This window comes from Colossoma macropomum, unplaced genomic scaffold (assembly GCF_904425465.1).
Source record: "Colossoma macropomum unplaced genomic scaffold, Colossoma_macropomum, whole genome shotgun sequence".
Lineage (NCBI taxonomy): Eukaryota > Metazoa > Chordata > Actinopteri > Characiformes > Serrasalmidae > Colossoma > Colossoma macropomum.
This window is the reverse complement of record NW_023494797.1, coordinates 4,914,398-4,986,486: the sequence shown is the minus strand read 5'-3', so window position 1 is coordinate 4,986,486 and position 72,089 is coordinate 4,914,398. Positions and strand designations below refer to the sequence as shown.

At 38.2% G+C, this 72,089-nt stretch overlaps 3 protein-coding genes across 4 annotated transcripts; 1 reads left to right on the top strand and 2 right to left on the bottom strand.

The window, feature by feature from the left end:
• The first annotated feature begins 55,199 nt into the window (after positions 1 to 55,199).
• On the top strand, positions 55,200 to 59,575 carry terb2 (telomere repeat binding bouquet formation protein 2). The gene is made up of 7 exons (XM_036584503.1): positions 55,200 to 55,263; positions 56,139 to 56,220; positions 56,382 to 56,521; positions 56,618 to 56,673; positions 56,959 to 57,044; positions 57,972 to 58,060; positions 58,903 to 59,575. The coding sequence occupies exons 1-7, from the start codon at positions 55,200 to 55,202 to the stop codon at positions 59,034 to 59,036; spliced, it is 651 nt and encodes a 216-aa protein (XP_036440396.1). The 3' UTR covers positions 59,037 to 59,575.
• A 731-nt stretch (positions 59,576 to 60,306) lies between these two features.
• cnep1r1 (CTD nuclear envelope phosphatase 1 regulatory subunit 1) lies at positions 60,307 to 65,598 on the bottom strand. Its single transcript, XM_036584496.1, has 6 exons — positions 65,516 to 65,598; positions 63,807 to 63,878; positions 62,954 to 63,027; positions 62,757 to 62,866; positions 61,458 to 61,512; positions 60,307 to 60,950 (listed from the first exon to the last, which is right to left on the bottom strand). Exons 1-6 carry the CDS (start codon positions 65,538 to 65,540, stop codon positions 60,909 to 60,911), a joined length of 378 nt encoding a protein of 125 aa, XP_036440389.1. The 5' UTR covers positions 65,541 to 65,598; the 3' UTR covers positions 60,307 to 60,908.
• A 1,470-nt stretch (positions 65,599 to 67,068) lies between these two features.
• On the bottom strand, positions 67,069 to 68,637 carry LOC118817670 (arylamine N-acetyltransferase, pineal gland isozyme NAT-10-like). 2 transcript variants are annotated; one of them, XM_036584515.1, is made up of 2 exons: positions 68,543 to 68,637; positions 67,069 to 68,248 (listed from the first exon to the last, which is right to left on the bottom strand). In XM_036584515.1, the coding sequence occupies exon 2, from the start codon at positions 68,239 to 68,241 to the stop codon at positions 67,369 to 67,371; it is 873 nt and encodes a 290-aa protein (XP_036440408.1). In that variant the 5' UTR covers positions 68,242 to 68,248; positions 68,543 to 68,637; the 3' UTR covers positions 67,069 to 67,368. The 2 variants fall into 2 exon arrangements, with proteins under 2 accessions (XP_036440408.1, XP_036440409.1); XM_036584516.1 differs by lacking the exon at positions 68,543 to 68,637 and adding an exon at positions 68,338 to 68,483.
• Positions 68,638 to 72,089: the final 3,452 nt, after the last annotated feature.

Here is a 72,089-nt window from a genome sequence, read left to right as displayed (position 1 = left end):
TTGTATTACAGTAATGCTAATACATGCACTGGAGGTGTGCTGGAGGCACAATGCTTTCAAGCATTAAAATATGTGGACATACTATTAATCCACAGTCTCTGACAGTTAAATTCTTAATGTCTAATGAATTCTCTGTATTAGTAAGAACAGGTGAAAGCAAGTGAAAAAAGATGCTTGCTGTTATTGTGCACACCCTCTCTCTACGAAAAGGAAGCACTAGACACGATTTAGAAACAAAAACCTTAAAATGAATGTCAACAATAGCAGTCTCAGTATGAAATATCTGTATAAAATGCAGACTAAAGATGATTGTTATTGCAAACTAAGGGTTTAGGTTAGAGGCAATGGAGTAATCATGCTCTGAACAGGGTGAAAAGGATGTGTTAAGGACACATTGTGCAAAGAATGACTGAAACGCTGAGTGATTGACTGACATTCTACATGGAAAGCACCTCCTTAATGACCTCAGTATAAAACAAATGAATGTTTCCATCATTGAGGTAATGAAACAGGGCAGTGAGCGCTGGTTTACGGTGCCTTTGTTTGCTCCAGCGCTGCAAACGCACTGGGAAAAATAATGACACTGACACTGTGTGCATGCCTGCATTCATATCTGCTAATGATAAGCGGTCGTGTTTTGTTCTCAGTCACAACAGGAGGAGAACTTGAACACAACAAGTGAAGCTAAAGCCATGGATCTGAGAAAATGATGAGAATAATATGAGAAGATTAAGTCAGAGACATTTTACCCAGGGTTTGCATCATGCGCCCTGAGTCTAGAAGCATGCAGATTAATTAGTCATTTAGAGTGGACGTGGTGATGTCATAGGGGGTCTTCCGTCTCCAGGCTGCGAGCCTTTGTGCTCGGAGGAGCGGCGCTTTGATCGATCGGTCACCAGAAACACTGAGTGGGGGGGGCAACAACAGAAACAGTACGAGCAAACAACTAGATGGATGCTACAGCCCCTTCAGAGTGGCTCAATTAAAAAGAATAGCAAACAATGTAACAAAGGGAGAGTGACAGAGAGAGAAAAAGAGACAGATGAAAGAGTGAGAAAGAGAGAGAGAAGACAAAGCTAGTGTTACATTGATGTGTATATATATATATATATATATATATATATATAGAGAGAGAGAGAAAGAGAGAAGCAAAAGAAACAGCAAGATAGAGAAAGACAGATATACAGAGCGAACAAGAGAAAGAACAATGTATGTAGTGAACAACAGAGAGAGAGAGAGGTAGAGAGAGAGAGAGAATGATATATACAGAGAGACAAAAAAGAAAATGACTTAGAGACAGAGACAATGTGAACAAGTGAAAAGGGAGAGCAAGACAGGAAGAAAGAGACATATTGAATAAAAGAGAGAGAGAATACGAGAGAGAGAGAGAGAGAGAGAGATAGAGAGAGAGAGAATGAGCGCGTCTCACTTCCGCAAACAGAAGCGGAGTAGCTGAGTAGTGACGAGCGCGCTCTCGTGTTCCCCTTGACAACAGAGCTACTGGAGCTAATTTTGCTGCTCGAGACTGAACACTCTCTTCACAATCCTCTTTCTCTCTCTCTCTTTTATGTCTTTCTGTTTCTTTTCTGATAAGACTTGCACATTTGACTCCTCTTCTCGCTCTATAACTCACTCACTCACTCACTCCCCCTGTCTTGCTCACTCAGTTCTCTCACGCTTCTGGTCATGCTCACCACAGCTGTCTCTTTGGAGGGAGGCAGTTGTCTTTGTTGGAGGCGGTCACTCCCATGGCCATCTGCATCACTGTGATGTATTTCTGGTACTTCATCTTGTCCGCCGCTGCTAGGAGAATCCACAATGTTCTTGCGTTAAAAAGAAAAAAGCTGAAACAGGTGAGCGCTCAGACCTGTAGTGCCCAGTGTAGCTGTCAGAGCGCCATTTCCAGCGCTGGGGGACTGACAGGGAACCCCGAGGAGCCCGAGGAAAGGTGCTGCCACGGCGCCACCGTCCATGTCTGCTACGGCCGGCGAAATCTCATTAGTGCTCAGAAATAGCCGGCTAATCCATTTGCTGGTGGTCAGGAGCGGGGCATTGTTTCCGTTCGCTCCGGCGCGAAAGAACTTTCCTGTTTGGACACAAAAAGCAAAGGAGAGGCACGGAACAGAAAGCGAAGCGGCAGCGCCTGAGCGTCTGTGTGTGTGAGGTAGAAGAGGAGATGTGCGTGTGTTGAGCGAGGGACAGGGAGTGGGAAGGAGAGGGAGAGAGAGTGAGAGAGTGGGAGGCAGAGAGAGAGAGAGGCAGGGACACGCTGAGAGAGAGTGGGAATGAAGAGATTGAGAGAGAGAGAGAGAGAGCGAGAGAGAGAGGTGCAGGGACATACACAAAGAGGGAGAGAGAGTGGGAATGGAGAGAAAGATAGTGGGAATTAATAAAGACAGTATAGATACAGTACAGTATCAATAAAGAGACAAAGAGAGAGAGTGGAAGACATACAGAGAGAGAGAGAGAGGGAGAGCCTTAATAGAGAGAGATAAAGAGAAAGACAGAGAGAGGGAGTGGTAGATATACACACGGAGGGACAGGGAGAGTGGGAATGAAGATACAGAGAGGTAGAGAGCGATGTAGTGTTAATTAAGAAATAAAGCGAGAGAGACACAGTGGGAATGGAGACTATATATATATATATATATATATATATATATATATATATATATATATATAGAGAGAGAGAGAGAGAGAGAGAGGGAGGGACAGGGAAAGGGGGAAGACAGAGTGGTAGATATACACACAGAGGGAGAAGTAGTGTGGGAATGGAGAGAGAGAAATAGTGTTAGAAAGGAGAGAGAGATAATGGGAATTGACAGAGAGAGAGAGAGAGAGAGAGAGAGAGAGAGAGAGAGAGAAACAGATATAAACACAAAAGGATAGCGAGAATGGAGAGAGACCGACAGCTGGAATAAAGAGAGAAAGAGACATAGTGGGAATTAAAAGAGAGTGGTAGATATACAAAGGAAGAGGGATAGTGAGAATAGAGAGAAGAAAAAAGAGGGAATTGAGATAGAGTGATAGATATACAATGGAAGAGGGATAGTAAGAATGGAGAGAGAGATATAGTGGAAATTAAAAGAGAGAGCGAGATGGAGAGAGAAAGAGAGAGAGGGAGAGAGAGAGAGAAAATGGGGTGAGCAGTCAGTGGTGAGGGACTCGTTGGAATAAAAGGATTGGCAGGGAATAAAAAGATAAAGAGCGTACATTGTAATATTTTCACAGAGATTGACTCTCTTTGCATCAGACATGGTAAGGTGTGAAGGCAGTTGAGGTGAAGTTCTGGAGAGACTAAATGGCCTGCGTTCTCATCTCTGCAATGAGATTTTGTCTAATTTGAAAGGAGGATGGGGAAAGAGGGAGCAAGAGAGAGAGAGAGAGAGAGAGAGAGAGAGAGAGAGAGAGAGAAAGAGTGGGGGTGTTACTCCACATTAGACCCACGTCATACTCTTTAGAAACAAATCAAAAAATCAAACAACACTGAGCAAAATCTCTGCCTTGAATACTGTTTTTTCTTAAGTTTTATTTATTTGTTACTAAATGTATCAAATCCTATGTTTAGGATGTTTAGGATATTCTGCACACCAAACACAATGTTCTGAAGGCAAAATTGCAGTATTATTTTAAGCAAACCTTTTTTCACCTTTTGCAGAAGACATTAATTCACTCAACCAATCACCATTGGCTCTGCTGCTGGCATGGCAACAACCAAGATGACGTATCCTAGCAACCTGTTCCAAGTGACAAACCGTAAATGGATTAGTTTATCTTCTGTTTCATCAATTGTGAGATTAGTATCTCCAAAAGAAACTTGTGTTACGGACAACCCAGTATACATGCAAAACCAAAAAATCTCATTCCCAAGTACATAAAACTAAAAAAAAAAGTTTTAATAAATAAATTAAAAGTTTGATTTGATTGGTGGTGTTTGATGTAGTGATACGTGGTGTGAATATGAGGCACAAAGACAAATTAGCATAGTTGTGGTCAATTTTATACTAATTGTGTGGATGTTTGATACTAATAGAGTGGATGTTTAAAATGAAAACATTTAAATGCTCGGGAACTTAACTTGTCCTTGAGATTTGTAACGAGTACTTTAAAGGTCTACATAAAAATGTAAGGAAAACGTTTTTTTTTTCTCTTATGAGTAATGAGAAATGTGAGTAAAGATATAAACAAAAAATTAGGACAGTGAAATGCAAATAAAAAATCAAAAGCAATGATTTGTAAGTCCCCTTGGAACAGTATTTAAATGAAAACAGTAAAAAGACATGACATTTAATGTTTTAGCTTATCAACTATGTTATTTTTGTAAAGAAAGGCTCACTCTGATATTGATGCCTGCAAAAAGTTGGGACGAGGTATTTTAAAACTAGGAACGTTGTGAAATTTTCAAAAACATCTTAAGTAGGTGATGCAGCCATGCTTGTGTATAAAAAAGCATATGGAAAAGAAAGTTCTTTATAAGAACAACATTTCTTCAATGAGCGATTGTAAGGCTTTTAAGTATTTCACCCTCTACAGAACATCATAATATGACCAAAAGATTCAGAAAATTTCTGTGCATGAAGGGCAAGGCTGAAAACCACCACCAATTGCATGTGACTTTTTATTCTTCAGATGGTACTGTGTTAAAAACTGGTATGCTTCTGTGATGGATATCACCACGTGAGCTCAGAAATACTCTGACAAACTGATGTCAAAAAACACTGCTCATCACCATATCCCTAACGGCAAGTTAAGACTATACTATGCACAGAAGAATCCCCAGCTTAACGACATCTAGAAACGCTGCTGACTTCTCTGGGCTTCAGATAATCTGAAATAAACTAATGCACAGTGGAAATGTGTATTGTGGTCTGATGAGACAACCTTTCAAATTAGTTTATGGAAATGATTGACATTTTGTTCTCTAGTCCAGAGAAGAAAAGGACCATCAAAATTGTTAACAGTATAAAGGTCAAAAGCCAGGGTCTGTCATGGTATGTGGGTGTATAAGCACCCAAGGAATGAGTAACTTGCACTTCTATGAAGGCATTATTAATGCTGAAAGATACATAAACTTTTTGGAGCAACATATGCTGCCTTTTAGATGACACCTTTTTCAGGGACGTCTACATTTATGCCAAGCCATGTTCTGCATGTTACAACAGCATGGCTGCTGAATCAGAGAGTGCGATGTTACATTGGCCTCACATTGAAAATGTTTGGCACCTTATGAAGCGCAAAATACATCAACAAAGTATGGTTGTGCAGCTGTAGACTTTTTTTTTGAACCTCTTGAACAATGTGGAAAATTTCATTGAATTCATGCTGCATCTGGTGTGCACAGTTTTGTATACAATTTGTAGAAACCTTAACACGCTCAAATCTTTAGACACTGATTGCAACATCACTACATTAATTGCATGATTCCAGCCTTGGCAACAGTCTAAACAAAAGCTCTTACAATTACCTGCAGCCACCCACTGACCTTCTTTTAAGTCCAATCTTCTTAAGAAAACCTCCATCTGATCCTGGAGAGGGCCAAAGGGCACCTGCTAGGTCCTTTCAAAGGCCAAGCCGCTGAGTCAAAGGACTTGCTTAAGTAGTGGGGGGGTCCAATGGCTAGAAGAGAAGAGGTCAGTTAGTTATCTGACATTTCCACTGTAAACATTAGATGAACTGATTGAGCATCTGAATTATTATATTACAAAATTATACATTACAAATTCATGTGGCTGTCTGAGGGAAAGGGGAAAGATCACTTGGGTCAAGATGCCACAGACGTAGTGAAGATTATAGCTGATTAGCAATGGAAAGGTGAATTGAGTGGATTGTGAGATTAGCTGAGCACACTCTAAGTAGGCAGAAGACACTTATGTGGTTTCCCTTTTCCTCACTGAGCTGTCTGTCTCTTTCTACTATTCCATGGGAATATTCCACAAACTCAGTTTACAGTCATTGGATTTTCCTCATTTGTGTAATTGAATACAAAAATAATTTACAGACGTTTCTCTCTCTCTCTCTCTCTCTCTCTCTTTTTCTCTCTCTCCCTCTCCACCCTGACACTCAATGCCGAGGGGTCAAACCTACCCATTGACGGATCACGGGGTCAGAAGGTCAAGGAACCTCTGTGACATTAAATGATCCTCTATCTGTTCAAGTATAGAGGAAAACACATGACCATTGCCAGTAATGACTAAATGAGGAGCTACCAGCCAGTGGGTGAAGAGGGCACTCTGGTGAACTGTTGCTGTCTTCCTGTCAGTGTGTAATCTGTCCATAGGGAGTGATTTATAGAGCCCCGCTCCCACTGGACGGCCCATTAACCTTCAAGGTTTCTGGAAAACACACAGAGACCAGTTCATTCAGATCAAGTGTCTAAACACACCCAATGACACAAATCTCAAAATATAAATCTAAAGTCTGTTAGTAGTAGTTATTTGTTTATACTCCTTTAAAGTCACAGTTATTACTTGGCAATAACATGGCAACAACAATGTTTGACATTAATTATTCTTTGCTTGTAGCTTATCAAAACTAGGGATGTGCATTCTGACTAATTTTAACATTCAGGTATCTGTAAGAGATAGTGAATGAATACTTGATTCACTGCAAAGAATATGATGTTACAGGGCTATCAAATCCCATGCATTGGCCATGGGACTCACGCATTTAGAACTAATCTCACGCTTTCATGCCACACTCAACATTTCTCATGCAATTTTATGTCTCACCTTAAAACGACCTACTGATGGACCTGAATGCTCATTAAGTTTGCTTTTACTCAAGCTGTACTAATTAAAAAAACACTCCGGACCAGCAACAGCGATTTACATGAATTCATAAGAAGTAGAGCACGCTAGCTAGTCAGTCACTGCTGGTGTGCTTTAGATCAGTGGAGGGACCAGTCCAGTACCCATAGCAACAGGGAACCAATGATAGATGACTGTAGAAGATGAATCATAATGCAGTGCACTCGTGTCAGAAAGAAAAACCTTCACTAAACACATAACAAACGGTCCCAACTAGTGAGAACTGAAGGAAAATGAAAATGTAGGCCTAAATAACTGACTTGGTCAATAAACTAAACATGATCAATAACAAGACAATTCTTAATTAAAATGATAAGAGCGCTCACTACACACAGCAGCACAGTTTATGCTGAACGCAGTTCTGTCTTACAAGCAAAACAGTTTTAGCTAAACATCTAATGCAGGCTTTTCTTACCCATTTACCCTATGTAGCTGCTAGCTTTGAAATCTGTGCCTATCAACTGCAACCATGTGAAGAATCTGACCACTGGTTTTTGATACCGGGCACTTTTTAACTGGTCTGTGTTCTGTATTCCCCGTAATTGCACTGTATTCTGCCATCATTAGAATAGACTGACCAGTTCAGTGGAGAGATAATAACAAGGCAGGTCAGATTTGAACATGGGTAAAGATGATGCTGATAGAACCTTTTAGTGATTTTTGAGATGGAGTTTCCCTGGCTGGAAAATTAAAAATGTCTGCATTTATTGAAAAATCAAATGCTGTAGACTTAAAAGAAATAACGTACTTAAACTTTCCGAATGAGAATGTAATCGGAGTATTTGAAACAACAAGAAAATTATTTTAGAAGTGCAGATTCTAAACTTTCAATGGGTAACATATTTATGTTTGGAAATAATAGAGGAGATGTTCTAATATTGTAGTATGTTCAAGAAATGTTTACCTGTTAGTTTTAGGTCATGCGTTCCTCAGCATGTATTCGCTAGGTTCATTTTGCTAAGGACTCTTATTGTAGAGGGCAAGGCTAGGAGCCACCACTGTGTGTGCATGAGCAAAGACAGAGAAAGAGGATTAGGTATGAGCTGGGTAGCGAATGAGCTGTTAGTAAAGAGAAAACTCTGCTTATGTACAGTGTAGCTGTGGCCAACAACAGCTGGTTAATAAAGCACGACAACTTGCAAACATGCAAAAGCAGTGTGTCTTTTAATAGTAGTGAACGCTGAAATATGATTTGTATGAATTACTATTGCTCTCACAGTCTTGTTTTCCAGAAAGAAAAATAATTATTTGACTTTTTTAACAAGTTTGGCATTGCTTGACATCAAAATAAACAAAAATACAATACAAAATGTGAATTGAATTTAAATGTAATTAATTATGTAACTTAGTATGTCACTAAATGTGTAATTTTGTAACTAAATTTGAATAAATAGCAAAACAAGAGTAAAGTTCTGTTTTTTCGGTTGCCGCATTGCAAAGGCCCTTCTAAAGATAGGGACAGGCTGCGGACTGTACTGAGTTTCATATGGAGAATTTGGCTCAGACAGGAGACTTCCTATGCCTTCTAAGGTGAAGGCCAGGCCAGTGACTGTGCTGGGTTTCAAGCAGAGAATTTGGCCATGGCAGAAGACTTCCCATGCCTAATCTTTCATTAAGAGCCAGGGGGAGCGCTAATGACCTAGGTGAGTCATGATCCAACCATAACAACGGCTCCAGCTTCAATCCACAGACTTGGCAGCACCTGCAGACATACACATGCTAGAACCTAATTACCAACTAACATTTTAGATGAAATCAGTTTTAAGCACATCACCACTTCATTTAAAAAATGAACCATTTTGTTTCAGCGTGCCACCCCAAATCACGTGGACCACAATAGTCCAACTAACTTGCAGCACCCAGAAAGAAACCAAGGGTAAACTCTGACTCATCCATGCAATATTTAAGAACAAACAAGTGATACTAGAGGAACAGAAACATATTCATAAAATCCCAATGCTCTTCCTACTAGATTGTCCATGTAAACAGGAGTGCGTGAGGCCTTAAGGTCAAAGAGATGAGAATGTAGATTCAGCATTATTTAACAGCAAGGTATCTAAAAAAGAAATCACCTATTCCACCTTTATTCTATCAATACTTCATATTTAAGCTACAAGTACACACTGAGGTATTTATTTCCATGCTATTGCTTTAAAATCACTGATATGTAACTACTATCCTAGTTTCAAGTTTCATTAATGCTGGTTTCTTAACCCAGTTAAGATGTTCTTCTTTGAACTAGTTAATTTGACCTTAATTTACCCCCATTTGCATCCTGAGATGCAAACTGGTACTGAAAAGGCAAACCGGGACACGTTTAGCTGGTGAAAATGCTGAAAATCTGAGTCACAGAGCGGATTTGATCTTCTTCATTAATGTCTTTCTAATCCGCCATAATTATAATGATAAACATTACATAATTCATGCAGCTGAGAGGCAGGCTTTACAGAGCTCAGCATGCAGATTAATAAAGTGCTTATTCACATGGCATCCTCGACATAATAAATAACGTATAAGCACTTAATAAAGCTCAACATAGAATCAGCACTGAGGCCCCTTTTATAAATGAATGATTAGTCTGCCATCTGTGTTCGGTAAAGAGGTAGCGTGACAACAAATTGCTGAAATTCAAACCTGAAATTCTTTAATACATTAAGTTATTGCATAGTACACTTCTGCTCTCTTTTTTATAGTTAAACATAGCAAAAAGTGTTTTGGTGTGAGAGAAGTTAGGGAGGACCTGGACTCTGGACATGCAGCTGAGGTGACTCAAGGTCAAGAGAGGTGTTTACACAGATGCATGCACACTTACACACAGAGCAGCCGGTCACAGCAGGCTTTCGCCATTAAAAGCTCACACCTTACAGTTGCAGGTGATGGAGATGTACTTTGGCATGCTGTGCAGAGGACGCACATTGCTTGAAATATCTGTCTGAACCCAATGGCACCAGACTGTTCACTCTGGGGGGCTGGTGTCTAGACATCACTGCTCAAATATTAGTAGGGCTCAGACTGCACTCAAATTACATGTTACGGTTTTCTTACTGCCCGTATGACACCTTTCACAGATTTTGGCCTGTATTTAGCCATTTACTCTTAATTCAAGTGAAACTGTTTTTTTTGTTGGACAGCTGATAATTAAGCTATCAAGGTATGGATGTGCAAAAGTGTAGTAAGTGACATAAAACAGTTTATGTTGATTTTGTACAGTCACATCCTGTGTTCAAAGTTGAAAACAGTCAAAGCGTTCAGTATGTTTACTGAATATGTGAATGCAGTGCACAATTTTCAATCCATCATTCAATAAATGTCAAAACATCGAGCTAACAACAGTTGCTAAATGTCCTGCAAACCAGGACAGAGGAGCTGGTTAGTGTCAGCTTAGCTAGCATGATAACTGCTCTGCTTCTGGCTGCACAAGTTTAGGTGATGACTCTAATCTGATGGAGTGCAGTCAAGTATCTGGTGTTGGAGGGACAGAAAAGCAAAGCAAAAACCTGTTTTATGGTGTTTGGCCCAGTAGCCTGCTAGCTAACTTAACATTAGTTTAGCGAGCAGGCTACAGATCCAGTCAGTGCAACACACCACAGCACAGGTTTGATTTCTACTAATTGGTGCTGAAATAAGTGTAGATAATAAAAAATTGTGAAGTCAAGCGTCAGTAAACCGATATTGAACCTGTTCTGTGGTGTCTGCAGCTGTAGCTAAGCTAACGAAGTGTCAAAGTAGAAAAGAGTCACAGACAACAGTACAGGCTCAGCTCCAGCTAACTGATATTAAATGACAGTAGCTTAGAGGATAAAGACTCATATCTGACAGGGCAAAGTCCACTGACAGGTACTGGAGTAAAAGCCAAAAGTGTGGAGATGCTGTGTCCCTTCACTCTGTTCCCCTCCTACATGGCCTGCTGTTAGTGTGTGTGTGCCTGTGTATGTGTTTGTATATGTGTGCGTATGTGTGAGGGTGGACAACATAGACAGGCTGCTGACTGGCTACAGCTGCTAAAGGAGAACCCTACGCTGACCACAAATTTTAAACATCTGGTATTTTTACATAAATTGTTATGGCTGTATTGATAAAAAAAAAACAATAATGTGGTGGGTCCACCAGACCACTGAGTAACATCATCATGAACACCACACAAGGGTTAAACTCTGAGTACACTGACAGTGACCCTCATTTGCAATGTAGCCAAGCATCAAATGTGTTCTGTCGAACATTCTTATGAGGTATTTTTCTGGCTCTGATTTTTCCCATCTTTCTATCAGTACTTGACACCACTAATCAGTCAGTCCCCCTTGAAATATGTTTAGTTAGCAGTTTGGTTGACACCTCATAATTTCAAAACACATCATTTTAAAATCCCGACATCATTTTTAAATGCCATGGTGTACCTTTTTACCCTAATAATGCCCAGCCATAAAGCTAGCCTTTTCAAATTTTTCCTTATTTATGAGCTGATGATGGCTGGCACTGTCACTACAAGGTAACATAACAAGTCTTAATATAATTGCACTCCATCTTGTCTTGACAGCAGTGAAGGGGAATGTAAATTGTTCTAGAGGCAAACCCTACACCTGCAGTCATTGGTAACTGAACTGTTTGAATATCAGCTAGGGCTGTAATTACTGCTACACTGTAGTGGCAGCATGCTGACCACTGTGTTGGGCACGTCACCACCATAACCACATATTTTCATTTTTTTCAATGGGAGAACAGCTATGGCGACACGGTGGCGCAGTGGGTAGCACTGTCACCTCACAGCAAGGATAATAGGAAAGAAACAGTTCACTGCTCACCTTATTCATTTTGAATGGCCTAAATTTACGATTGAGAGGAAAGGACAGAGAAATATATTACCATGGTGTGTTTTCAAATGTTTGAATTTGGAACTGAACTAAGGGTGGTTGATATTCTCAATGTCAGTTTTATTATTATTATTATTATTATTATTATTATTAGTAGCAGTAGTAGTAGTAGTAGTAATCTGCAAATCTTATCAAATTTTAATCTTTTTTTTATGTTTTGAAAAATCTTGGTCTAAACTCTGAATTGCCTACCTCTGGTCTTGGCTTTGACTAATACTCCCCTCTAACGGTCTTGACTATAACACTTTTAACAGATGCAATCATTTGGAAAGTCAAGTTTAATTTGGTGTCCAGTAGGAATTGGCCTGTCATTGTTTTAGGTATTTCAACAATATTTCCCATTGTTTAGAACAGAAAAAGAAAAACGCTGAATATTTTTCACATTTATTTGTTGTATGCAACTACCATATGAGGTGATCTGTACCTGATTATTTGGATGAATTGGCAATTTATCTTTGCATTTTAATCATACGTGATCTAACAAACAATGAGTTAACTTGCAGAATTATAACTCAGAGTTGCACTTCCCAAATTTGTTTGAAATATTTTCACATCGTGACTTAGATTTTGCCTTTTCACTTAACGTGAGACACAACATCTATCAGCTGCTTCCATGCTCATCCAGGTTTGGTGGGGTCAACTCAAGCAGGATGTTCTGAGACTTTATTCGGAATCAATTCAGAATTTCAGTACTGACTAAGATATGCTTGTATGGAAATCACTGTTGTCATACTTCTGCCTGATGCTGAGGAGCACTGGATGGGTCAGAGATTGAGATTCCCCCTGAGGGCACCTACGCTCCTCATGTGCTGATTATCCCTGGCCATAAATTAGACCCTGGGACGGCCCGTGGCCATGATTAATCACATGACTCACTTGCCGTGGGATTAATTCGGCGGCCTTGGCCTGTGGTCCCTCACACTCAATCACAAGCATACAAAAAAACAAATAACTGCTCACATGTGCAGAGGGTGAGAGGAAGAGCCACACACTCACACCAACACACCCCAGACACACTGTAATGAGTCACAGAGTCGTACATGAACAAAAACACATTTACTCCCACAGCCACTTTAACATGACTTGAGTGAAGACAGGTATTAGACTGCATGGTGGCCCAGGTGCCAGGTGTCAGGAAGTATGGCAGTAACTCAATACTCCACTGCAGCACTCGCCTTCCACTCCCCAGGGACAACGGAGCGTGGCTGTGTCCATCATAATGCACCATCCATGTTCAACACAGCAAGCTGTACAGTCCATAGCAACAGCCTAGCAAAGCATGTTATCTCCACCCCATTATGTCTATAGCAACACAGCCACAGGAAGTGGTCTTCCTTTCATCGTTTAAGCTGTTATTTTGCAGAAATAAAATAGGCAGAAATCTATCTGAATTACAGAGGTCTGAATGTCTATGAGTAAAAGTCTCCTTCGTCTGCAACGCGCTCCTTCTATCTCCTTCTGGCACACTTTAAAGTCTGTGCAGTACGTGCTCACAATCTTGTTCTAGAGGCATTTGACATAAAATTTTATGAGGTATTATTGCTACTGTGCTAGGATGCTCACGTGAGCATTTTTGACCATTTTCGCATTCTCACGTGGATGGAGAGATTTTCGAAAACACTGTTGGTGGGGACAGAGATTTTTTTGAAAACAGAAAAAATATTTTAAAATCTTAGCTAGTGCTATGATCATTTTAGTGTGTACTCTGGTCGAAATTATTTTTGAACCGCTAAAACTGCTTCAGCTAGTCTAGAATTTAATGTAGAATTTCTTCCATCTACTGGTATGAGTTGACCGTGTTTTTTCTCAGTATCAGAACTGATACTTTAAACCATAATAGCAACCTGTTCAGTGTTGCCAGATTAGCATTTTATCCTATTTCATATGAAAATAATTGTTTTCAGGACTTTTTTATTACCCTATAGTATTTCAAATATGTTTCATTAGAAACCATTAATAAAATGCATAAGAAATTAAAACAATCAATGCAAGATATACAAAAAATAAAAAGTATAAATAATAATGTCAATATATAATAAGTATAATAGGTTGTTTATATTCACATAAGTAATGTGAACTACCTCGTACCACCACGATACCCGCTGTCATGCAAACTCAACAAATCTGTTTTATATGCTATGTAAATATGCACATAGATATACTTTTATTCCTACTCTCTCATACTTTATTTATATGGCTTTATCTCTACGTCTATTTTTTATTTCTGCCTAATTTATGTCTATTTTTATCTTTATTTTTATTTCTGCCTAATATATGTAAGTTTATGTGCAATTATATGTCTTGCTATTGTAACAATGCATTTACCCTTTAGGATCAATAAAGATCTATCAATCTGTCTGTCTGTCTGTCTGTCTATCTATTTATCTAATAACAACAACAGTAGAAACAATAACAATCACAAAAATAATAAACAATAATATTTTTTCACTTAATTATTAAAGTGAAACATACTTGTTCTGTTTTCCTTACTCTCATAGAATAACTAAATGTCGAGATAATATTTGATAGCGACAGCCCTCATTTCATTAGACTTGCTTATGTTGTTTCTGACAATTCATGACATACTGTTATCTGTTGAAGGGATGAAAATTATTTCCCATATTTAAATTTGAATCTTTTTAATATAGAATACTTTTCTTGAGAATATCTTTCTTACACCTAGGAATAACAGGTCTTGGGCTTTCGTGTCTCTGTGAAGCTTGTCACATGTTCCTTGAGAAGGACGTTGTGACACAAGATAAGGACTTTCAATGCCCATACTAATTCTCACCAATGACACTGTGTTCAGTTTTGTTTCTGAACTAACCCAGGTCTGCATTATAACAGTTTTGATTTGTAATGAATCAGCAATTGTGAATGTAAACTGCCTATTTTACATGAAATTTGCATAAAGCTATAACTGTTTTGACTAAGTATTTGTTAGATGGGGAAGACACCTGCGGGTGCTCTCTCCCCCACCACACTCTCTCTCTCTCTCTCTCTCGCTCTCTCTCTCTCGACTCCTAGAGTTTTAGCCTTCTGATTTTCTTGAAGCTTTTGTCTTAGTTAAGCTTTTGTGTGTGAGGTTATGTATGTTTGTGTGAACCTTTTAACCTGTTGAGATTATTTTCCCTGTTTTTTATCCATTCTTTTAATTATGTTTCGTTTCTCGTGTTCCTGTAGTCTTGAAAAACACTTTTCTTCTTAAATTTTATAATCTATTTAACTTTTGAAATTCAGTGAGTGGTCTTCTTTTCTTAGTTTTTGGGGCATAACTCATTCCAGAAATTACGAATGAGTGTAGTTCTGCTGTGGTAAATTATTCTATTTATACACTATAAAAGTGGATAAAAGTATGCTGCATAGCTAAAACAGCAGCAATCATTTTGAAGCATGAATTTTCAGTTCATTTTAAAAGTGAACAGTATATCATACCATGTCAGAAACCTCACATTTACATAATTTGTCAGTTACACAAGCCTTGTAGCTCCAGTGCAAAACTAAAGAAATAATCTCAGACAGCAGTGGGGAAGGGGGGAAATTGTGTAAATTTGATTTTATGCCTCATCGTTCCTTTAAGATTCCTCATTGCTAACACACGAGTGGCAAACACATACATTAGCACATGCCTTGGAGCCAATACATTATAATGCCTTTTGTCTCCAGAAGAACAAAATGAAGTGTTAATGAAATGCATGCTAGATATGTCCTAGTGCGACATATTAATCTTGCACAAAGCTAATACAATATGTATGAAAGCACTGGGCTGTATATCTAAGCCCACACTGTGACTTTCTACTTTTTCCTTCACCCATTCATTTCATCATCATCATCTTGTTTTCAAAAGTGATTTATAGCCACAGATCAAGCATAGTCTTGGACTGAATTAAACTATGGGGGTTTGTACTGAAGATCTATTAATCTAGGACTAATCTATTAATCTCCTGATCTAGGACTACCCATGAAAAGACTGAATTTGGAAAGCTGGGACTGAGGAAGACAGGAAGCTCTACTAGTAACTAAGGTAGGTGATGTAGCAAAAACGTAACTTCACAAAACTTGAAGGTATTTTCATGCTGCGTTATGTGTTTCACAACGTTTCTTTTTTTCAAGGTTTGTAAGCAAGTTTAAATGAACAAAATGCACCAGCAAAACAGCGGTGCTGCACTAAAAATGAAGAAAAAAAAAAATTCATAAAAATAAATTAAGAAAATTACACAACATCATAATGGCCTAACTTTTCGAGGTGCCAGTATTCGAATACTGAAATCACTGATCAAGTATTTGTTTCGTTTCATCACAGAGAGATGGAGAAAACATGGAAACGATTTAGCGAGATGCTGATTTTACATTTTAACAGGGTAAAATGTACTTATTATTTTAACCAAAACAGCACCAGCTAAAATTTGCTAAATTAATTTAAATTAAAGCGTCCTACATGTAGTTTAGTCATGTTTTACAGCTGTCACACATCACAGCGATATGATCACTATGAGATAAATAAACTTTTGCTGAGTGACTCAATAACTTTATTGTGCATTAACACAAACTTATTGCACTTCTACTGGATTTTCCTCAGGTGGAAGCTGGCCTAAATCATTAAACACATGCTTATAAAAAGAAATAGATTACTAATGATTAAAAGTAAACAAATACAGCAAATTTCATAAAGAAGATTATAAAGCAGCCATGCAGAAGAAAGACAGTAGTGAAGAGCAACTGGAGTGGTCTACAAAATAAAATTTATAGTAATGTACTGTGAAAATCTCTCTTGTAGTCACACTTTACAAAAATTAACCAGAAAAAACTAATGTCATTTACAGGTTAACAACTTTAAAAATAATGTTTTCACTCCAGAACAGTTGAAGGTGTTAACATTCTACACTTTTTTTTCCATTTCTAATCCCTGTATATAGCAGCCCTCATATGAAGAATATTTATGAACAGCTTAAGTTTCCATAGCATGAAATGCGTATATAGATGCTTAAGGTGAAGTGTAGACATCTAGACATTTTGTGGCCAGAGTTTCCACTATCAGCAACTGGTGAGCCACATCGGAGTCGAAGAATTGACTTTTTTAGAGTCGACTCCCCATCAAATAGTGGAGAGAGGTGGAGAGAGAGAGAGAGAGAGCGAGAGAGGTTGGGGAATGGGGGGAGGGATAAGACATTGTCTCTAAAGAGTAAATAAACACAATACACACAGTTTTTCATTTACAAGTCTATATATGTATGTATGTATGTAACTGTATGAGGCTAATGGACGAACGTCAGTTTATTTGTGTAGACTGTTTCTTTTCTCTCAACAAACTGCCACATAAACATATATGAAAAATGAATGTTCTGACTTGCTGTCTAGCGCATTGCATGCACTGCCGTTTAGTATATAGCTTTTTTAATCTACTAGCTTTGTTAGTTGATGTTACTGTGATGATTTTGATCAGTTTCTGGGCTACAGTATGTCTCACAAAAGCCAATCAGAAGCATGAAAACCACAGTTATTCTTATGTGGGGCAAAAACAGTGAATGAAAGTGTGTTATAACTAATGGGAGAACCAACAATCGCTGGCAAAAAGCGTTAAACATACATCAAAAATAAATACAAGAGCTAGACTCAAATAATATCTTTTGGTTGAAGTCTCTCCTTCCTTCAGACCGACTAAATATTTCTCAATACTCAGTTGTTAACTAAATATTAAGTGCATCAGCAGTATAATGGCAACTCACAAGATTTTGTCAACAAAAATCTAATAAATAAACATTACTCACCACCACCCTCTAAACATGTGAACATCAAATAAACAAACATTACTCACTGCTGTCCTCTAAACATGTTAACAAACATCAAATAAACAAACATTGTTCACTGCTGCCTTCTAAACATGTTAATAAACATCAAATAAACAAACATTACTCACTGCTGCCCTCTAAACATGTTAATAAACATCAAATAAACAAACATTACTCACTGCTGCCCTCTAAACATGTTAATAAACATCAAATAAACAAACATTATTCACTGCTGCCCTCTAAACATGTTAATAAACATCAAATAAACAAACATTACTCACTGCTGCCCTCTAAACATGTTAATAAACATCAAATAAACAAACATTACTCACTGCTGCCCTCTAAACATGTGAACAAACATCAAATAAACAAACATTACTCACTGCTGCCCTCTAAACATGTGAACAAACATCAAATAAACAAACATTACTCACTGCTGCCCTCTAAACATGTTGATAAACATCAAATAAACAAACATTACTCACTGCTGCCCTCTAAACATGTTAATAAACATCAAATAAACAAACATTACTCACTGCTGCCCTCTAAACATGTTGATAAACATCAAATAAACAAACATTACTCACTGCTGCCCTCTAAACATGTTAACAAACATCAAATAAACAAACATTACTCACTGCTGCCCTCTAAACATGTTAACAAACATCAAATAAACAAACATTACTCACTGCTGCCCTCTAAACATGTTAATAAACATCAAATAAACAAACATTACTCACTGCTGCCCTCTAAACATGTGAACAAACATCAAATAAGCAAACATTACTCACTGCTGCCCTCTAAACATGTTAACAAACATCAAATAAACAAACATTACTCACTGCTGCCCTCTAAACATGTGAACAAACATCAAATAAGCAAACATTACTCACTGCTGCCCTCTAAACATGTTAATAAACATCAAATAAACAAACATTACTCACTACTGCCCTCTAAACATGTTAATAAACATCAAATAAACAAACATTACTCACTGCTGCCCTCTAAACATGTTAATAAACATCAAATAAACAAACATTACTCACTGCTGCCCTCTAAACATGTGAACAAACATCAAATAAACAAACATTACTCACTACTGCCCTCTAAACATGTTAATAAACATCAAATAAACAAACATTACTCACTGCTGCCCTCTAAACATGTTAATAAACATCAAATAAACAAATATTACTAATCGCTGCCCTCTAAAGGCGTTACTAACAAACATCAAATAAACAAATATTACTCACTGCTGCCCTCTAAAGGCGTTACTAACAAACATCAAATAAACAAATATTACTCACCGTTGCCCTCTTAGCATGATACTAACATCAAATAAATAAACATTACTCAACGCTGCCCTCTAATCATGCCACGAACAAACAATGAATAAACAAATATTATTCACTTCTGCCCACTAAAGGTGTTATTAACAAACATCAAATAGACAAACATTACTCACCGCTGCCTTTTAAAGGTGTTATAGCACCAGATAGAAGTTATATCCATGACATAACTCAAAAAATGCGTTTTCAGCTTCATTTTATTCACGCTTTTCCTTTCTTACACATATATGCATACATTTGCCTGAACCCAATGGATGAATATGTGCCCAAATCACATTGTGCTTGTTGCCATGATTTTAAAAGCTTACAAGAGGTGGAAAATAATTATGATCAGCTTAAAAATCTGCTTTTACACAATTACGTAATAATTGACAGGCCTATAGTTAACATTATAAAAGTACTGTATTAACTCTTGCTGCTCACTCTCCCGTTGTCTTTTTCACTCTAACTCGTCCTCCCTTAAACTGCTGCACTCATGTAGCAGCCAAACTGGAGTCAAAGCACACTGTTTTTGTTAATGAATGGGTCAAAATATACATGGGCAGGTGTCCTTTTACCAGTGCGCACCGCCAAAGAACAACCTTTGTGTGGCAGAGAGAGAGAGAGAGAGAGAGAGAGAGAGAGAGATTTACAATGATTTATGACTATTGTCCCAGGGGGAAGGGGAAGAAGTTTGAGAAGAGAAAAAGGACAGTGCCAGGCGGGATGTGCTGCTGCGTTTCGGAACAGGTGGAAACAGCGGGGGCAGTGAGGCAGGACGCCACACAGCGCGTCTTTCTCTCTGTCAACTTCCTCTCCCCCTTCCACCCCTCTCTTTCTATCTCTTTCTGCTGTTCCCCTCCCCCTCTCTCCCTTTCCGAACCACTGGCTCCAACAGTTCCATCACTGACAGAATAAATGAAATGTCATTTCAGGTTTTAAATAAAAATGAACAGTGATCTAAGTGGCAACATTTGCTAAATCAGCATGTGACACTAATATTGTTCCATGCAGATGTGTTTATTAGCAGAACGCAACTCTTGCCACTGATGTTGCAGGGCAATGCATGAAAATAATGTTTAAAAAATTTTCACCACAAGCTCTGTTTTATCCCACATGTAAACACAGTCACTGAAGTAGCTCTCTATCATTTGAGAAATGTTTGAGAAGTTCAGCCTTTTCAGCCTCAGGGCCTTACAGAGAAACTTGTTCATGCATTTGTTACAAGCAGAACTGATTACTGTAATACTCTTTTTACTGGGCTTCCCAAGAAAACAATACATCCACTACAGCTCATACAAAATGCTACAGCATGGATTCTAACAAAAACAAAAAAAATAGATCACATGACTCATTTTGAAAGGACAGCATTGGCTACCTGTATCTTTTAGGACAGATTTTAAAGCTCTACTACTAGTTTTTAAAGCTCTAAATGACCTTAAGGCTCCTGCTTACATCACAGAACGACTGTTTATGTTCCGAAACTTGATCTTAGATCTGCAGATAGTGGCTTTCTACAAATACCTTCTGTAAAATACAGAAAACATGGAGAGGCTGCGTTTACTTATTCTGCTTCTAAACGGTGGAACTCAATTCCACCTTTTATTATTATCAGTTAAGAATCATTTTAAAAAATTATCTCTTTATTTTATCTTTTCATTTAAATTACATATCTCGTTTGTATTTCTCTTTTTAATTTGAACTGTGTCATTGTCTTATATGATTTTAAATGGATATTCATAGTTTCTTCTATTACTGCTTTATCACCTGTCTGTAAAGCTCTTTGAGCTGCCACCAGTATGAAAAGTGCTCTATAAGATATTATTATTATTATTATTATTATTATTATTTACAACCATGAAGATGACATTAATTAAAATCAGACAGCTGAGAGATGTACATAACAAAGAGGAGGAAAACACCACCAGCAAACATAAAAAAACAAAACTGTCAAGCATCCTAAACTAAAGCATACTGCCACGGCGGGCGTGGAAATGTTTTTGTTTTATGAAATGAATGTGAGTACTTATGTTACATACACCGATCAGGCATAACATTATGACCACCTCCTTGTTTCTATGCTCATTGTCCATTTTATCAGCTCCACTTACTATATAGGTGCCCTTTGTAGTTCTACTATTACAGACTGTAGTCCATCTGTTTCTCTGCATACTTTGTTAGCCCCCTTTCACCCTGTTCTTCAGTGGTCAGGACCCCCATGGACCCTCACGAGTGGATCAGACACAGCAGTGCTGCTGGAGTTTTTAAACCACTCACTGTCCACTCTATTAGACACTCCTACCTTGTCAGTCCACCTTGTAGATGTGAAGTCAGAGATGATCATTTGCTGCTGCACAGTTTGTGTTAGTCATCCTCTAGTCCTTCATCAGTGGTCACAGGACGCTGTTGGCTGGATATTTTTGGTTGGTGGACTATTCTCAGTCCAGCAGTGACACTGAGGTGTTTAAAAACTCCAGCAGCACTGCTGTGTCTGATCCACTCGTACCAACGCAACACACACTAACACACTACTACCACATCAGTGTTACTGCAGTGCTGAGAATGATCCACGACCCAAATAGTACCTGCTCTGTGAGGGTCCATGGGGGTCGTGACCACTGAAGAACAGGGTAAAAGGGGGCTAAAAAGTATGCAGAGAAACAGATGGACTACAGTCTGTAATAGTAGAACTACAAAGGGCACCTATATAGTAAGTGGAGCTGATAAAATGGACAATGAGCATAGAAACAAGGAGGTGGTCATAATGATATGCCTGATCGGTGTATTTCATTAACATGGAACCAATGTATACATTTGAATTAAATAAATTCAATGCAGTGTTTTCTTAGTGTCCCTTATATTTTACTTGCATTCAAAATAATACATCTATTAATTCCTCTTAATTTTTCCTAACGCTAACCTCAACACAAAAACTAAACCCTAACCCTCATCCTAGTCCTAAACCTAACCTTGGTCCTAATCTTAACTTTAACCGTAATGCTGTTAGGTGTTCACTGAGTTTCACTACACAGTTTGTTAATAATTTGAAAATGTGTAGAAAATCTTTAGCAGGCTATCCAAATAAACTGGGACCATATTGTTTACCATGCTGTGTAAAGTCCTCTCTAGTTCTCCATCAATTATCTTTCCAAAAATGGAAATCATCACCTTTGAAGCATTGTCCAAAGTCAAAAAGGCATCTTTTGCCATGGACATGGCGTGGCAATGCAATAAAATTGACAAAACAAACTCTTACAGCCTGCTGCTAGCTACAATGAAAATCTGGCTTCTTAAAACAAGGCACTATTGGATATTACAGGTATGTGAAATTGATAAATATTGCTTAACTTCTTAACTGTTGCCCCATTTTTGCCTGAAACAACATACCCAAAGTAAAAGCAGCACTGTTCCCACATAAATAATAAATATTTCCAAACTTAACTGCCAATTCAGATTCTCTTAAAATGAAACAGCAACATGTATCAATGTGATGAATACCAAAATGTCCTTGTGAATGTGTCCTCAATCAGAAATCACAAAAGACTTTGCTACAAAACTGCAACCACTGAAATGTATAATATGTATGTTTGTTGTATTAGTCCTGAGGCCACCACACAATCAGGGATTGCAGAAATATACCACAGCCGCTCCAGGGCCAGCTTTGAATTTAAAGAAGCCTTGGTATATTCTAGCATTTTCAGTGGTTTGAGGATTAACACCATTGTTGTTCTCAGTCAGAAACCTGGCTTAAAAGATAGTTTTAACCATTCCTACTCGGCTTTCTCATTTCTCTTATCATAATTATTCTGTGTAGCCCAGAAGAGAATGTGTTCTCCTTCTGAGTCTTGGTTCTACTCAGTGTTTCTTCCTCTTCCTCTTAGGGATTTTGTCTGCTAACGATGTCCTCGGCTTGCTCATAAAGGTCTGGACTCAGATTTCTATAAAGCTGCTTTGCGACAGTGTCTGTTATAGGAAGGACTATACAAATAAATTTGACTTGAACTGATCTGAATGGATGAACAGAGCCCCGAACTGGTATACGAATAATACATAAAACCAAAAAAAGCCAAAGCTTAAAAATTGATTAAAAGGAAATTTTCTCTGAAATAGCTTTAAAATGTGGGTCTTCAGTTTCAGGGCAGAAAATGTCACTTTTAGTTCATAAACGACTGAAAGGAACGGCAGCTGTGTTGGGTTTAGAAATGAAGAGCAGAGGAACCCGAGCGTTGACTCCAAACACGTTTAATTTAACACATATCAGTCGGCACTGGCTGCCATGGCGCCTTTGCATGCGCAAGGGTGTTGGATCCCAATCTGACAGTGTTTCCATGGTGATAGGAGAAGGGATTTTCTTCTCTTCCAGTAGTGCTGTGGAAATCCCCTGTGGGGTTTCAGCATCACTCCTCAGAGACAGTAAGCACTTGGCTGGTGTCCATGTCCACTCACATACACTGTCAGTCAAAAGTTTAGGCACACCTAGCTTTTCAAAATGATGTTAATACAAATGTTTTCATTTTTGGTTTGCAATGAATTAACATGCTAAAGACAGAAAGTTAGTGGTGTCCTCTCTATGCCTTTTTACAGCTTCCATGCTTTTAGGGAACTTGGTTGGTTGCATTCTCTGCTTCTCACAAGCCAAGTGATTCCAAATACATTCAGTGATGTTAGCCGGTCCATTGCTATGAGTTCATTGATGTTCAAAACTTCTTTTTCCCCTTTTCTCACTAAAGGCCTCTTGACAGTTACACATCCTTTCAAGAGTGGAGCTTTTCTCCTAGAATGATTTTCTCCTCTCTCTCAAATATGAAAGCTTTAAGTACTATTTATCCAATAGTGACAGATTCGGTGATCTACCATGTCTTGCACAGTTGTTAGGAGTCCCATTTTCACTACATCTTTAAAAAATATTTTTTTTAAATTTTAAAAATTTTATTTATTTATTTTTTTTGCTACTACTAGCAGTATCTATGAGAAACACCCTTATTGCTTAGCATGATGTCTGGCTTCTCTCCCAGAACTGCTAATAAGGGATCTTTGACTCATTTCTAGAACATCTTCTACGGGATCATATACAGACTGCCAATGATAAGCCAGAAGAGAGCCTTGCCAAAAACATGAAAGCTATGCTTTCTCCACATTCTCTCCAGCATTCACCTGTCTGCTTCAGACTTATGTTTACCATAATTTGTGGAGTCCTAAAGAATCTGGAGCTCTAAAGAATCTTCCACTCTTTCCAACATCTGGAGCTGGTAACTTCTCACTCCACCTTGCACTTTTAACAATAAATAAAAATAAAACTGTCAAATCACTGAAGCAGAAAGCATTAGTACATAACTGTTAATATTATAACAAAACCTTCCTTTCTTAACAGAAAACTAACAGTGAAAACCAAATATTATTGTGAAAATGTGAAAAGGCAGGAAAAAGTGTCCCCAAACTTTTGAAGGGCATGGTACAGTACAGCAAGTGTGTGTGTGTGCATGTGACTGTGAACTGGTGGTTGTGTGCAGCATTCTGTGTCACTAAATGAATGATGGTCTTTAGATTGGCGCAGTCACTCAGCGTGATTGCATGGAAGGCTGTTTTCAAGAGTTGTGCTGTTGCCATGGTGCCTGGACACCGTGGGCACCACAGTGTTTCAACTAGCCCAAGGGCTGAAAACCTCAACACGATTCTTCTCTCTCTCTCTGTATCTCTCCTTATCCTCCTCTCTGCTCTCTCTCCTTATCTTCCTCTACTCTCTTCTCTCTCTCTCTTTCCCTTCTCTCCCTCCTTATTCCCCTCTCCTCTCTCTCTACATGAGCAAGGGAGTGATCATTGCTGAGCCTGGCCCTGCCGCCCACAATCACCACAGCTGTCCCACAGTCTAACAAGAGACTCCAATGCAGCAGCAAATCATCCAACCATGCTCCAGTACTACGCACAAGTGCGTCTGAGTCAACTCGCAGTGCCTTTGCAGCAGAATGAATGTGAAACATTAACCATTTGAATGTAATTGTATATATATGTATTTAATTTTATATATAATATTACATATAATATTAAACTTTAATATCATTACATTTTATGTTTATATATAAAATAGAAAATTTAATATTGTATATGTATAGATTTTTTCAATCAGCAAATAAAAATTGTGTACCAAAATATGCAGAAAAATGCACATTTACATTTGTACACTGTAAAGGATGCATTTACTTATTTTTACATAGAACATCAACAAAACATGTAGTTTCACCAGGAGTATTAACATTTTTGCATATGTATATGTATTTGCAAGCTTCTGTAACCTTGCAATTAATTTGGAATTATTGATGTCTTTTTCAATGTCAAGAAACGACAAAAACATGACAACAATGTAACAGATAATATTGTATTGCCATAAAAATAAGCCTGAAATAGCTCCTCTTCTATTTATGAACACAAATTAACTATGCAATCATACACTAGAGGAAGTGAAGTTATTATTTATTGCTATAACTGCTTTTTATTATCAGCCTCTGAGTATTAAAAAGTCTGTTGTGCTGTTTGTGTGGCTTGTTACCCTCAGATTAACTGTACAGAATCTGTCTATTGTTTAATAACTGGACCACAAAGAGCCAGGATAGCTCAGGGGGACTGATAAGCTCTTCTCCGCTTTACAGGAGATTAGCATAGGCATGAACTCCCTAGTTTTCTCATAGAATGGAACACACCTGTTTTGGTCTGCTATAGGAGGTGCGGTTTCTGGTACGCTGTTCTGAAAAAGAACAGCACCCACCTAGCATTGTTTTCCAGAGATATCTAATGCTGTCTTCTGTTGATTACGAGCCTTCTGAGCTTAAGTGATGATTTTGCTACAGACAGCATTCGGCATAATGCAGTACAAAATAATGCATTACAGTAATGTTATTACTTTTTTTATGTAATGAAGTGTTACAGTTGGGATTCTTGTAATCACAATATACAGGGAGATTCACTCGAAAGAGGCCCTGAATTTTCTGTAATAACTCTCGCTAGGACGAAGTAATCTGAACGAAACAACATGCAATGTGCTCCTCAGTATATGGAGCTTCCAAAAAGCCAGAATGCCTCTGCGTCGGAGTGATGAGGTAGGCACCGGACAGCCGTCGCAACGTTTAACCTCTCTAATGATTGCCGATACATTCAGGAACATGGAGCGCCACTGCGAAATGTGTCCGGCAGAAAACAGAAATCACTTCCAGCATCACATGTAATGCAATCGATTACAAATACCTCAAGGTATGTAGCGTATTTTTTGGTTCAGATTGCTTCATCCTAACGGGAGTTACAACAGAATATTCGGGGCCTCTTTCAAGTGAATCTCCCTGTAGTTTACAGACTTAATAAGAATTCTGTTACTTGCAGTACTCGTATATCTCTAAAAGAAGAATATTAATGACGCATGACGCATTTAAATAATACATTTTCTCTATACGGAAAAAATTATGAAGCAGCCAGACAGTTTAAGTTAACATTATGAGCGAACAGTCTTTTGCTGAGTGATGAACTGATCTACGTTTAGCACTAACATATTTGATGCTGGATTCACCTCAGATGAACACACACATACTTTCTAAAAAGAAATTAGTTAACACGACAAATGATTCTAGTTGAGTAATTTTGGATATAACACATATTATCCGACTTCCATTGTAAGGAATGCAAGTATTGGGAACACACATTCAGAATACAAAAATGAAGTATTCAGTCCAGTTTTTTAAAGGCAATTTTCAGAATACAGTTACTTTCTATATTTTTAGGTAACAGTATGAATTAAATAAAAAAAAGTTTTCCCCATCTGTTTTACCCAGATGTACTATAAACGTATTCTAAATGTATTCTGTATACATTACTTTTTTTATGTATTGTAACAGAATACAATATTGAACATATTTCAAACAATGTATTCATTTTTTAAGCCATTATTACTTTTTACTAAGTATTTTGTCCAACCCTACTTCATTTACTGTAGCTCACAGAGCAGCACTACTGTAGGCAAACAGTGCACAGTGGGAACAAGAGTACTGGGTAAACAAATACTGTGGCTATAATTCTGTGTAGATTTAGAAAATAACCAGCATTCTCACCGGGTTGCTCAGCAGAGTAGTTTATCACAGCGAACTGTACTGATTGTTGAGTGCAGCCGATCAGTAACTGCCCTAATTACAGAATTTCCCTGTAAGTGTAACTCTTCACACAGGGCAGGTAGTACAATGTTTTACTGGGGACTGCTTTAATGACAGCCGACCGTCTCACTTTGCAGTACTGGTGTACACACCACAGTGTGAAGCTACACCCGTGATGCTAAAGAAGAGAGATTCCTAAACTTTAATTTCATTAAGAAAAAGTTTAGTAAGCTTTACATTTTATTCAGAAACACTTTATTTTTCTATTTTCAAACAATATCAGACAAACTTACAGTGTTATTCAAGCAAAATTGACAGTTTTTTCAGGCCTGGATTATGCCATGGGTGTGTGCCCAGGGGCCTGAGCCACTATGGGGCCCCTGCGAGCAATTACGACAAAATGTAAACAGCTGCCTTCACCTGTGGCGGGAGCTTGACTAGCAGTGCAGGTAAAAAACTTAATAAAAAAAATTAGCCTGCTCTGATGGAAAAAGAAAACCTCACCTGGACCCTGAACACCAGCCTCACAGCCAAGAAAGCATAGCAGCGTCTGTATTTCCTGCAGAGGTCAAGGACAGCTTATCTCCCATCCACCACCCTTACCACCTTCTACAGAGGGCATCCTGAGCAGCTATATTACTGCCTCGTTTGGGAATTGCACTGCCTCCAACCACAAGACCCTTCGGCGAATAGTGAGGACAGCTGAAAAGTTCATCGGGGTCTCTCTTCCCTCCATCACGGACATTTACAGCAAAAGCTGCACCCAAAAAGCCACCAGCATTGTAGATGACCCCAAACACCCCTCACACAAACTGTTCTCTTTTCTGCCATCCCGAAGAAGACGCCGCAGCATTCAGGCCCTCACAGCCAGACTGTGCAACAGTTTCTTTCCACAAGCTATCAGATTCCTCAGCTCTCACAGACTGAATTGATGGACACCCACACAGACACACACACACATGCATATACATAACAGTATGACACCATCTCATTTAGAAATTCCAGACTATGTCGGTGGCACTGTATGTAAGCACTGTATACAATTATTGCATTTCACACTAAAATATTTCAAATATTTCATATTTATTGCACTGTATTGTCTGCACTGTGTATATTGTCGTTTTGCACTTGTGTTCCTGTGTTGGTCCTGGAGGAATGTGTTTTCATTTCACTGTGTACTTGTATATAGCTGAAATGACAATAAAACCTCTTGAACTTGAACTCTTAAACCTGAAAACACCAAAAAAAAAAGGTTCCAGATAGGGGCCCACCAAATATCTGCGACCAGGGGCCTATAATTTTTTGATCTAGGCCTGTGTCCTCAGGCAGAGAGAGTGACAGCCTTTTTAAATGATGTTTACTCTGATTGACTATTTATTTTAAAAAATACTTAAAGGACTATTGGGTTTTGTACTTTCCAGTTGATACTGATTTTTTGGGTTTTACAAAGTAAAACAAAATTAAAGTAATGAGTACGGAGATTACATTTTTCAGAAAGTAATCAGTAATCAGTACAGTTTGAGATGAGTAATGAGTAACAAATTATGTTATTAAAAAAGGTGGAAGGATGATTTGGGGGTGATCAGGAGATACTGCCACTCAGAAAACACATCTCAGTCAATCACATTATGGGGTTGGAACTGTTGGACACCTGACAGTTTAAAATCTACACATTCGACAGAATTTCTTCATGTTCTTCCGTGATGTACGAGTGAGAAATAATACTCTAAATGTGAGAAAATGCCTTTTAATGTGCATACGTCTTGGGGGACCAAGGAGGGTTAAGGCTGTCTTGTGTCCTCCTTTGAACCCAAATACACTTACAGTGGATCAAAGCACAATATGCTTCACGTAGTACAGCAGAGTGAGCGTGTGGCCATAGGGAAGTGTATCAAAGAAGAAAGATAATCATCTGTTTGTCCCCTTAAGATGTGTAAAGCAAGGACACTGATGCTGCTTGCCAGTGTGAGGAGCTCAGAGCGGAGCCACTGTTACATAGCCACTAGTGGAACAACCACTAGACAGACACACACACACAGCTGCCATCGGCATTCAGGCCCTACTCTCACCTCTAGTGGTGTGACAGCTTGGGAGAGAAAGGCCATGGCATGCAACAAGAACACAGGCTGTGAAATGGAGACAGCTCCTTAGAGTCTATTTATAAACTCCCAAAAGGAACAGACTAGGAGGGATAAAGGTGTCAGGGGGTAAAAGCGGTTGCTTCTCTTTTTATACTGACTTTGAGCTCTATACCCTGGAGAAAGGAGCAAATAAATAACATTACCGTGAACTAATCAATAGCTTAAAAAGACAAAAGCCTTTTAATGTACTATTGATCAGCAAGTAAAATAAAAGAACCTTTCTTTTAACCCTTGGCCTAATTCCCATCCATGCTCTAAAAAGCACTGGACTGTCCTTAATACAGTGTATGTGTGGTGTGTGTGTGAGAGAGAGTTAGGGCAGCATAATATATCATGTGCTGATCATTATGGAAATATTGATCACAATATGGAAAAAATAGGATACTTAAAGAAATTTTCATTATGTAATGCACTAGCAATGTTCCTCAATATTTCACATAGTGTGCTGCACTACAGTTAAACAGGACTGATTAACAACTAACAAATATCATGTTCCCACCCCTAAAAGACTAGTTAGCAAAAAAGCCATGCTATCTCTGCCTTCTCAGGCACATCCATGCCAATGTTAAGGCATTCATCTTTTTAGACTAGAGTAAAGTAAAATACCCTTACTTACTCATAAATATGAGCAAAACTGAAACATTTTGTCCTGTTAAAATATGAATTTGGCATTTCATTGAATTATTATTGTGCATATTTTCTCAGTCTTCCCATAATGAAACATAACCAATATTCAAATAGTGATTTCAGTATTCAGATACAAACACCTCCAATACACTGTACTTGAGAACCCAAGTGCATGGACAACATGCAGCATCCAGAGAAGTGAAAGCTTTGTTTTCACTGAAGGTGCACTCATCACCAATGACAACTTCTAGCACTGCTCAGTTTCAAAGCGACACAAATCATCTCCCAACATTAACTTAAATCCAGAAACGGACCACAAAAAGCCATAATAAGCCATATGTGGTCTGAGATCTACACAGAGAAGTCATTCTAAAGTGCTACTCATCTGTTTTCACCTCTGCTAACATTGCGAGCCTAGTCACACGTTTCACCTTGTAACTTTTAGCTAAAAATTAGGGAGTTTGTGAAGTGTTAGCTCATGCCACACATGATATATTCACTAAATGATGTTCAACAAAGTTTTATTCCAGTAAAGCTATAGGAATATATAAAGTTACAATGTACAATGTGAATGTAACCTGAATTTAAGATGAGTTTGAACTTAAGCTCGCAATGCTTCTGATGTGCCACTGTCAGCACTTTGTCCGATTTGCTGCGCTACATGTGGTCTTTCTCCACCAGTGTGTGGTACACTCTTAAAAAGGATGGTTCTTCAAAGGGTTCTTTAGTGAGGAAAATGGTTTTATGTAGAACCATGAGCATTCGAACCCACTGCAAGGGTTCTTTGCATTGTGAAAGCATTCTTCAGATTGATGGAGAATGTGCTGTAGACAGTGTTATATTGAACTCTTCAAAAAGGTTCTATATAGAACCATCTACAGCACATTCTCCATCAGTCTGAAGAATGCTTTCACAATGCAAAGAACTATTTAATTATGCAAAGGGTTCTTTGAGTGTTCATGGTTCTATGTAGAACCATTTTCTTTACTACAGAAACCTTGAAGAAAAGCCTTTTTTAAGTGTGTAGAGTTTATCCAGTAAAACATCACCAAAACAACCCAGGTTTAGTACAAGTTCTCGTCTATAGTTTCATCGTGTAATAACAGATGGCAAAGTAATTTCATTGTCCAGTTAGAATACTGCAAAGTAGCTCACAGCTCTCTCTTTCTGCTTTTTTTCTTGCCTGAAACATCTCTAATAGGTCCTTTTATTAAAATGTCACTCTCAATCCACATCAGTTGCCTACCACATCAAGGTAGTGTGAATTAGAAAAAAATCACAACATTTTGGGAATCTTTTCCTCAAAATCTGCTCTCATCATTTTTGGAGCATTTTATTTTTTGTGCTTTGCTCACACGTACTGAAAGTAATCTAACTTTAACGCCAAACTAAATTCCTTGGTCTAATACAGCTGCCAATCAGGATCTGAGCAGATGTTTTGAATAAATCCAGCCAATCAACAGTCTCATATGTAAAAAAGATAATCATTGGTGTATGTGTGTGGGTGGGTTGAGGTTAAATAAATAAATCTAGTAAAAAAAAAAAACAAAAAACAAATACCACTTCCAAAAAAGCCAATCAGTGGCCCTGAACTACTTGAATTACTCAGGTAAGTCTATGCATTAAATTGCCCCAGTGTGTGTGTGTGTGGTTTTCTATGCTTTCTTTGTTTACAGCATCACTGCTAGTTCTGAATTGGCGCCAATATTGGACGCAAGAAAGATTGAGTGTATTTTTACTGCACTGTATGTGTGTGTGTGTGTATATATCAGGAGCAGGATGGAGGGGGTATATTTCTGCTGCACCGGGCACTTCTGCATGGCCCAGTCAAGGTCAGCCAATCAGTTGCAAGCCAGAGCCCGTGGAGGAAGAAACCTGAACCAGCACCACAACACAGTATGGTTTGAACCATACACACAAATACACACACACACACACACACACACACACACACACACACAAACCTACCCAAATTCACAGCATGGCTCTAACCATATACACACTAGGCCTAGGCGATGTATAAAAAAAATTACCACAATAATTTCTTGTTAAACAGTCCGGATTATCAGTTATATCAGGAATAAACTTTACATGTACAGTGTTTCCCACAATTCAGAAACAAACCTGGAATAAGCGTAACGTGGAGTGTGTGGGTGTCGTTATGTCAGTATTTACAAACTCATGGACCACATCATGCTCACTCTGAAACACACTAGTACATTTGCAGTACTTTCTATGAGCCAAAGTCATTATTTACTCTCTGATGGGCCAAACATTTAAAACGGCATTCAAAAAAGTTAGGACAGTAGAATAATTTAATTTAAAATATAAAGCAGTGATCTGCAAATGCTTTTTGTCCTGTATTCAATTGAAAACAGTATAAAGACAAAATATTTAACTCTTTTAAATATTTAACTTCATTGTTTTCTGTGTGTACACTTACTCTAAATTTAATGCCTGCAACATGTTGCAAAAAAGTTTACCACAGGGACTGGACAGCAACATGTTTACCACTGTGTTACATCGCCTTTCCTTTTAACAACGTTCAGTAATCAGTAGGGAACTAAGGACACCAGTTGTTGTAGTTGTGAAAATGGATTTTATTCCCATGCTTGCTTGATGTAACACTTAAGCTGTTCAATAGTCAGGGGTCTCCATTGTTGTATACTGTGCTTAATAATGCGCCATACCTTTTCAATGAAAGACAGATCTGGACTACAGGCAAGTCAGTCTAGAACCTACACTCTCTTACTACGTAACTACAATGTTGTGTAGAATGTGGCTTGTCATTGTCTTACTGAAATAAGCAGCAATGTCCATGAAAAAGACATTAATGGTACCCCTATCATGACAGACACTGGCTTTTGCACTTTCTGGATGGTCTTTTTCCTCTTTGACCAGGAGAAAACAACATCTATTCTCCTAAAACAATTTAAAAGGTGGAATTGTCAAACCACAGCACATTTCTTCTTTGGTTCAGTCCATCTTAGATAAACTTGAGCTCAGAGAAGTTGGTGGTGTTTCTGGATGTTCAAACTCAAACTCAAAAATCAAACTCAACTTTAATTTCTTCTATTACTGTTAAATTTCAGCACTTGTCTGTAAAGCACTTTGAGCTGGCACCAGTATGAATATATATATATATATTGTGTATATACCTACTACCACAGTGCTCATCAAAATACTAAAAACTAAAACTAAAACTGATACTAAATAAAAACTCAACTAAAAGTATTAATGTACCCTTAAATGTGCCAATCGCCCCACCCCCTGGGCATGGACGACTGCTGTAAGAGAGGGCGGAAAGGCGGTGCCTGTGGGTCAGGCAACTGGCATACTGATCGAAACAAAACCGAAAACAAAAAACAAAGTTAAAAATCTGAAAAATAAAAACTAATGAAAATTATAATGAAAACTATAATAACCCTGGGGATAACACATATTTATAGAGAAATTGTGCAAATTAATGAATATCCTAAATAATAGCAATTAATAATTAGCATATGTAAATAATATCTAACATCAAAACAAAGAAAATCAAAAAAACTCATTTTAAATAGTTGTGAAGCCAATCACATGAACAGCACATGAACAACACAAGGATCGCTTTCTTGTAGGCTACAGAAACAATGGCACCTTCAGACATTCAGACGGACACAGCTGTGGAAAGTGCTCCTAAGAAAGGCGAATAAATGGCAACAAAGCCGAATAAAGACAAGTCTGATGTGGCAGCCATTTTTGATTACGACTAACGCAGATGGAAACCAGTAATGCGGGACTGTGGGCGGGCGCAGGACAAAATGTTTAGTTGGTAAGCGAGAGTGGGACAAATGGTGCTGGTTTTCTGCTGGTTCAGGCGGAAGTGGGATGGAATCTCATGGGAGTGGCCAGGAGCAAGATGAACTTTTGCAGATTGGGACTGAAACATTGGTCCCTTGCATACCCCTACTCTGAAGTGTCTTTTAAGGCCAAATCGAGGTGTAATCTGTCTGCCGAAAATCAGCCAAAGATGTTTTACGCAACCAAGTCTCAGAATCTGTAAACTGTAAACAGAAAAAGGACATCCAAGCTGTGTCTGAGAATGGGACCTGGATTTATTAAATCTGTGCAAGTCAGACTGCAGATCTAGGGTCAGCGTTTGCCTCTCATAATCCTAATGAATTTGATTATGTGGACTCTAAAAGAACTGATCCTAGATCAGGGCTTTTACTCAGGGCCCTGGAGAGAGTTTGTAGAGTTGAGTGCTATAGTTTAGAGACCACTCTGGCCACACACCAAAACCAACCAATAGCAACATGGGATAGCAATGGCAGCATGCCACAATTCAGGATATAATCAGATTCAGAGGGACTTTCTAGGCTTCTAGGCTTGGTTTCTCCCAAACCAGTCAGGTCATCTAAGACTTGCTAAGCCCATTACATAACTCAATACTATGGCAGTATCCCACAATAACATCTTGCCTCTTTTATGAGAAAACGTGAGTGCTTAAGTGTGCTAGCATATCTGGATGAATCAATAAGGCTGATTAAAACCCCAAGACACATCAGCACACCCACAGGACCCATTGATACTGTGCATGGCCTCTTTTCAATCAGGGGCTTAGCAGAACTGGTAAAAATTAATGAAGGAAGGAAACGTTTCTGATATTTCCTGTGGGAGAAGTGAAATATGGCACTAATCCATGAGTGAACAGTCTTTTATTAGATCAAAACCAGAACTTGGCCAAACGCATTATTAAAGAGCTTGAATAATACAGATCACTCAGAATAAAAAACACATCTGAGTCTTTTGAAATTTCAGATGCCTTGTACAAAGCACTATCAATGAGAATGAAATATGCTGTAAGAGTCTTGGCCAGCCAAGCTCCCCCTTGTGTGCTCCATAAAGCAGGCTTTTCAAAACATAAACCTTGAGTAAACTCAAAACTAATTTCTTAAAATGAACAAAATATATATCCACATACTTTGAATCACCCATATAAAAATAAATTGAAATACATAAAAATTAAGGCCTGTGCCGGTGACAGAGTCCTCGTATTTTGCGTAACTGTGTGGAAAATGGTTAAATCGGGTTGGGAGCGTATTTTTTCCTTTATTTAACTGTTTTGTCCTGTAATTTTCCTACTGCCCTATACACTGAAGCAGACGAGGGCTCGTTGATATTTTAGAACAAGTATTCAAATATTCATTCTCAAAATCATTCTTTAAAACAATATTATTTCAAATGTTTTAGTCATCTTTCTGACTGAATAGATACACTTCCCGTTTAAGCCGTGTTTCAGTTCACACTGGCAGCACTACATCTGTCAAAATGTATCGCTATTTTTTCTACTTTCACACAACTGAAGTAAACTTAAAATAAATTCAGTCAAATCAAAAATCCCTTTTATCTAGTGCTCAATCATCATCATCATCTAAGCCGCTTGTCCTTCTGGGTCACCGGGGGAGCTAGAGTCTATCCAAGCACTCACTGAGAGGAAGGCAGGAAACATGAATGAATTTATGATGTATTCAACTTGTATTCACACACACACACACACACACACACACACACACACACACACACACATATCAGTCAAACACCCTGGACAGGTCACCAGTGAATCGCGGGGCAAATTGTATTCAATTTATTTATATTTTAAATTTTCCATATGTTAACAATAACTGTTCCATCAAAAGACTGAATACTAAATAGAGAATGCCATCATAGTAAACAAATATGGCATTTGAATTACTCAGGCCAGCCCTACTTGTAACAATATGTAAGTTCACTGTTTGTTATGGAAAGCAAACAAAATGGCTTTATTTGCATTGCAGACATCACAACCCCTGCTTCCTATCACCACTGTAAAGAAATCTGAGTCAGTAAGGTTCTCTATAATGCATAATTTTACATCAAACAATACTGAATGATTGAGGTATACAAAATCTTTGAATAATCTGTAAATTTCCCCTTCAACCTGTTAACTTTTGCCCCATTTTTGCCTGACACGGCATACCCAAAGTAAAAGGAGCACTGTTTCCACAGTCATGATCTACGGTCATGATCTTGGTTTCGATCTTTGGTCTCATCTTTTAAAAAGCTGAAAAACACATATTTTTCAATTTCACATTTTTTTTGATTGCTAATAGAGCTCCCTATGCATTCCTTCAAGGTGGTGTTTGCAGTGAAAGTCATAATGTACTTTGATGAATCATATCCTACATAGTGCTCTTTCACATTAATTTTACAGGGGAGTTCATTGAATTGCAAGTTGTGATTCTGTCAAACTCTTCAACAAGATATTTACAGACTTCGTTCTATTTCTATTCAAATCATACTATTCTTCATAAACTTTACTACTAAGTCACAAGAGTCATTTTGCCCTTGATTTAAAGCCAAATGACCAAAGCAAGGCTGACACAGACTGAATCACTGAAATACCCACTGCTTATGTTATTAGGCATCAAGCCTCAGAGCTGTCATCCGCCTATGTCATTTGTCTGTTTACTGCTTATTCATTCAGGATGCTCATACGGAGACCGTCAGAGGCAGTAGCCCAGGAGAGTGCACCAAGTACTATGAGCAACCAGCTCAGCAGATACATGCTGTCCACACACAGCAGTGGCCTTATTGCTGTATACTCAAGGACACTCCATGATCATGGAGGCAAAGCTTTGACTGACAGCTCACTGATCCAATCATAAATGTCCCTGAGTGTCTCAGAGGGCTGACCTGGAGCTTTTGAGTCATATGGCCTCTCAGCTAGAAGCAGTCAAGAACTGTTTAATGGTCTTCTGAAAATTTGCATCAGTTTATCCCCTTCTTGTTTTAACCTCATGGCTAGGACTGGAAAATGGTAACATGGGCTGACAGTCCTTTTCTCACGCTTTACGTTTTGGCTCGTCTTTAGCCTGAGTGCTACCTTCAACTGAAGCTACCAAGAGCCCAGAAATTTAGGTTTAGGTTTCCAGCTCAAACACTAAACACGACAGTGCAACATTTACCCCTTCCATGAAATAGGCCAGGCATCTAGCCCGGCCAAACTCATGTACCTGGCTTGGATGATATACACACAGTAAGATGTATTTGGAAGGCTAATGTTTGCTTCATATTATGTGGCCAAAGTAAAATTCTCAATTTTCAATTCACATACCAAGTCCAACTGATATAAGAAAGTGATACAGGGGCACATAGCAGAGGCAAGCTTGTTTGTGCCAGAGAAACAGTGTATAGCTCTAGTCTTCTAGTATCTAATTTATAGTTGGCTTTAATTAAAGAATATCTTGGTTATTAAACAGGAATTCCAGAGATTTTTCAAAAAGTCTGCATAATTCAATCACTGAGAAAGTAAACAAAATCACTCAAAATATTTTGATGTGAAATGCTCCATTCTAGAAACGTATTCATTCAGAATTCTTTACAATGGTGATGATAGGTACCAGGGGCTCTAATTTCTACAACACAAATGTAGCTATTTTATTTACTATCCAAAATGACCAGAGAACATGCACAAGTCTTCTAAGTTTTTATATATAGCGCTGGTAATGGTGAAGTAGTGGAAAAATAAATTTACTTGATGTACTGTTTTGACTGCATATACCTCACCTCTATAACATGTCAGTGTTTGTTTTGACTCTCTGTGTTTCACTGGGTTCAGCTCAGGAACAAGATTTTGCTAGCTAACATCTCTGAAGAACATAAAATCTAAGGTCGCAGTAATTTTTAGTAATTTTTATATATAAGACAGTACACAAACAATCTGGAAATAATATAAAGAACGTGCAACAGAAGATAGGCCTAGTTACAATCAAGAACTGAAATATATACAGAATTGAGCAGTGAATATAAATGTAAGCATATTTACAAATTATGTGTATTGTGATAAGTTAAAATGTGTATGTGCAGTAACTACAATAAACTGGAAAAGTTTCTTATTTACAGTGAGTGTAATAAAGTGCATGTACAGCAGTTTGAAGTAGAGGGATGTGAGAATGCTCTTTATTTAGGAGGATGTTGGGCTAGGGAAGAATGTATGGAGATGATAGTTGAACCGAGTCTTTAGCGCTCCCACTTTTGGTCTCCGCTGAGATAGAAACCGCTGAGGGTGAGGGGTCAGCCATGATTTTCCCCACCCTCTTTCTCATCCCAGATGAGTAAAGATCTTCAAGGGTGGAGGCCCAACAGCCGATGATCTTCTCTATACATCGCAGCAGAGTTTTTTTTCCGATGTAAGTGATCTGAACTTAATCAGAAACTAGTGCTTTAAAAAGTAGTAGGTCAAATGCATCATCCCTTGGTTCCGGCAGCCCTGATAGCTAACACAAACCATTAAAATGAGAATACAACATAGAGTTTGAATCGAATATAATTTCCTCCTTAGGAATAAAAAATTACCATGCATGCTTTCATGGTGGTTTTACTGAGGCTGCAGTCTAAATGGACCTCCAGTGAACAGATGGCAAGATCTACAGTCCTGAGCAGAAGTCACAGACCATCCATTTGTTTATTTAATTTCTGTTCAAAACGGCCATTAAGTTATTCATTTTTCAGTATCAGAAATTTAAATGAGAAAGCACAGAAAGGCCTCCAACACTCAGTATAATATTAAATATTTCTGTATTTAATTTGTCCACTCTTTACTTTCATGCACCCTACTGACACTTCTCCCATTCCTCCAATCTTAAAACCAACAAGTTACGGCTGTGTCCTAAAAACAAAGGGTGTTCCCAAAGGTGTCCCCCATTCAAAGAGACACTAACATTCACACAAACAACTCACCTTAGCTGTCATTCTTTCTCACAAGCACCTAAAATGGCTAAAGGAGGTATTTCTGAGGAGATTTGATATACAATAATCCACATGTTTAAGGAACGGGAAAGTAAAAGAAAAATACGTGAAAAACAGGAGTTTCCATAACTGCCGTTCAAAAAATTATTTTACAAATAAAGAGAAAATGTGACTCCTAACAACACAGCAGGCCACCACTCTTGCTGCCAAAAATCAGAAACAACTAAAAAATTTGGAGGATAATGGAAGCTGTAACAAAGGAAAAAAGTGGACACACTAAATACTGAATGAAATAAGTTTATATTCAGTTGTTGATACTTCTGTGCTATTTCTGTTGCACACTTATTTTCTGCTTATTTCCTGATGCTAAATCATATGATTTGTACTTACAGCTGTTTTGACTAGAAATGAAAAAATAAAAGGGTTGTGTCTGACTTTTGCACAATATTACATGTCCAGAAGTCCTTTCACTCTTTCTAAACCTAAGATGTAGAAGAAATAAGAGACACAGCCAGTGTAACAGAAAGATAAGTGAGACCAGGACCAAGAGGAAGACTTTAAAAACACTCTGAGGAGAGTCTGGGTGGTGTAGATGTCTGTCTGTGTGTGCGTGTTTGGATAAGGCTGAGGCCGTGTAGTGAGCCCAAAACAGACCCCTGTGTCGGAGTATAGAATGAGGGAAAGCAGATGCAGTGAAACATCCTAATGTATCCTCGACTATGTGTTCGCCAGGCACAGGAAGCAAAGTTAGTTTCTGCCAGAGTTGACTGACTGCTGTTTATTTTCATGATAAGTCTATTGTTTCTGTTGGGGGAAATTGTCTTATAACATTCATTCATCAGTAATGGTTTTGATTAGGCAACTATCTTTCCAGTTATGTATTTTACAACTCTCTGATTATTACATTTAACCAACTGAAGTTTAAAAGTTACTGAATATGCTGTCTTCTAAGTTAGTTCTCCCTGAATTACTGAAGTACCCTATTCACTCCATACCAGTCATCAGAAACAATAGAAAGGCATCCTCAAACTACCTCATCCCTCTCTTCTATCCATGAAGACACACAGACAGACACGACACTTTGTTTATCATCTGGCCTAGGGGAGAGGCTAAAGGCGTCTCTGTGTCCTCTGCGACCTTCTCTTAACGGTCTGAGGAGCAATGTGCCCCATAGTCGCTCACTTGTGCACTAACCACTCCTGCTAGCCAGGGCTGCTCACACAATCCACACGCGTCCTGACAAGGGCTTCCAGCTCCCACGGCGCAATAACTAGTAATGCTATGCTAGCTAGTGCTAACATTCTGGGGCAGCTGCCCCCTCCTGTTGCTATTTTCCTCCTACGTGCTCTGTGAACAGCAGGCTTTCCCTTACATATTAGCATGCTTAAACATACAATTTCGCTGTAAAGCACATTGCTGTGAATTCTTAAAATGTGATAGAAATCATGACTTTATCAACACTCCAAACAGTTTACTCACTATCTACAAAAAAGTTTTTGCAGTTTAATTTTGTTTTTCCTTGCTGCCGAGGTCATTGCAAAGCACGTTCTGGTACAGATATGTAGATCTTCTACCAACAGAGTCCTGTAGTGACACGACATGGGACACAGTCAGTAATACAAATACAATCTTCGTCATCTTCTCACCGCAACACCAATTGGCAGTTTCAATTGCTCTCATACAGCCTGGAGACACTACCTGAGATTCTGAGTACTTTGCTTACAAGTCACCTACTAGCTTGACCTGCTTCTGCTGGCTTGCCCAGACTAGTGTGGCCGCCCACAGGACAATGTGCTAATCTGCTATTGCTGGTTCTCCAAAAAACTCTCTTGCCAGAGTAGGATCACTATAGCTCCAACTGAAATGATTTAGTCATGATGTCAACTAAATATTCTTCTAGGCTAACCACTTAGAACTGTGCCCTATGCTGTTAGAGCCCTCTCACATCAATCAGTTCCGTCCTCTGTGCATTGGTATAGATAATCTGGCCCTGATTAATGGATGGAAGAACAAGGCTGATGTTCCAGAAGCAGGAGCTGCTTGTCTAGATTCTAGCTACAATATTCACTTTTCTTTTCTGAAAAAGTCTCAGTGGATCCAGTTAGAAATCTCTGTCAACCACGCAGGTGTATATGGAGGACAATTTACAACTAAGCGCAGACCTTGTAAAGTCCTTATACATAACACCACAACTGAGCTCTAACGCGTCAGCAGGATGAAATCTTGTACTCCCTACCACATCAGCGGTGACAATGACCTTTTTTTTTAGATATTCCTCTGAGGCACAATCCCGCAGGTGGTTCTATGTTGGTTTCCATTGCTATATGCTTAAAAAGTTCTCTCTTCCCCCATCTCTAGCTTGCTCTTGGCTTGAATTTTTGACAAATTCTGGCTTCTCTGATTCACGGCTGTCACAAGGTAAGGCTAGCTCAGTCAACCTTCTTCAAGACCCTAGGGGTTCTACCTCTGGTACCTGAGCAATTGTTAAACAAACACTGGAACGTGCAAGCAAGGATCTGAACCCCACTGCCACCCCTGCACACTGTCCCGGCAATTCAAGATTCTGGCATCACACTGTAGATGTTTTTGGGTTCAATTAATTTCCCAAACACCTCTCAAAAGTTCTGCCCAAAGAGACCAATACTCCTGTTCCTATTAAGGGGCTCAACATATAGGCAGGCCTCCTGTGTCAGCTGGGAGGCTGAGTGTGGTGGCAACTATGTGGCTGAAAAGCTCTAAACAGGCAGTCTGACATATCAATGCATGCAAGTTGGAAAGTTCTGAAGTGGTCTGACTAGTGTGCAGATAACTGGTGCAACATTGTGCTGTAATCAGTTCCTTCAGTGCCTGCTGGATAGAGTTTATCATCAGGATGCAGTTGAGTTTTCCTTAGGTACACACAACTGTATTGCTGCCTACTCTGAAAGCCTATGGGAGGTCATTTTTGCACTTTACTTCAGAAGCATGCAGTTCATAAAAAGCACCATAAGGAACACTGTATAGCCTTTGGGAGAAAACTATTCCTTTGAGGGAGCAAAGAACCTTCCTTCACTCCACTGTGGGATTTGCCCTTACCGCTTGTGAGGTCCAACCTTTGAACAGCAGTCACAAGTGAATATCACTAGTGAAGACCACCTTTCTGGTGTTGATTACTTCAGTTAAGCATGTGAGAGAGCTGCATGTAGTTTTGAAGAACCTATGTTAGTGTTGGCGTCCAGATGACCCAGACTTCACACTATGGCTATCTGACAATTTTCCTTAAAGTCTTTTCCCTTCTCCCCCTCATGGATAAACGGAATGCTTCACTTTCCTTGTTCAGGCTTTGAGGCATTATGTGGTCTTGACAGCTAGCATTTATACATCCTGGGAAGCGCTGAAAAGTGAATGTTCTGCAGTGGCTACTTGGTCACTGCACATTCTTCCTATTCTACAGAGTCAGTGTGGACTTCAAACTTTGTGGTGGTACTTGGGGCTGCCTCAGCCTCACTCTAAGGAAGTCCTATTCTTTGTGACTTTGTTGATATTCAGCATCCACTACCTCTGGTGGTCAGAGAGAATGAAGCAGCAAGTTGTGCTTGGCACCATCTCTGGCAGTCATCTATATTTGTGACTAGCAATGCCTGCAATAATTGACAGGGGCTTTAAAAGACCTGAAAGTTGAAAGCATTTGCACCAAAGCATCTGAAGTTCATTAACCAGTCAAGTGTTTGTCTGCTGTTTGATCTTAGTGCAGCAGGTTTAAAAGTTCAGTTACTTGGTTAACTTATCCCCCTAAAGTAGATTTTACTGCTGGTTAGGAAACTAGACAGTGGACTAAACAAAAGAACACACATCTCTATAAAGCTGCAGTCATGCCTTCTTGTCACCCGAATTGCTTTATCCTTCCTTACTGGGGAACTACAGATGTTCCCACCTCACCAAGAGCTGTACATGTGTTAGAATTACACTCCCTTTCCCACACAATCTCACTCGAGGTTTAAAATAGAACGTTTATTTCAGTGCTCTGCCAGAGCTGAGAATTTGAGCCGGGCAGAGTTACAACGGAAAGGAAGGCAGGTGAAAGAGATGATGACACTTCAAAGGTGAGGGGAGAAAAAAAACAATCCTGCAGTGGCCTTAATCCAGAGACACCTGCCATGAAAGAGGCTCCTTTGAAGCTGTTCGCTGAGCGGAGGGGAGAGAGGCTCCAGCAGACGTTCCAGAAAGAGGAGACATTGCATTTCCATTTGAAACACGGCGCCAGTTCAGCCTGTCAGTCTACGCGTACAGATTGTGGCTTGATAAAACCTAGTCTACAACCCCAGATCTACTCAGTCAGACAGACCTCACGGGACCTCTGTTAGATCCTGACCATTGCCCGGAGCTACAATTAGTTGTTTTTGACCAAGAGACAACCACAGAGGAAAAAGTAAACCAAAGCTGTTTCAACACAAAAGACACCTGATGTAGAAGCTCAACTAAAAACACCTCCAAAAATAGCTCTGTGCTGAAGCGCTTACTTCCTTTGTGGTTTCCAAGCAATGCCAGGTGCAATGGTTTCAGTCTGGCTTAATTAACAAACAGTAATTGCTCAAACCAGTGACCCCACCCCCCACTTCTAGCACTGCTTTCAAGTCACTTGATGGAGCACAAATCCAGTATCCAATCTATTAACAAGGACAGCGTAAAGTGATGGGTAACAGGCAACCAATGGCAATCAATAGTTTGAAGGACTCCCTCATTTAATTAATTTTGAGTCTAAATGGCCATTAAGCACAAGTTATTCATTTTCAGCGTCAGAAAAAAGAAATCTGCAGGGATATTTTTCCACAGCTCCGAAGTTCAGTTTTAGAAGTTGGTTCATTTACTGCTTCTCACATTCCAAGTAATCTCAAACACATTCAATGATGCTGAGGTCCCTGCTGAAAAAAAAAACCACAGAAACGATTAAGTGTTTCTGTTGGTTCCTTGTGGTTTTGTAATGTGTTTGGGCTTTTTAATGGGTTGATATTACATTGTAAAGGATCCTAATAGTTTAACAGCTTCTTGACAGCTACACATCCTTTCAGACCCTTAGCCTTGAATTGTGGATGGATGGAAAGAAACACCTGTGGATTTTTTCAGATCAGAAGCAAGAGTGGAAAGAGCCTACAAGAGTCTGAAGCTTGATTCTCTCCTCTCTCAAAGATGAAAGTACTGATGGTGACGGTGGTCTATCAGGTCTTTGTCTGTATCTTTCAATACATTTTTGAACTCTATGTTTGGAAACTCCTGGTTTTTCGCTTATTTACCTTCAACCTTCCTCCCTAATGTAAACGAATTATCTTATATGTAATCTCCTCATCAGTATCTCCTAAAAAAATTAGCAACTTATATTTAATGTCTATTTTGAGGTTAAATAAATAAAGGATGGCTTCTGAGTTTTAAAACCCTTTAATGCATGATTATCAAAAACTTGAATACAGGATCATATTTCCTTGCATGTGACGTCTCCATTTGACAGGCAGCACTGAGCAGGCACATGCACAAATCGAGTCTACTTTTTTCCATTTGCAGCATGCCACTAGAAAGAGCTGGTGTAAAGGCCAAATGCAAAATGCTGTGTTGGTGCAACTGTTTCTTTTTCACTCTTCTGGTGCACTGTTGGACAAAACAGATATGACGTTAAGACAAGGTAAGATGTACCAGCTGATAAAACCCATCCAATGACCAAGTGTGGTATAGTAAGCTGACTCTAATACATAAAAAAAGCAAAGCATTATTTTAGACTAGCTAAATAAGTGCACTTAACAGACAAAGCGCAACACGGAATGAGTGGGGAGGTAACAACAAACAGGAGGAGAGGTAGCAGGTCAGCACAATGAAGAGCTGGTTCCATTAATTGGAACTGATGAAGCTACTAGAGTGCATGTTAGCATTTACACAACAAAGAAAAGCTGTCTCTTGCTGTTTGGTCTAATAAAGTTAAGAAGGAACCTTGCATTATTTATTAACTTTTAAAAATGATATAATAAATATTATTTACATTATTATTGTTGTGTTGTTATTACTATCAATTGTTATTAGTGACAATATTATTGATATTGTTGTATCATTTTATTGTTGTCTGAAGAGTGGAAAATACTGATATAAATTTGAGTTCATGTCAGCACTAGTGTAGAACACTAGATCCTCTCATAATTTAATTTGTGACATCACACAACTAACACTAAATCAACATTGTTGTAACTTGACATTTGGAAAACAGAGGTCAAGTGTCTGGTGCTGATAATAAACTGTTCTCCCAGCTGATCTATGGGTTGATCTGATGCTTGTCTGAGCTGTGAAGCAGTAGGTCATGTAATACGGCTAGAGCCACGTGTTCTCATGACTCCACCTTGACCTTTTGGCCTTCATCTGCCCCAACAGACACACATCTAAACATCTTTATTTTTCACAGCACTCCTCTATGTAAACACTCAAACAGGCCAAATGCAAACACGGGTTTGCATATTGTAGAAATATGTGCAAATGAAAATATAAATGAACTTTGCTTGCTTGCTTGCTTGCTTGCTAGCTTGCAAATGAAAAAAAAAATGCATGAGATCAGGTTGAACAAATAACGGCATGCACAAGACATATAAAAGCACAATCACACCAACTTTAACAGAACAGTATGATGACAATAAAGGTAACTTAGGAAAGATTTTTACAACAATCAGCACAGAACAATGTCATTTTGTCACTGAAGAGTGGACATTTTCACTACATAAACTGCATCTAGGAAAGCACTAGCCACCATATCCTGAGAGCTCTTTAGAAACACTGTGTTTGTAAATCTCAGTCTGTCCTGTTGTATATAATTGTGAAATTTTTGCACCAAAAGTCTCCATAAAACTACAAAGTCACAGTTTAAAGCTGAGTTCAAAGACAACATATACATACACCTGGCACATCAATCCACTGATGCACTCTATGCTTACCAGGCAACCAATCAGATTGTGCTGATGTAATTGGCTGGGTTAAGCCTATAGCCACAAGCTGAGATTAAATAACCAAACGCACAACAAGCAGGATGTAAAATAGTTTAAAAAAAATTGTGTGAAAATGTGCTTGCTTGTGGTCAACAGTTAGAGAGAGAAGTGGCTCTACTCGGTGTAATAAAAATGCAGTGTTACCTTAAAAATTGCATGGCAGTATGTTTTACACCACTCCAGCCTTGCGCACCACTTGGCATTGCGCACAGTGATCTTAGGTTTGCGTGCAACTGCTCGGCCATGGAAACCTATTTCATGAAGCTCCTGATGCACACTTCTTGTGCTGATGTTGCTTCTAGAGGCATTTTGGAACTCTGTAGTGAGTGATGCAACAGAGGACACGCCATTTTTATGCTTCCTTTTCACAATAATAACATTTTTTTCACAGACTGACTTGTTGTAAAGGTGGCATCTTTTGACAGTGCCACATGCGAAGTAACCAAGCTCTTCAGTGTGAACCATTTTACTGACATGTTTGTCTATGCAGCTGTATACAGAAATACTGTAAAGAACTGTAATTTTATGAAAATGTATGAGTACTGTATAGAAACAGTAAACTACAGTAATGTTACAATTTATTCAAATGTATTTTAATATCAGTATTGGTATTAGTACTTGAAAAGAAAAAGTGGTACCATGCCATCTTTACTTGCAGTAAAACTGAAGAAGCAGTGGGAAGAAGAACATGGCCAGTTTCATACTGTACGTTTTCTAAGCAATTTTAAAAATGTATGATGAGAAGAAAATGAACAACTCATATCACATGCACGTGCACACATGCAAGTGCACACACACACAAACTTTGCCAAGAATAGAATCAAGCAGTTTTCAGGTTTGAATGATGTCGTTCCCTGTTACAGCTTTGCCGCGCTGAACAATTTCACTGTGGCAGAAAGAAAAGCTTAAGTGCATGCAGATTCAAGAACTGCTTAAAACATTAACCACGTGCTCTGTCTGGTGGCAGCAAGCTGAAGACAATGCTTCTGATGGTCAGACTCTAAAAATAGCTCCTCTTAGACTACATCATTGTTGTTTCTTTCCAGAAATGTTCCACCTCACATTTAATTCAGCATGTCTTTAATCACTGTTGCCAGAACTGCAACTCAGTAGACAAGAGACAGCATAAAGATCTTTTCCAGTCTCACTGGTCAAAGTGGCTTTTATCAATACTCTTCGTTGTTTGTGTAAAACAGATGTCCAATTCCATCCACCAAGAGGGTCTCCCCACTATCTCCACTATCACGATCCTACCCAGCTGGGAGGGTGAAAGCTAGCACATGCTTCCTCCAAGACTAGGAATGGGCATTTCAGTCAAATCTGATGTTTGAATTTATGTGACATAATTTTAAAAATATTCAAAAAACAAAAAAAGCACATTGGACACATTTGGTAGACACTACTAGAGGCAGTGACATCACTCAGCATCTCACTGTGTACTGTACTACATTAAATGCAGTCCCAAACCACAAATCCATACCATGACACTTACCCCCAAAAAGGTGTCCATCTAAAGTCTTTAAGATGACCAGATTAAATGCTAATGGTGTTTTCGCTTCACTTAACACCACATTTCATCTCACAGTACTTAGCTCAAACAGTAAGGTAATGAAGAGTTAGTATTCATTCAATCTAGCATGTATATTGAATTTTAATGTCTTGTTTATCTGCACTTTTCTGCAATGCTTCTTATGTGCTATAGCTGCTCTTTGTACAATCTGCTAGCTGGCTCAAGAGACCTTCTGGTGGTACAGCATAGAGCTTCTTGCATTGTTCACTGTAGCCTTTAGTGGGCTGCAGTAGTCTTCCTATACTTTCTTCTTTGGACTAAACAAATATGAAACTCTGGCCAAAACGTAAGATGCAGGCTCTACACAGCCCTCTAGTGGAGAAATGAGTTCAGACATCTTATCTCTCAGTGTATAACCTTAGACGGAAGCTAATTTGCATGTAAAAAATCCTATATCCTATTCAATTTGCTATTCAATTTTTTACACTTTCATGACTACTTGAACACTCAAAGATTCTGAAACATGCACATCAGAGATGCGAGAACCATCCACCACATCTCTTCTGTCTGCCGCTAACGCAACATCACTGGACAGCTCAACATGCTTACCTCAACTAACTGATGACCACGCTAGTTAGCATCACTCTAACTGATAGGGGGAGAGGGAGGCCCATTATGCTCTCTTGGACTCCCAGCCACACTGGCTTTGCTGGAGAATGAACTGGCAAGCTCCAAATGATACACCCAAAACTAATATCTTAATTAACCTAGTTTACCTGATTACCCTAATCAAACGACACCCAGCATAATTCAGTACAGACAATATTACATTTGCAGTTGAACAATTCACTCAAATTATCCCTTGTGCTTTTACTGTTCATGTAAATTAGAACTGGAGTAAGGGAACTAGGGATGCATCAATGTGGGAATTCTGGGCCAATGCCAATATACACTATACGACTACTACATATACCACTCCAGCTGATGCTTGGCATTGCACATAGTGATGTTAGTTTTGTGGACAGCTGTTTAGCAACGGAAATACATATCAAAAAGTGTCTGATGCCCAGCTCTTGTGTCCATTAAAGTCACTGACCTCTTCAGTATGACCCATTCTACTGCCAATGATTGTCAATGCAGATGGCTATGTACCTGATTTTTTACACATATCAGCAATGAATGTGGCTGAAACTGGAGAAATCAATAATAAGGAGGGGTGTTTACAAACTTATGGCCAAATAGTGTAAGATTATTTGTTTATGTATCTGCTGATACATAAATACATGAACATTTGCAAAATGTAGAAACTGTGACTACACCTACCTGTATAAGCAATACAGAGGAATATAACATTTATATGTAGAAGGTTACAAATGCGGTAAAATGAATGATATCTAGACATTTTAGTAGCCCAGCATCACCTAAACATTCTGCCCCTCCACAGTACAACAAATACATTAAATATCAGTTTGAAATATGAGTCAAATCTGTGAAATATGCGACATCTGTCTGATGTCGATTTCTTTTAAAGCTTAAAAAAAATCAAAACTGATAATTGTGTTACCTTCGTGCATCACGAAAAGGAGCAGATCCTGGGTCACTATAAAAGAGCAACCTCTAGCTGGAGCTCTTAAAAATGTCAGTTGTATTTTATTTGAGCTGTGACAGGAGCAACTCACCAAGGCATGACCAATCAATTACCCAGTAGGCAAGATCCTGTTCCTCTGCCCTATGGTTATAGCTTTCTAAACGGCCTTGCCTGGACATAAACCACAAGGCTACATGACATTACTGCTCTCAAAAACTAGGAACCAATTTGGCACTATTGCAAGCCCATGGCAGCTAGCACTAAATAAACCCCTGACCCTGCTGGCTACTCTCATACAGAGGAGATAATGAGACACTCCAGCCATGCTACGCTGCGGCCTAAAGGCTTTGTTAGTGTACATGAAGTCAGTGATGGTGATGGCACCAAATACTGCCACTGCATGTGCGAACTCAGGGCACTGTGTGAAAGGAAATAAAAATACATGGCGTACATGGCTGCGACCGTTGCCAAAAATTCTCAGAAGCACAATGATCACTGAAAGATCCAAGCATGTGAAAATGTGACTCAAGCAAATTTGTCCTGTCTAATATTCTTACACTCTGTCATGCAGACAAGGCCATTAAGAAATGTTTCATTCTGTCAGAACGTATTTGCTTTAAAGGGCCCACATCATAGAAGACCAAATTTCCCCACATTACTGTTTTTACATAAGAGTGTATTGTGAACACTGTTAAAGTTTCAAAATGTACTCTTCAATCCTCGGTCCATGTATGGAAACCAAGCTGCAAAAACAGTCTGTTTTGAATTCATATTTCAGTCTTAAAGGCACAGTAACAAAAGCAATATGTTTCATTCTAACAAATAAAGAGAGGTAGGAAAATTGTTGAGTAAAATCAATTACTGTTTTTGGCACATAAAGCACGCAAATATTATAGACAGACCTCAAATTTAAAAAATAAAATACAATAAAGGGGTAAAATATGAGCTTTTTAATGTAGTGATGCCTACATCCATGCAATTTGTGTTGTATTGTGTTTTTCCTCCCTGTTTAGCCTATGTACACTCTCAAAACTTCTTCAAGGGTTCTACAGTAAAGAAAATAGTTCTATATAGAACCATGAACACTCCAAGAACCCTTACCATGATTAAAGGGTTCTTTGCCTCATAAAACCGTTCTTCAGATTGATGAACAATGTCCTGGAAATGATTCTATAATATTTGTAAAAGGGTTTTATATAGCACCAAAAAGTGTTCTTCTATAATTCTTATGTCAAGTCTGTAACAATAGCTAAACCCTTTTTGGTGCTACATAGAACCCTTTCCAAAAAGGTTCCATATAGAACCCTCTACAGCACATTCTTCATCAATCTTAAGAACCCTTTCACAATGCAAAAACCCTTTAATCATGCAAAGAGTTCTTGGAGTTTTCATGGTTCTATATAGAACCAATTTTTTTACTAAATAACCGTTGAGGAACCACCATTTTTAAGTGTGTAGCATAGAAGTAGAGCAAATGTATCTTTCAGAATCTCTCATCATTGAGCATTAAAAAATTGCAATGATGCAATATAATGGAAAAGCTATAAAAAATACAATTATGCTGGCCTCTATTTTGACTATTTTTCCTTTCATGGATTATGGATGCTAAGACGTGGACATGAAAAGCTCGCTGGCTCTGTGGGGTTGCAGCTCATTCACATCACGAATGGTGTGAATTCACACTAATTATTCAAAGGTTAATCCACATTGCCAACCATGTGACTAGCGATGAGCTGGCAGCATGCAATGTACAGTGTGCATACTCTCAGCTCAGTGAGATAAAAATATTAATGTGACTAATGTGTGAAAATCCTGCAGCCACAGATCTTCTCTGAAAACTGGTATGGCAAACAGAGACATATGGATCATGGCTCCAGTGTCTGAAAAGGGTGTGATTTACCCTGCGTGGAATAAATATTGTAAAAACTAACCGCCTATATAGTGGTGGTGTCTGATAGCAAAACAATCAACCAATCAACATGACAGTATATGCATCAAGACTTCCCATTAACTATACACACGAAGTGCACTGCAACATGGAAAACACACCAATCTTGGTCAACAACTGCCAAAAACATTCTCTGATATGTCTTTAAAGGTCCTATATCATTGTAAACTGAATTTTCCTCCATTTTTTTTTATAAAAAGAGTTTGCTATAGTACAGAAACATTGTTAAAACTTTCAAAACATCATCTCATTCACTCCACAGACAGTCCATCTAAGCAAACCAAGCTGCAAAAACAGCCTGTTTGAAATGAATTGTTTTCGTGATGTCACAAAAACATGCATCTGTCTATTCAGCCTACAGCAGTTTAGCTCTGCTCAATGATACTGATGCAACAAAAAACAGCTTTTCAGTCTGATCTGCTTTTTGAATGAAGCACAATGCAGGGCAACCAATCAGAACAGAGGTCATTTACAGATACGTGTCTTAACGGCATGGTAAGAAACAGTTTATTTTATTTTAAAGGAAAAAGAGAGGTGAGGAAATGGTCATGTAAAAATTAATTCCAAATGTTTTTGGTACATAAACCACACAAATCTTAGGAGTGGACCTCAGAGGAAAAAAAATAAAACACAAGAAAAATGAAGGATATTGGCCTTTTAAAATGGATACCTGGCTTCACTGGACTCTGTAATCTTAGTGAGCACAAGAAGACACTGTGTGAGCACCTCTAACCTTGAAACAATACGCTGCACCATTATTAGGACAATAGCATCATTTTAATATTAAATAATTGTTATTCATTTTTGCTGGTTTTTCTCTTTTTTTGGCTCACCTTCAGTATCTTCTTATTTTCTCTGTTTTCCCCCTTTCTCTCTATCTCTCATTCTTCTCTGCCTCCTTCCTCAATGCACCTTGTTCTCAGAGGCCTGAAAATAAGAACGATGTTGTCAGTTAATTTGATTGTCCTTGATTTGTTTGCTTTTCTTTGCCTAAGCATTTGTCTGCCCAGTCCTGTCTTGTTACTATAAGCATAGAACAAAGTCCCCATGTGCACAAGCTTGCTTACATTTTTGCCCCCAAATTTAAAATATTAAGATTATCATGGCACAAAAGCACAATCAGTATATCGTTGCTGTCAGGACAAAACCTTGTATGTCCAAAATGGTGACTTCACAGGAGAAGGAAAAAGCGTTCCTTCACTTTGAATAGAAGTTAAAGGAAAGATTTTTTTCAAGAAATGTTGGTCCATTCATCATGCAATTTTAGCATGTTGTAAAGGGCAGCTGCCGTCTTAAAAAAGTACAACTCAACAAAAATGGAGGTATAAGGCTCAAAACATTTTTATTCTACTACAAAGAGAGAGACCTGAGGACTTCAAGCATTGCCCTTTATTAGTTTTGTCATTCTTTTAGTATACTTGACCAAAGTGCTCATGAAGAGATTTAATTTGAGTTGAAATAAGAGCATTAGTGAAAGTAAACCATAAAATCTATCACTAAAAATCTGTTCATTTTTGTATTCTGAGACTAGTTTTGCCTTTTTTCTAAAAAAACAGAGCACTGGCCCTAGTAGTATTAAGAGTGTATCTACAGTGTTTGAGCTGGAAGACAATTATCTATGAGGCTGTTTTTAGTCACTGTAAACACAAAGTCTGCAAAGACAGAGTGAAGTGGCACACACTAAACATTTCCAAAACAGTGCTGCACAATCTGAAAGCATTTTATGCACCAAGGTGAAATGCGCAACTGTTAACTACTCAACGTCTGCCAGCCTCAAAATCTTTATTTCATTTTTGTACCTTTTGTTAGTTTTGAAAAAAAAAAAACACAACAAGCCAGATTTATTAAAAAGCAATTAGTTTGTTCTGTATAAATAAAACAGCCTGCTGTCAAAAAATGGTGCACTGCTTGTGAGTGCATGGGCTATGTGAGTTATACTGAATTATAGAGTTATAAGAGTAAGAGTTATACTGAATCTGAACACAAATAAATAGGAATAGTGTTGCGGCTCTTTCTACCACAGCACTAATGAGCCCCCCGATTTTTGTCCTGCAACTGGAGGGTGCAATTACATTTCCACATGACTGCAACACTGTGATGCATTTGGAGAATTTCTTCTTTCTTAACTGTTGCTGTCAGTTACATATAGGCTGCGTAAGCAAAACTGATGGATTTGTACATTTCTGAGTGTTTGAAATAAGACTTATTTCTATTCAAGTTTATTTATGGGGAAATTTAGTTCCTACATAGTTTTAAGTAATTTAGTTCTTAATTTCTTTTTGGGATTTGGTTCATTCACATCCTGGACGGCCTTGCTGTTGCTCACACCTCTCAATTTCAAGCTGTTGCATTTTATTTTAGGTCAAAATGTTCCTAAAAAGAGAAAAGTACAGTCTAACAAACTTCAGTTTCTATGCTAAAAGATGCTGGATGCACTGCGACGTTCCACTGCAGAAATTCAGCGTTTTCAGTCTACATTTACTTCTACTTGAGTTGTTACTATATTGAAGTAGGCTAACAATAATTTATCAACTAAGAGGTAAGTGTCTAAACCAGGGTTGCCCAATCCTAGTCCAGCAGAGCTATCCTAGTCCTGGAGATCTACCACCCTGCAGAGTTTAGCTCCAACCCAAAACTTAACACATCTGATCCAGGTAATGAAGGCCTTCAGGGGCATCTGCATATTAAAGCCAGGTGTGTTGGATCTGAACCTTCCAGAGTGGTTAGATCTCCAGGATCAGGACTGGGCACCCTTAGTCTAAACAATACACTTTATGTTTACTATACATGATATTGGCCCCATCTATTGGCCGTAAGTGCGCATTACAACAGATTTGCTACACAGTACAGCCCCCCTTCCTCCCTCACCACAAACATTCAACCAAACTTTGATGAAATTCTTTAGGTTACTTTATAAAATGTTCAAGTGTTTCAGAAGGGCGTGTTTCAGAAAGAATCATATTCAGTGCATCAAACTGATATTAGACTTGGTGGAGAAAGCCTGGAGAATAATTCCATCCAGACTGTACTGAGTGTACTGTAAAGCCCAGAAGTGCAAACATCAAAGTCTGGGGCTGTTTATCATGGCGTCAGTGAGCTTGTGTTCACTGATGGGATCTTGACCCCAGAAGTGTACAAAGGCATTTTGAATGAACATCTACAGATGGCTGCAAAAAATGGTTCACATGATCACAATCTGAAACACGCCAGTTGCTTTTTGAAATAATACTTTGGCAAAAAAGTCACACCTGCGTTCAGATTTATAGCAAAGTGGTGCAAAAGCCATCCGCACGGGTCTACAGAGAAGAGGGTGAAATAGTCAGATCAGTCTTTCTTCACCATATTCTCCAGAAGTGGGGGAGTGCTGGCATGTTTTGAGGCCACTTGTCCCCTTGGAGTAAAAGTTCACTGCAAATGAATGCAAAGTTATTCTCACTGTTCCAGAGACTGCCAAGGCACTGTTCTGGTGGTTCCTGGTAGTCCAACACCTTACTAACCCACTGCTGTTTTGTCCTTTGTCACCCATCTGTGTATCACTCTGAAAAGCAGAGTAACAAAAACATCCAATTTTACTGTAAGATAAAAAGAGAGGCTGGTACGGAGCCCTGCTGGTCACATCCCGTATAAATAAAAATAAAGACTTAACTAGTAAGCCTAACAATTCACGGCCACGCATTAATATCTCGTTCCTACGCGTTCATATGGCGTGGCCACGCATTATTTTTATTTATACAAGATGTCACCAGCAGGGCTATCTTGTATAAATAAAAATAATGCCTGGCCACGACTTAGTAAAGCGTGGGAACGAGATCCTATGTGTAGCCTTGATCTCGTTCCCACGCCTTACCAAGTCATGCCCACGACTTAATCATCTCATTCCCACGCCTTACTAAGTCGTGGCCACACATTAAGATCTCGTTCCCATGCGTTAATAAGTCGTGGCCACGCATTATTTTTATTTACACAGGATGTCATCATCAGGGCTCCTTAGGGCTCTGTAAAAGCTGATAGATGGTCATGTAAAAATGAATTATGGCTGTTTTTGGTTCATAAACCCACATGAATGTCATAAGACAGCGGTCTCCAGCCTTGATTCTGGAGATCAACCTTCCTGCAGAGTCTGCCTTGGCTGGACCAGATGTACTAGTGATAGCCAGGTAAGCAGGACGCAACATGTTTCAGGATAGTGGATCTCCAGGAGGAGGGCTGGTGATCACTCACACAAGGACTTCAGGAGGACAAAATAAAATAGCTACCAAAAAAACAAACAAACAAAAAAAAAAGAAAAAAAAACAAAACGCAGGATATGAGCCCTTAAAATGTATGTGCTATCGTTCAGCTAAATCATCACACCAAATGGCAAGAATGTAAAAGTAAGTATGTCCTTACCTGTTAGACGTGTTCCACACTGGCTGGAACAGTTAATTTACGTTTATAAGCTTTTAAAAGCCATGTCATGATTTTTTCCCCTGATTTTACAGTCCATGTAACGTAGGTTAGCTTGCTAGCTAGTATGAAATGAAGCTAAACTGGTTAACTACCTAGCTAACGCTAGTTAGCTATCGTGTCGTCTGTTTTTCTCTTTTATCCTGAAGCACAGCGCCAACATGAATCGCTTGACGGAGTAACTTATAATATTTGAAATCTAGCTAACAAAATAGTTACGATTTGACAGCTGGTGTATTTAATCTCTACTAGCTAAATATGTTTAAAAACAAAACTGCTTGGTTTTCAAACAGCGTAAGGAAAGATATTCCTAGGTTTTGGGGTAAGTGACAAACGTTAGCTTAGCGTAACCGTCACTGACACTGACTGGTTAGCACCGCTGGCTAACTAAGGTACGCTTCGTTTTCTGAGAAGTTACTTAGCGTTACAGATGTAGACTGATACTGTGTATTAAACGGTGTAAGGAATTTCGTTCGTACTTCATAAATGTTACGGCGTAACGTTGAGTGTCAGTCTGTAAGACAGGCAATTCATTATGAAGCAGCTAAGGTTGGCTAGTTGGTAGCAGAGCCCGTTCTCTGTTGGTAGTCTAATTAGCTAGCCACGTTTTACAATGTAATCTAGTGACCATGTCAAATAATCAGCATTACTTTCAATTAACCTGGATTTGTGTTACACTTCTTAAGACGTTGAGTCTGTTGTTTAGCAGTAGACCAGATCTTTTAGTCTCACTGTTTAGCATTTAACTTAACGTTATAAACACTTATTGTTTGGTGCCATTCTGTTAAAAATGTTATTCTTGGAAATATTGTTGGCTGATATTACCTTAAGCTAGTTAGGTTAATAACTTAAACTAATGTTAATTTTTAAACACACTGCATATTTTTAAACACATTCATCAGTTAATTTACAACTATTCAATTAGTTATCATTTCTGGCTAGGAAATGATAAAAAAAATGGAAAAAATCTGTAGAAGAGGCATCTGTGTTGTGTTTGTGCAATAATGACATCCAAGTGAATTCACATAAATTAACTGCATTTAGAGCATGTTTTTTACCCTTTACTTGTGCTTTTAAAATAAGTTGACATTTTTGCCATTGCGCCTTGGTTATTTGTGACTCTGGTTCTCATAAACATGGCATGAATCCACGTACCTTCATAAATCCCATTAACATAAACTGTAATGTTGTTGTCAGTGTCTCAGGGTGGAGTTATCTCCAGCTGGAAAACAGCAGATTACCTCTTCAGTGATGACGCTTACTGTCCCGAGACTAAAAGGTATTGAGTGTATTCATACACATCAGAACGTTGTTTTATTCTGGTTTGAAAGAGTAATGTTCAGAAGCCTAATTATATCTTAACTTTGAGGGAGCTAAATGGATCTGGATACTGGATAGCTGTATTTGTTTTGGTGTATTTATTCCCTTTGTTTATTTCAGGATACATGTTAGTGATGCCTATGCTATGGACAGAGCCACAGTGTTCCACAGCTCCTATCTCTCAACTTGCCGACTACGACAGAGCACTAAGTCTGTGCCGCTTGGTCACTATATGCTGCCTCCTGCTTCTGTACAGAGAGGTGAGCTGTATGTGTCTGCTATGAGAGATTTCACATCTTGAGTGTTACATACATACATGTGAATGTTAATATTGATAATTAGTTTAATATATTTAGAGGTGAGAGCCATGATGGGAAGATTCATTTGGGAGCAGGATGAGTTGGAAGAGGTTGTAAGTATGTTGTGTATAAAGTTTTTTTTTTTTTTTGGACCAGGGGTCACCAGTCTTTTTCCACAAAGGGCCATTGTGGCTGTAGGTTTTCATTCCAACCCACCAGTCTCATAAATAATCAGTTGTTTGAAGACTGAGACCAACTGAATAAACAAGTGGAATCAGATGTTTTTGTGCTTGATTGGAACAGAAACCTGCAGCCATACTGGCCCTTTCTGGAGATGACTGGTGACCAAAGGATTAGACTTTGGTATCTTAAGTATGGTGTCTCTATCTTTATTAAAGACGATACATGGAAACAGAAACACAGAGCAGACTGTGAATGCTCATCCTGAAGATGGAAGAAGTCTGAAGGAGAAAGGAAAGATAAGGTTTGTAGCACCCTCAGGTAGATAATGGGACACGTCAGTATACATAAATATATATAAAATGTATGTATGTATGTGTAACAGTATCTTGGTAGCCCATATATGTTGACACTTTGGTTTGCTGTGGTCATGTGGTATCAGAAAATGCACTGGCTGGTGATGCATCATAGACTGGTAAACTCAGGTAACATGAACCTTTCCAGAGTTTACAAATCATATTTACAACTTGTTCGATGATTCATGAGTTTGCCGGAACAGTCTGAATGCACCATTTAACAAGCATTTAATTATTTCTTTAATAGTTGCTTTAGGTCATAGAAGTATAAACTCTAAACTCTGGTACAGTGGACCCCCTTGGATCTATGTTTAACCTCTTATTCTCCAGGGTATATTTTGTTTTTTTCCATCTGAATTTACATGACCAAATCATAAGGCAAATTATTCAGTAACTGCATGAAATAAATGTAATGTAAAAGCTCCCCTCAAATTAACAGAACATGTGTTTTATGATCATACACATATTGCTATATGCTTACAATTTACTGCGGAAAGCCAAAAATCTTAGACGCTCTTTGTATTATTTTATAAAAATAATTTTTACAGAGTATATCACTGAAGAGACACCATCTGTTTATAGTTTATAGCCCAGATTTGTGGAAAAATGGGTCGACTTTCAGTAGACAAAAAATTGTGAGCTCAGCTTCTATTATAAGGGTTTAAAATTACATTACCCATCTATTTGACTGGAAAGAAGACAGTCACAGCTCTCATATGACACCCACTTTTTTGAATGTAGCTTACGAAATATGAAAGTTATGAAGAATATGACGAAGTGCGTTTTGGAACCACTGGTCAAAGGGACTTTTCCTGTTGCGTGCTAAAATAAATAAATAAATAATGCAGTAATACAGATGCTTATGTGTCTCTTAGCCAGGAAGACTGCATGAACACATCTCCATCAAGGGATGAGCCAGTCTGCTGTGACGTGCAATTCTATCCTGTAAACAACATGGTTTCAGGTACTGAATTAACATGCAGTTAATGAAATGAAAACTTCCATTTGATTGGAACAGTAAGGGCTGGTTTCTCAGAAATGGATTAAACTTGGTCTTGCACTAAATTGCAGATGGTGAATCACCGCTGAACATTGTTTTCACTCTGGTGTTAATCTGGGTTTGGGAAACCAGCTCTGTGGCTCAGTTTTATTTGTTCTATTCTAGTTTATGGTCTTTTTATACAGGACTGCAATAAATGTTTCATTCCAAAATGCATATTTGTAACAATTTTGGAAATAACACACTTTTGAAAAGAAAACCGCTGACCCATTCTCTAAAAGAGGTGATAACAATCATAATATAGGATTAATAATTCTCATATGTGTAATAGCTCACTTCCAACAAGGTAGATCTCGCTGAAAAGAAGATTCTTGAAAGTGGTCTATAAAGCATTTTGGAATGAAACCCTTCAAATGTAGTTGTGCACTTTGAATATACCAGAGGTATTCAACTCTAGTCCTGGAGAGCAGGTGTCCAGGACAGTCTGGCAAGTCCTCTACTCAAATCTGCCCACTATACCTCGCAATTAAAAGATGAGTTGAATATTATAAGTTTAAAGAAGGAAATTATCAAGTTGTTCACGACACCAGCCCTCCAGCACTGGCATTGAATAGCCCTGATCTACATCAGGCGTCTTGAGGAGTCTCTTTAAGATGTACCATCCTACAGTACTTAAATCAAGTCATAACATTTGTGGTATTTGGACCTGGATTGGGAATATGTGGACTTTTTGGGGTCACCACAAACATGATCTTGTCAAAAGCTAGGTGTTTGAGACTGACTGTTCATGTTTGACTCCTTTATAGGATATACACATATTGACCAGCTCGAGAAGTACTCTGGAGAACTACATGACTTCCTTCCCTCCCACACTGGTTATTCAGTCTCTAGGACACACAGTAGGAGACATCGTTATCAACACAAACTGGGGCAGTTTTAACACATTTTAATTTATTTTTAAGGCTAGAAACTGTTTACCATTTTAACACTCTTGGGGACATTGAGATAAGACCTGGTTATAATCTTATGTTAATGAGAGTTTGTGATTCATTTCATGGTGCTTCAGCATTATGTAAGCTTCACATATCCAGGCAAGATAAGTATACCATTTGTAGATGTCCCTGTTGAAATGCCATGCTTAATTTCAGATATAACCAGATGACTGTAAATAAATGAATTCTGCAAACTGGTTTTTATCTATAAGTCTGTTGCTCTAATGCTCCAAGGCAACAGAGCCTGAGATGACATCATGTTCTGAAATATGCATGTTGCAAATGAGATATTACACAACCCACATGAACCAATCCAGATACTTTATCATATAACATGCAGACCTGTTTTTTGTTGTGTAAATCAATGGTGTCCAGTCATATCTGCAAAACTCTGGTGTAGTTTTTCATTCCAACAAAGCAGGAGTACACATCATCAGTTGTTTGAAGACTGAGACCAACTGAACAAACAAATGGAATCAGGTGTTGCTGGTTGTTTAGCACGAAAACCTACAGCTACACTGGCTTTTTGCAGGTAAGACCGGACACCTCAACAAATGGACGGATACACACACTGTGAGTTATTTACAGCTCAGTACATTTGATTTTTGCACATGGTGAAAAATCTTTTATTGGCTTTTTTTAGTATTTTGGTTCATCTGCTCAGAATCAAATCAATGTCTCTTGTGTAGTAGGCAGACTGCTAGGAATGTAGCTGGGAATTAAAGAGAATAATAAGCATACATATTTTGTAGGGTGCAGGCTAGAAGCTTTGATGCAAGGGTTTTTTTTTAACCCTCATTGATTACTGTAATTTCTGAAACTGGGATATCAATACAGTTCCATGTTACAGTATTTTATTATCTGTCTGTTAGTTATAGCCGGGACCATACATCTATACACTTCACTTGTAGTTGAAATTAGTTACAGAAGACACTGCTTTTAAATTAAAATTAGATTCTGTTTTAACATGAAGTAGGCAAACAGGAAACATTCTAAATTTAAAGCCTTCAAAAACCTGTTTCTCCACCCTCCAACAGGCTTTTGTAATTTGCAAATCAGCAAACACTAACTTTCAGGGTGTATAACAGGCTTTTGTGCAAATGGAATAAATGTACCTTTTGCACTTGAAATGTAGTGGGGCTTCAAAATGCATTTATCTGCCATAGTTATCAAAATAATGGAAGGATGTGCTCTGTCTGAACCAGTGCTATACCACAGTCACAATGAAGAAAGCCATTTTATTATTTGATTTCACAAAAGTGCTTTCACAACCTACAAATATAGAAACAAAAGCAGCAAATGTTATACATATAGAATTTTAAACAATGCATACACTAATAAAATCAACTTCAAGGAAACATCTATGATAAAAAAAAAGCCAGTGAACTGTGATATTTGTAAAGATGGTTTAGTTGTACATTATTTTTATGGTGTTAAAACCCACTGCTCAAATCCAGTCTCTTCTGGATCTCTCAAGTTGTCAGAACAAGAGATCTGTGTTTAATATTTACTGTGTTCAACGGCAATTTGCTTAAAAAACAAACATTGAACACTTCATCTAAAATAAGAGAGTGGCATTAGAAACACACACTTTGAGAAAGTAAAAGTTCTAGCCACCAGGGATTATTTGTTTATAGGTACAGCTTCTAAAACGGCAGCAACAGTGATTTTCTCAAAACATTTCAGAATGGTGAAACGGGAGTTCAAGAGACGTGGAGTTCATTTCCCCATTCTTGATCTTGATGGTAATCTCCTCTTGTGCTGTATTGTTGGCGATCCACATGGTGATCAATATGAAATTCCTTACAGTCCTCGTGATGCTATTGGATGTGGGGTCGTGGCTTTAGAATAAGTTTCCCTGTCTAAAACAGAGCACAAAGAGCCATCATCAAAACTATAAGACTGGTTCATGAAAGAATTAAACATATGCAAAGCAGTTTTGCAGCAGCCCACATTACAGAGCATCTGATTGGCTATTTAAGAAGCAGCAAAAATCAACCGTGTGTCTTTGTGAATTACTGGCAAATACTAGAAAAGACGTTCGTGAGAAGAAAAAAAAAATCCTAATGCACTGAACCTTGTATATTTACTTACTTCCCCCCCCCTTTTGAATAACTGTCTTCTCTGAAAAGTAAGATTAGCTGATAAATGATTTTTTCACAGCCACTTTTCTCACCTTTACCATTCATGCCCAAATAATGGTGGAAGTCTCATAACTCATATCATTAAGGTGAACTGCATAACTAAACATTGTAACCTTGCCCCATGTGTACATCTAAACATCTGGGGGGAGAGAAATTCACTTTAAAAAGTCTAAAGTCTTCACTGTTGTCAAGATATCATTAATTACAAATGCCTTCAATACTCACATCATCACAGGACATGTTGTATTCTGCGAGCACTGTCCGGCAGCGTGCAGCAATACTGAAACAGAGTCAAGGAAAAGGCCACTCTTGGTAATATCTTACAAGATAGGATGGTGGTAGGATGCAAAGTTTCCATCATGTGAAACTGAAGTGAGGTGGTGAATTTATAGGGAGTAGAATGGAGGAGGAGTAGTTTTGGGTATGATCTTTCTCCAGAAAGAGAGATAACTCCCTGCTCCCAACATATCCACAAGGTATTTCTGAATTAGCTGATGAGTTCAGTCAGGTGTGTTGGGTGCAAGGAAAATCAAGGGTATTCTAGGGGTCTCTCTCATGAAAGCTAACTTTAAGCTTAGCTCAATCTAACCCTGGGTTTCTGTTTCACAATGGTGGATAAATTTTAATCGAGCTACATCACCATGTGAGCTTATGCAGCACACCTAACGTGATCTGAGGCAGATTCAGGATTTCAGACCATAAACAGCTCTTGGACCAACCAGGTCTGAGCTTCTAACCCATCAGGAACAGCGTTCTGAGAGGGGGTGGACCCCTGCAGTCCTTTTCAAAAAGCATTGCTCTTTACAGGTATAATTTTAAAACATAGTATGATTTCTTTGTCTTTCTTTAAAATAGTAGCCACTCGGCTCCATGTTTCATGATCGGCTGTTTGCCATAAATATAATGCCTAATGTGCGTGCACAAGAGGATTAATCCTGGCCTGAGTATCTAAACCTGCATTAACAGAGAAAGTTGTTAATTGCTGTTGTAAAATAAGTTAACCATGATTGCACTTGTTAGGTTCTGTGAAGCTGAAAGCCTGCTTGAGTTTAATTGTGAGACAGGCCTCAGGAGTAGAACTGGGTAACATGCGTTCCCTAAACAAGTTTGAGAATGACCACTCTTTACGTTTATCTTTAAGGTGGTTCCAAACCTCTGCTCAGCCCTAATAATTAGAGCCTGATATGTTGGCTGACAGCAATTTATTGCCTAGAATGCAGTGATAATTAGAAACCTTTTGTTGTTGTTGCATCCCCAGGATTCAAACTTGCAATGTCACAGTGACAAGGAGAAACCTTAGTCCAATAAGACTCATCTCTTTTAACATCACAGAAATACAGGCTGAATTAGTAAATTTGAAAACACAAAAACAAGGTTAAAATAACACAAATATGTAAATTTAACTCAGCTCATATTATCAATAATCAGATTTTAGATTAGTTTCAGGCCTCACACCAAACCCTAGCTCAACTCTGTGCATGACATGTTAACAGTTAATGCAGGATCTCACATGAATAAGGATACATTGATGGCGCAACAACGCGCTTATGTATTCCAGCAAAGAATAGACCGATGAGAGTGACACAGCTGATGGTGAAAAACGGATGGTTCCATAAAGATGAAAAGAAAGATACCTGTGGAAAGGAAAAAACAGTAAGTTCTAAAAAGTATAAGGGGCACAGCAGGCACAAAAAAACATCACAAAACAATTTTTCCCCCACCTTCTGAGTGTCTGGGTCTATTAACCAGTTCCAAGCTCCAGTTGCTGTGCAAACTGACACTACAATCAAAATCACTGAAATAAAACAAGACATGTGCACACATGCTGAGGTAAGATGAGACATGTAGCAATAAGCATTCAATGTCACATTTCATCTTGTGTCAATAACGTGCTTGAGACAAAACAGCATAAACATATACATATACATATACATATATACATATATATACACATATATATATATATATATATATATACACACATATATATATATATATATATATATATATATATATATATATATATATATATATATATATATATATATACACACATATATATATATATATATATATATATATATATATATATATATATATATATATATATAAACCCCACATGGCATCCCTTACAAAAGATCATTGGCAAGAACAACTTCAGGAACCCTTATTAATACTTTAGTAAGATTTCCTGAAGTTTGGTGTTGCTAATGAATTTTAGCAGCTGTAAAAACGAACAGCACAGATAGCACTAGCAGTATGCTAGTCTACATGATTTTGTACTGTATGTATACTTGCTGAAAGAAAAGTTCCTGCTATGTTTATGACTTCGTTGTGTTCTGTTAAGGTGTATTTTATGATGAAGAAAGAGCAGCATCTCTAGGGTACCCCAGCTTTAGTCTACATGTTCATCCCCTTCAGCTATATCAAGTCAAGGTTTAGATTATAAAGACAGCATCAACAATAGGAAACACAACAAACAAGATAACAACTGTGTAAACAATGACAAATGTGAAGCTTCCCTCCATCCATTCACCGCTGTCTAGCTACTATTTTGGGGATAAAATGCCTTACTTCGCCACCGGCCTGTGGCTGGCTGCAGACAGGACACATACTCTGTCAATCTCCTCTCAAAGGCCTTTAGATCTACACAAAAAGAGAACACCACTGTTTAAAGACTTCCTGCAGACAGCAGGATAGAAATGATTATATCAGTTTTCTCATGTTTACTTGTCTTCACATATTTATGTGGAACCAGACATGCTTTTGTTATGATACTATTTGCATAAATATATGTGAGCCTATATAATAGTGGTAAAATTTTTACCATGGTAGAATAATAGAATGGTAGTATACTGCAACTGAAGTCACCTGGTTAGATGTGACTGCTGTTCTGGGCCAAAACATATAGAGCATCTCAGGGCAAGATTTTAATTAGATTTTTTTGTTTTTTTATGACTATAATGAGTATACATAAGTCAGGAACCTGGTCCTAGGTCAGCATCACTGCTCTTGAGCTACTTGTGAGTATAAGCACAGATACATGTGTGTAGGTGTAGGGTAAGAACATGATTTAACTTGCCTGATTTAGTCTTGTCATAAACAGACATTTTATAACTATAACAACAACAACACTACTACTACTACTACTACTACTACTAGTAGTTCTATCAAAATAATAATAAAATCCTATCTGTACTGGCAGATAATTAATCAGATGTTTAGATGTGGCTGACAACCAATATTTAATGGCACATGTATTTTTGGAAGAACAGAATGTTTAAGTGACACTGGGCTACTGTATTAAAATATATGCAGCATATTCATTTTACAGCATCTGTAATAAGTTGTAGATGTATATATTACATTTATTTGTAATGCTAATCCAGCTTCATGTAAAATCATATTCTGGATTGTGTAATTGTTTATTGGACAGATTCATATATTAAAGATGTCAACGATTCCCCTATCAGTGCATCACTCATAATAAACTTTGTATCACACCCTTCCTGTATAGAAACTCTTAAAGTGCTTCACAAAAAGTGTGCAAACAGAATAAGCATAATCAAAAGACAAAAAATAATAATAATGAACTGAGACAAAAACCACCGGAAAGATGAAGTGAATAAACAGGTTTAAAAAAAAAAAGGTGAATAGAAGAATAGAAGGTGCCTGACGGAACTAAGATGGCAATGAACTCCAAATCCTAGAGCATGCTGCATCATCACTTCTTTTATATTTTAGTCTAAACATGTCCAGTAAGCCAACATTTGATGAGCTTAAGATCTCAACTATGATTCCTATTTCTCCCTATACAGCACACTGTATGCTTTGTTAACAGCTCTCAAACTCGCATAAGCAGGCTTCGTGTTATGCTTTGATATTTTTTACATGACAGCAAGTAACGTTAACCTAGATGAGTTAAGACATTACAAACTAGCCTAGGCTGTTCTTCCATTGCCATGTTTGAACACTTCAATTCAGTTCTCAACGGGGGAAATTTTGTACTACATACTTAAAACTAGGATTTAAATAGTCCGTACTCTCTACAACACTGCTTCCTTTTTAATAAATAAACAGATAGCGCAAGGCTCAATACATTAGCTTGTGGCTAACTGCTGGGTGTGTAGCTTAGCTTGCGAGACAGACAGAATGGTAACTGCCCACTGTCATCACAAAATAAACTTATTTTAGCCAAACATTGAGATTTTAAAAGTAATATAACCCTTCGCATATGCAGATAAAGTAACAACATTCTGAAACAACGTTAATTTCAGAAATACCTTCGGCTTGTTCTAGTGAATTCATAGCTCTTCCCCGGTGCAGGCCGCGCCGCCACTCACAGCGCTGCAGTGGAAGCTCGATTCTCATTGGCCGAAAGGCCGTTACGTAGCACTTTAAAGAGCTGCGCGTGCGTTTAAGGGCGGCTGGGCAGACTAAGGCCGAATCTCAAATAGCGCCGTGTTCCCTTTGTAGTGCACGGCAAAGGTCATGAAATCGTGGATTCTGCACTCAAATAGTGCACTAAATGGAAGTCGCGTAGCCTATGATGGAATAGAAATTGCCTTTCGTTACGATATGATGCACGATTTTGGTGTAGAAGCCGTTATATCACGACCTACATTGTGCACTACTTAGGGTTTACTCAGGCATTTGAGATTCAGCCTTACTTTATAAAAAATTAGATCACGATCATAGACGCGCAGTTTTCAAAACAATTCTTTAGGTTTTGAGGTAAATCCAGTCTGAGCAGCAGGTCTCAGAAGCTGTAGTGAAACAGAAATGTTTGTGCTGGTTTCTCTTTAATATACCCAGATGTACTATTTTTTTTAAGAATCTTTAAAGGAAGAGAAAATTAGGATTTTCTAATAAACCTTCTCACCCATTCTGATATGGAAATTAACATATGTATAAACATATAAACATATGTGTGTAACACAATATATGATAGAAAGCTTTCATATATGAATTACGTACACTACTCATGCATGCTGGCTTCGTCTTATATAATGTAAAAGTTTTATGCATCTTCACAAAAATGTTAAACCATTAAATAGATGAAAACATTTAAATATTTTAATATTTAGAGGTAAACTGATAACACACTAAGAAGTATAACTGCACAGGGATGTATTCAAGTATCATATATATATATATATATATATATATATATATATATATATATATATATATATATATATATATATATAATATATATATATATATATATATTGTATACACACACACATATCTTTTTCTAAGCCACTTATCCTTCTGGGTCACAGGGGGAGCTGGAGCCTCTCACAGTCTTAACCAACACTAAAGAACTAAAGACTCTTATTTTGTTTCTCTCTTTAAAATCACTATTAGATTGTTTTATTATTACCAATATGCAACTTTTGATATTGTTTGCAATATGAAATTTATTCCTAGTACTCCAGTGAAGCTGGTATGGCGCTGGGTTAAATACATGTTGCGTTTACATGTTTAAAGATATTTTTTAGCACATTACAACACTCTGCTGCTGTGTTGACTGGTTATTTGGACTGATGCTCAAACATTTGTGTTGTGTTTTTATCCCACCATTTGCAGAGCAGTTTAATATACATAATTCAAAATATTTTCATTGTCCAACGTTGGAAGTTCTTGACAGATCTCCATGTCTTCATATTTAATGCAGTTGCAAGGTGCTGAAGTTTTTCCAGTTCTTCAAACTGTGGTGCCCTCACATTCATTTGCTTTCATTAAATACATGAAGTTTAAAAGTCTGAAGAAGACCACTAGATGGCAATCACCCTTCATGGAAACGAAAAGGAAGACACTCGAACGGACAACATCTTTTCAACACTATTTTTAAGCTTTATTTTTGTGATTTTTGTTTGTTTTTTTGATTAGATTACAACTCAGAACGACATATTAAACAGATCAGCAGTCATCATATCGAACTTTTCAATGGTCGCAAGAGACATGATTATATCATATATCATATAAGATTTTACAGAGGCAGAAAGGAAAAGGCTATGACAACTGACCTATGAAACAATGTACATTCATTCATGAAATGTGGAATGTCTAGTTTATTAGGTATATATGATAAATGTGAGTAAAGCTCAATATATATGTAACAGCATATTCCCTATATTTTATAGCTAGCTTTGTTGTTTATAGGTGTCAGTTTATTATGTAAAGTTATTTTAAACTTTTCCTTCAGTACAGTCTCTATCTCACTGTCTGGTATGTCCCTCATGTCCATGATGTCTGTGTCTTCTTGAGGTTTAAATGTGACCTCACTGTAGGTCCAACCAACTAGAGCTCTGAAACCAGTGGCTGTCTGAAGGGAACAGATGGATTTCTGGGTGAACAAAGACTCACAACTGGTCTGGAGGTACTCGACTGTGTTCAGAAAATGGTCAACACCACGTGGTATTAACAAGAAGCTGTACATGGTCTTCGTCAGGCGCTTGTCAATGAGGCTACAGGTGACAAAGGCCTCGTTGTGGATCAGCGGCTTCCTCCCTATCTTCTCTAGGGTCCACCTATCGCCGTCATTCAGTAGACGAAACACCCCTGGGGGCTGAGGTTGGTCTTTACCTGCAATCATTTCTAACGGCTGCCAGATTTGGCACGACACCCCATAACTCACATCAGCAATATAAGGCTTACCATCAATCTCAACCAGGTTGATGAGATGTGAATTCATAGGATTGAAGTCGTTTTTGAGCACATTGAAGACCCTGGCACCCAGCGTGGTGAATTTGTAGCCCATCTCTCTCAGCACCCAGGAGAACAGCAGGTTGTTCTCACAGCACCAACCTCCACGATGGTCGAGCACAATCTTCTTATAGATGACCTTCAGGTCCATAGTGATCTTCTCTCCACAGTGGATACTGAGGTTCTCGAAGGGAACAGTCATGACATGCAGCTTGTGTATGGTGCACAGAGTGGGCAGGTCAGCTTTGTCGTACAGACCAGTGAAGCCAATCCTTTTGAAATATTCCTTAAGGTCCATTATCCTCCTGCAAGACAAAAATAAAAAGATTGAATAGCTTTCAACTGCCACGGAATCTGCTAATCTCTTAAAAAAAAAATCAACACAGAGTCTTACTTAGAAGTATGGCTGTGAAAAATATCTGCGCTACCAAACACATGGAAAAAGTTGTGAAAGTAAGCAGACCATCCGTTTGCACTTTCACTGCAAGTCCTACCAATAAATGTGCATGTGAAGTCTTGCCAAGTAACATGACCAGAATTTAAAACATGCTTTCAAAGAAAAGGGACTGCTCCACATTTCTAACAGTTATACAACTTACTTTTGAGCGGAAGTCAGAGAGAACACTTGTGCTTGCCACGGTGTCTAAAGTTGGCAGAAGGAGTGAGTGCAGGGTGGAGTGACTGGCTGGATAAGAGCAGGAGTTAACTCTCAGGCCACCAGGCTGTGGCTAATGTTTACATACACTGGCTACTTATTTATCTGACCAAAATGAGTACAAGTCATAGATGGTGCAATATTGGTGGACACATTAAAGTGCAGTGTGGATTACAGCTGCTATAATGTGACCATTTGGTGTTGCTTTAAGACTTACAGTCAGTTTCCCAGACCCACATTAAGTCTATGCCTAGAGTAAAAAGAACTTGCAATGGTGATTCACCACTGGCCCTGCAATTTTGTCTAACACTGCTTCAGGGCCAGTTTCCCAGACCCAGATTAAGCCTAAGCCTAAACTAAATGGAGTTTTCAAAGGTGAAACAACAGTGAAATTGCAGTTTAGTCAAAGACTGGGCTTAATCCGTGTCCATAAAGCTGGGCCTTGTTGCGTTTAGCAGAGATCAGACAGAAGATCTGTGTGGCACGAGCACAAAAGCTGTGACTAGCCACAGAAGCTGTGACTTACAGTTCTGCAGTAAAACTAAACCACATCCAGCTGTCACTGCAGCAGTGAGATCTTATTGAGACCCAAATATTTCCGACCTTTTGGATCTATATTTCTGTCTCCTGTAAGTCTGTCCAACCCGTGCCTGACAAAGATCTTCTTGGAGATCTTTAACTTAAAAGCTGCTGTTTAACCTGGCTTGGAAGCTGGTTTCTTTACATTGCTACATTCTCCCAGAATGATTTATAAAATCACTATAAAGGGCAACATTTAACAAGCTAACTGTACAACTTGAATCCATGATATTTTACACCGTGAATGCAACTGATTGAATAGCTTTGACCAAATTGCATTTAAAATAAAAGTGCCAAAAATGCCTCTTTTTGAACCACTTTCTTTCCCCCAAAGAAACACTGAAAGTGAGGTAGGAGCATGAAGATCTTTTTAAAGTTTAAAGAACCCCCATATAATGTAACACATAATGGTTTCATACCAGTTATAGGTATTACCTAGAACCGTACATCCAGGCCAAGAACAGTTAAAGAACTTTTGTTATAGGATGGGATTGTACAGCTGACATTTTTCTTGGTAAAAGTTACTTTTGTACATGATTTTAATCGCACTTGTCTATCATCTGAATAAGAAATTAACAAACATGACCAGAATGTTTTTGTGTCCTTTTTCTTTAATACAGATGAGTCTTGGACTGATCTACAGTTTTTGTGGGGGGTTTTCTTCTGGAAATGTTTTGCCTGCTTATAGCAAGCATTATCTCTATCTGGAAAACAGCCCAAGGAAACACCACTTCTAATCACGTGGCTTCCTCAGCCCTCAGTTTGCTCAGGGTGCAGAGTGCTCTTTTGTGCTTTCATAAACAGATTCAGTTATTCACACCCACGTTTGGGATGGTTAATTTTATATATTCATCCACAGATTACTGATGTGTGCTCTAAAATTTAATTTGTAACATATTTAGATTAAAACTCAAGGTCAAATAAGTGAACATTCAATTGCATAATTATTTAAAATTGTTTAGTCTACTCAAATAGATACTTTCAGGAACAATGACCTGATCATTAAACAGGCCTTAACATAAATTTGAATGGTTTGATTGGAAGAAATAGCTGCCATTGTCTCTATTCCAGTGCAGCTTTAACACTTACCATAGCCTTCAGCTGTTACTATGTGGGTCATTCAGCACTGTCGTGTGTGCTGTCCACACAAATGCACAATTAATTCTTTGGTAAATTAGATGTAGAAACATTTTTGGTAAATTAGATGTAGTAAACTTCTTTGGTAAATTAGATGTAGTAAACTTGTAGTCAAATTAGATAGTAAACTCTAAACCACAAGGTGGCTGCTAATTTAGACCCACTACCTGCATGTATCATTAACTATCATCATGTAATTATCAACTACTGTTCAATTGTGTCCTTGAGTCCTGACACTTTTAATGCAGGATAGCTGATTATAACAGGATTGCAACAACTGTCTGTGGTATATTTGTCTAAACTCTACTTAAAAAGGCCTAATAAAGCAATAAGCTAAGAAAAGCAGTTTGCATTACAGTAATTTCATCATTGGTAAGGATGTAATTAGGTGCAATACGAAGCAGAGACTACATGAAATATGATAAAATACACAATTTTTCAGTTGATAATTTTACATTATTTAAAAAAAAATGACATAAGCTATTATTTCAACCAAGAAATGTAGTTCCTTTAGAGTATGTCAAGTAGCCATGGACCGTTAAAAATTGAGAAAAACATTCAGTGGTCCATACTTCCCTAATTTAATAGAATTTTTAACTTTTTGTGATGTAATAGTAAACATATCATAATATAGCACTGTCCAAGGCAAACCCCTTCGCTTTATAAGTGTTTTTTACTCCCAAATTACCACCATGATGACAATGCTAATTTCCATAATCACCCCTAGGCGATTTAACCTTATTTAGCACCAAGCTAACAATATTGTACATACCTTTTCCTATGCTGGGGCCGAATCTCAAATGGATCCCTACTCTCGATGAAGTGCATTACATAGGACATACAATACTGACCTAAAATACTGTCTCATAGCCATTTGGGATCCATAATTAGTAGCATGTTCCAGACTTTATTCAAATTCAAATGCAAATTTTAAATGCTAATTCAGTTATGAATTTACAATTGCAATTTGAGTGTGCATTATTTAAGACAAAATTTATGTTTGTATTGCATTTCTGTGCATAATTGCTGATAAAATGGTAAAAACAGTCTTTTTGACATTTTATTTTTATTGTCCTAATGGTATGACCCTGACTATTAAAAATGGAAAAAAAATTAGCTCATGTGCAATTACATTTTCCTGTCTGATGCTGGTCATGATGTTACTAACATCGTCACAAGTTCTCATGGAGCTGTGCATTAAATTAAACCTGATTACCCTGTCAAAACAAGCATGAGTCTACCTGATCTGCCGCTACACTTTCACAAAACCGTATGTACTGTCGAATTACATCAAAACACTGCATAGTTAAGACATATTTTGCTACTTAAAAAAATATCTATCTATCTATCTATCTATCTATCTATCTATCTATCTATCTATCTATCTATCTATCTATCTATCTATCTATCTATCTATCTATCTATCTATCTATCTATGCGCTGCTGCACTGAATGAACTATCTGCATCTTAGAGCTGCCCTGCTATATTGCCTACTTGCCTCCAATTATAATACCAAACACTAACCTTAGACTGAAGACACTGCAGGCAATGCATTCTGCTTAGCATCAAAATAATTAGCTAAGATTTACATCTTACACCTTACATCTTACACAAATGTAAGAAAGGTTCATGTGGAAACTTTTCTTACATTTGTGGTTTCTGCTCAGGTCAATTCAAGTTTTTTATTTTTAAAATTTTTAGAGACATTACAGAATACTTAGGAAACACATTCATTGCATACATACAAAAATACTGCTACATTTAAAGGAATAAA

What these genes read in the sequence shown, in the direction of transcription:
- terb2 (XM_036584503.1), top strand. Translation starts at nt 55,200, where the DNA reads ATGTTTAAAAACAAAACTGCTTGGTTTTCAAACAGCGTAAGGAAAGAT. An exon ending in TACTGTCCCGAGACTAAAAG is followed by an intron (nt 56,221 to 56,381) that starts GTATTGAGTGTA and finishes TGTTTATTTCAG; the next exon opens with GATACATGTTAGTGATGCCT. An exon ending in TCCTGCTTCTGTACAGAGAG is followed by an intron (nt 56,522 to 56,617) that starts GTGAGCTGTATG and finishes TAATATATTTAG; the next exon opens with AGGTGAGAGCCATGATGGGA.
- cnep1r1 (XM_036584496.1), bottom strand. Translation starts at nt 65,540, where the DNA reads ATGAATTCACTAGAACAAGCCGAAG. An exon ending in AGCCACAGGCCGGTGGCGAA is followed by an intron (nt 63,028 to 63,806) that starts GTAAGGCATTTT and finishes GTTTTATTTCAG; the next exon opens with TGATTTTGATTGTAGTGTCA. An exon ending in ACAACATGTCCTGTGATGAT is followed by an intron (nt 60,951 to 61,457) that starts GTGAGTATTGAA and finishes GCTCTGTTTTAG; the next exon opens with ACAGGGAAACTTATTCTAAA.
- LOC118817670 (XM_036584515.1), bottom strand. Translation starts at nt 68,241, where the DNA reads ATGGACCTTAAGGAATATTTCAAAAGGATTGGCTTCACTGGTCTGTAC.